The sequence below is a fragment of the Mastigoproctus giganteus genome, chromosome 7 (assembly GCF_048544385.1).
Source record: "Mastigoproctus giganteus isolate SK-2022 chromosome 7, ASM4854438v1, whole genome shotgun sequence".
Lineage (NCBI taxonomy): Eukaryota > Metazoa > Arthropoda > Arachnida > Uropygi > Thelyphonidae > Mastigoproctus > Mastigoproctus giganteus.
The window spans coordinates 202347073-202419161 of record NC_143581.1 but is presented as its reverse complement, the minus strand read 5'-3'; the positions used below and the strand labels follow the sequence as shown (position 1 = coordinate 202419161).

The following is a 72089-nucleotide window of genomic DNA, read 5'->3' as shown; positions in this document are numbered from 1 at the left end:
GCTTATTAGGTTACCTTTTAGGAGGATTGACTTTGTTTTGCTGCTGGATATTGTTAAATCGTGAGTATTTGTCAAGTGCTGGAAAGTATTCATTGCTAGGTTGACACGCTGTTCAAGAGCAGCCCTGGTGCCCTTGAACTTGAGTCCTTTTTCAAAGGATCCCCATATAAATCCCCTCATTATTGAATACCTGCAATTTGTTACTGCAGATCGATTTGTTTACCTACAGAGATTTTATCTTTTAGTTGCTAGGCAACAGCCCTGATTATGTAGTCACGAGAATCCGCCATAGGGCTTCGTTTGAAAAGTATAATGATGGCAGTTAGTTGAAATCGTGCCACCTTTGACCCCCACTGTGGCAGCTAATGCTTCTTATTCGGGAAATGGACACTGATATTAAGGAATTTGTTTACCAAAGAAAATCCCGTTTGTGTGGGTGACATTGAAACTAAGAACTTCCCTCTCAGTGGATTGCACTTCTTTCTCGGTTGGCCATTTATCCAGTTTGAGGAAGATTCCATAGCATCATTTGCAATAAGGAAATTGGTGCCCGTTTTTGTTTTGTTTAGTATGGCAGTGCAGCAGTTTCAAAGTCAATTCGGAGGCTTCAACATCGAAAAACAATGGTAATTTTGAAATTGGAAGATAATTCCATTAAGACAGAGTCTTATCTTTACTGGAAAAAACGAGATCTATGATCGAATCATCTTTTAACTTACAGAAAGTAACTATGATAGCGATTAAGAGAAGGAAATTTTGTCTTCGCTTAGCCTATCATAATGTTTTTTGGTTTTTTTTCAAAATTCCGTTCACATAATTACAGATTACTGAGAATGGCATGGCTATTTAGAAAAGAGTTACAAAAGAAAGCGCAGATGGGCGTTTTTCTAGCTGTTTGAATCAACTTTGACTGTTGTTAATAAGGAAACATTTTTCCTTCTACTAGAAAATTGTTACGATGCATCAAGAGGTATTCATAAACTTCGGTTAAAATTATTATTTCATAAAAGGTGTAAAAAAATTTACAGTTTTGATATCATACACATGCATATAATATTAAACTACAGTATACTGCATCATTGGTGCACTGGTGGGTGGCACAGTTGGTACAATCGCTGTCCTCTCCACACTGGATGGAAAAAACCTGAGTTGGAGTCCTGTCGATGACGAATCTACCGTACTACCAAAAATATTCGGTCATTTTGGACTTACACGAGTTTTAAAGAAGGTATGGACACCAGTTCCTTCTGCCCATTATAAGGAACCAGGGTGAAGTATTACACAACGGATAGATTCTGTCATTGCTGGCCAAGATTGATCTACACCTTATTCATGTCCATCAATGCAGAAGCAAATTCATATGTAGAAGTGGGGCTTATTGGTCACAGTATATCACGTACTTCAGGCATTCTCCAAATCCACTTTCGACAGTAATGTCAAACATGGTTACTAAATTGTTTTCTAATGAAATTGGACTTGTAATAGTTTTAGAAATTGATCTACAACAAGTATATCAATTTCTGTAACGAGTGAAGACAAAAAGCTCAAAGACGAGTCCTCAAATCAAAGCCACAATCCTCGCAAAATACTTAAATTCTCTGTATCATCGATAGTTTTCTCCAAGTAGTCGATGAATCTAGCTGTAGATCAACTTACAAAGGCAAGAAAAGAACTGAGGTGTCCCTCAAGAAATTGTTACGAAATTTCGACGACCATCAGAAACGATTCGAAGCCATGGGTTTGTTAAGCTGCAATCTTGTCTGACCAATCTGATACAGTACTGTGATGCAATTATAAAGGAAGTGGATGCACAAATTAATTTTGATAGTATATACTTGGAATCCAGGAGAGCTTTTAATACCGTTGCACATGAAAGACTACTCTACAAATTGCAGCAATGTGGCATTAAGGACAAATTGCTGCTATGGATAAAGCGATGGTTGTGTAGGAGAAAACAAATAGTGGTTATCAATGGACACTGCTCTTTGTGGACAAAGTATTATTAATGGAGATCCCTGGTTTCGGTGGTGCGTCCATTGTTGTTTTCTGTATTTATTAATGATATTGACCAAAGCATATCAAAGCCAACGTCTAAGTTCGCAGATGACACGAAAATTGGCACGGTGGTCAGTGATAGTAATTAGGATAAGCTACTGCAACAACACCTAGAAAAATCAGAAAGATGGCCCGAGAAATGGCAGTTGAAGTTTAATGTCGAACAATAAAGTTACCACATTTGAGTAGCAGTAATTGCAGATCAATGTACCATCTGTATGGTACTCCATGCAGATGGTACATTAATCTACAGTTACCATCTTTTTCATCTTTCATTAACCTGGTTAGCGATAGATGAAAAGGATCTGCAGTATTTGTGCGGTCAGAGATAAAGTTCTCCAAGTAGTGCATACAGGCTGCCACGGCAGCTCGTCCTCGTGGGTAGCACAGTTGGAATCGTCGTAATCCTCACACCGGGTGGAAGAGACCTGGGTTCGAGTCCTGTCGATGGCGTGAGGAATTTTATGGGCATTTTTCATCACTTTGCTGAGTTAGTCGGTTTCAGGCGAAGGTAGCATGGTTTTTTTCTCCCAGAAACTGGGATTTTTCGCAAATATAACCGAAAAGCAACCACAGGACACACTCAATTTACAGATAATATACACGAAACAATAAGGCCTTAGTCGCTGATGCTCCTAAAACAATAACAAGGCTGCTCTTGTGGTTTTTTTAATGATATACTTAAACTTTGCTAGCAGGGAGAGGGAAGTGATTATCCCATCTTGAGTACTGCATACAGATCTGGAGGCATCTTTGGAAGGATGTAGTAACGGGTACAGAGAAGGACCACGAGATTGGTGAGGGAACAAATGGGTGCTCTTACCAAGAAAGGTTTCAGTTCTTCAAATTGCTGCATCTGGAAACTAGGCACCTGCAAGGAGATTGATTGAGTTGTTTAAGGTCTTGAATGGATAGAGCAATATGAATGTTATTATTGGTATTAGTAGAGGCATCCAATGCAAAAAAGCAAGCGTATGCAACAACAGCCAAGGGGAAAAAAACGCACCCATTTCACCCCCTCCATTCGTTCCAAATGCCTGTTCAACACATCCTTAAATTTATTTACCCATCCTCATTGAGCATGCTAAAACCGTTCAAGGCCTTATACACCTCAATCAGATTACCTCGCATGTGCCTACTCTGCAGACACTGTAATTTGCAAAAATTAAGCCTTTCTTCATAAGAACAACCATTTGTTCCATTCACTAATCTTGTTTCCCTTCTCTGTACTCGTTCCAACAGCTCTACATCCTTCCTAAAATGAGTCCTCCAGACTTGTGTACAGTACTTAAGGTGTGGCCACCAGTGCCTTATACAAGGGGATAATCACCTCCTTATCCCTGCTAGAAAAATTCCTGTATATCATTGACAAGACACAATGAGCTACTCTTGCAGACCATCTGCTCTGAAAACTTCATATCTGACTGCACAATTACCCCCAGGTCCTTTTCGTTCTCTACCACTGTCAGTGTAGTACCACACAGTTGGCACGTTCCTCTGGAGTTACTTCTACCGATATGCAGTATTTTACATTTGTCAATGTTAAACTTCATTTGCCACTTCTCAGCCCATCTGCCCAATTTTTCAATGTCCAGTTGCAGCAGCACACTGTCATTAACAACCCTGCCAACATTCATATAGTCCGAAAACTTGGACATTAGACCTAATTACCATCATTAATATCATTTATAAATATACAAAACAACAATGGGCCCAACACTGAACCCTGGGGAACTCCACTAATAACATAAATCTACAAAGCTGTGTCCATTGATTACCACTCTGTCTACTGCCACTCAAACATTCCTTTATCCATAGCAGGAATTTGCCTCCAATGCCACACTGCTTCAATTTGTTCAGCAGCCTTCCATTTGCAACAGTATCAAACTCTTTTCTAAGGTCCAAATATATGATATCAAATTTATTCCCTGCATCCAGTTCCTTTGTGACCACATCATAGTATCCAATCAAATTGGTCAGGCAAGACTTCCCCTTAACAAAACCATGCTGTGTCTGAGCTATAACTGAATTCTTTTCTAGATGATCCTGCAGTGCTTCTTTAACCAGTGCCTCCATTAAATTCCCTGGAACAGAAGTTAAACTAACAGGTCTGTAATTACTTGTGTCTCCCCTTGATTCCACTTTGTGAACTCCAGTTCATGAGTACCTCACCTGAGTCCAAGGAAGCTCTCATAATTATGGCTAAGGGTTTGCTTACTTCCTTTGCTGCCTCCTTGAATATAATTGGATGGATCCCATCCACCTCGGCTGCATTTCTTGTGTTTGTCTTCAACAGTTTCTCCTCCACTTTACTCCCAGTTATTTCAAGATTCTCTAGCTTACTGCCAGAGTTGAATACACCTCTGGCATTCCCCTCGCTGAATAACTGCTCATGTGTTAATGTCGATGCAAAATACTCATTTAGTTTGTTAGCTACCTGAGCAGCATCATCAACAGTTGATTCATCAATATCCAGTGGACCAATCTGATTCATCCCTTTCCTTCTAGAGTTTACATGAGTAAAGAACTCTTTGCTGTTTTTCTTTGCATCCTTTGCCGAAGATTTCTCATAATCTGCCTTTGCCTGCCTAACCTCCATTGTGACTTGGTTACAGACCAGCACGTCACCCATTAATTTGTATGTATCCCATGCATTTTTCTTCTCTGCCATATGTCTCATTAGTTCATCTGACATCCATTTAGGCCTTTAACAATATTTCTTAATAGGTATGAAACTTTTAGTAGCTTCCAAGATAAGTTCTTTGAATGCTTTCCATTTTGAATTTGCTGTTGGTAACATCATCAGTTGGTCGCACTGTATAGAATTTAAATACTGTCTCTGACCACCTTTACGAAAGCAATAACCCTTCCCTTTACCCCTGATGGCTATAATATATTTTAAGTAAATCCTACATCAGCACACTGATCACTGCGTGATGCATGAAGAATCACTACTGATAATCAGATCAAGAGTTTGTTTGCTTGTTTGTTATTTGGTTTTTAGGAGCATTAGGTACTAAGGCCATATTGCTCCGGGATATGCGGTGGTCATTCCCTGACCTTTCCGATTCCTTCGTATTTGGTGGTGACGGGCTCGAACCCCCGTCTAATCAAGAAGCGTGTGCTATGCACTGCTGCTCCTTCCACCTGGCTACGGAGGCGCCCAGAGATCAAGAGTATTACTCCGTCTAATCGAATCACTAACATGCTGATGTAGAAAACAATCATCCAATAAATCCACAAAAGCCTTGCTAGTGTGTGTGAGTAACCAGCCCCCAAATTCCAGTCAATATGTGGGAAATTAAAATCCCCATTATAAGACTCTCTGATTTACTGGCCCACTCTATTTCGCTGTACAGTTTCTTATTATACTCATCAGAGTCATTAGGCCTATAGCACACTCCTACTCTCAATTTTGATCTCCCAGTGCACCAAACTGACTCGAAACTGCACTGTCCAAAGATTTCGACTGGCTGCACTTCCTTGGATTTTATGTTTCTTAACTAATAGCATAACACTTCCTCCCTCCCTACTCTGTCTATCCTTCCTGTACACATTGTTTGAGCGGTAGCACAGTGACATCGTCACAATCCTCCCGACACCGGGTGGAAAAGGCCCGGTTCAAATCCCGTCGATGATGCGAGGAACTTTAATGGGCTTTTTTCACTCCGTAGCTGAGGTAGTCGGTCTCAGGCGTAGATAGCAAGGTTTTCCCCCAGAAACTGTGGTTTTTCCTCCAGCAAAACAGACAAATCGACCGTAGAACACACGCAATTCACAGAAATAAGACACACAGAACGGCAGATGAATTTAATTATTCGGGGTAGTCTAAATATAATAGTAGTTCCTGTAGACATTGTACTCCCCAAATTCCAGTTCTGCGTTCCTTATATCTGTGGGACACCACGTCTCTGATATCCCAACAATATCTGCCTTTGATATTTTGACCAACAACAGTTCAAATTCATTTTCCAAACTCCTAACATTGGTGTACACGCTGCTGCTGCTCATTCCAATAGAAGCAGTGCAAGAATCTCTTTCACCTCTGCCAGTGGCTACTGTTAATCTATTGGTCTTTGTCTCCCCCCAAGCTATCAGTTTTCCGACTCACCTAACACTGCCTTGATAGCATCAGCAAATATTCTTGCACCCTTTCTATTTAAGTGTATCCCATCCCTGTAGAAGCAATCTCTTCTGTTAACAAGTACAGTCCAGGCTGAAAAAAATTCTACCCCTTGAGCCTTGCACAATCTCTTCTTGGCTGAATTGATCAACAAGGCTCTCATCATATACTTCCTCCTATCGTGTCTGAGCAGAACTGCAGACATTTTCAAATTCAACTCGTGGCTTTTTTTCAATACTGACTTTTGTTTGTGAAGTAATTCCGCCGGTCTACTGCTCTTAATATCATTAGTGCCAACGTGTACAACTATATCACCTTTTGTGCCCTTAAAAGATGATATCCGCTCTACAACGTCATCAACCTTTGCCCCTGGCAGACATACCCTGGTCCTGTTCCACCTATCCTTTTAACACAATATGTTCCCCGTTTCCCTGACAACTACTAGTTCCTGTGGGACCAGTTCATTCTGCCTTGGGGGTTGCCGCTGTGTTGCCTGATGCTCAAGTGCTAGCTCTGGCGTTGGTGTAAGCAGCTGAGAGCTTGATGGGTCCCTCTATTTAGATCCTTCGAGGGCATCCACCCTGTCCTTCAAGCTCTGATATAGGCCCATAAAAACGCTCAGTTGTCGCCTCATTTCCTCACACTCCTTGCATCGTGCACACACACAAAGACATTCCCTTGGCAATACCATGTCCTGTACCTGATTGTCCACAAACATCAAACAAGCAGAGCATTTTAAAAGGCTGTGATTCAGAGGACAACTTCCCCCCTCAGTTCTCCCCTGAGCCACAGCACTCCCATTAGCTTGAGCCTTTTGCTTTGCTGCTCTGGTCCGAGTCATGATTTCGATTCAATTTCAATAAAATTTAGTTTCAGTACAAAATTATAACCCTAAACTCATATATATATACTGTATATATATATATTTTTTTTTTTTCAGTATCGAGTATTATCTCTGAGTTTCGTTAGTTTTGTAAAATCTAAGTCGTTATTTAGTTAAAAAAGTACAATTTAATTGACAATGAAGATTAACAAGATTAATCAGTTTTACTGATTAATTGATAATACTATAGTAGATACAGAGTGGACACTCCCATAAGCGATAATGTTAATTCCTTTTACATGGTAAAGCGCATAGAAAGTGGCGCCATCTCTGTATGAACATGGAAACAGGACGGAACATTGCGAAGAGTTCCTGGAGAATTTTCTACAGTTTTGTAGTCGTGATGGACACTATATCGATTCACTGATTATTAGTATGAGATGTTTATAATTAATTATTATTACTATATATGAAAAAGACACAATGAAAGATGGCTGAATAGTAAAATGTAAATAGAAGCAAATAATCGTCCAAAAAGAAGTGTTTATGTTAGTCGTGTGGGAATGCTGTAGGTGTTAGTTTTCTTTTTCCTCAGTTCAAGTCCATTTATTTTTGCTCCTAATTTTTTCCCCCTCTCCATTTTTTCTCCTTCTTATATTTCATATTTATTTCTTCACTGTAATATGATAATTATGTTTACATATATAATAATTTAATAAGCGATTTTTTAAATATTTTAATGTTTTTTAATACAATGGCCACACATTGGCTAAAATGTAGCCTAGAAGGAGATTAAGATGACAGTCATATGTGCCAGTTGCAGTAAACATTAATAAATACAGAATTTTATGTACACACTACTAGGTTCAGGTACGTAATAATAAAAGGTTTCAGTACAGTGAGACTGGTCTCACTGTACTGAAACCTGCTATAAATACCCACAATTATATATATATATATATATATATATATATATATATATATATATATAAATTCTTTATTTATTAATGTTTATTGCAACTGGCACACATTTAACTGTCATCTTAATCTCCTTCTAGGCTGTACTTTAGCCAGGTCTGACCATTATATTTTAAAATATTACTCATTTGATCTTAACTCCATAAATCTACATCTGGTCACTTTGACTAACCTCAAATCTTGTTTTAGGTTATTTCTCGCTGATTGGGGGATTCCACTCCGTGACGGGTACTGCTACCAAGTACACAGGGTGGTTGTAATGTCTGGTGTTACTGTTGGTCCAGGAACTCTCTGACTGTCCTACAGGTGTTCAGGATTGCGACTTTCTGGAGTTCCTTGTAGGTGTTCTCTGGGAAACCTATTGCTGCTAGGCTGGTATGTAGAGTCTTTGATGCCATACCTGTGGTTGACACGATGATTGGGATGGTTGATACTTCTTGCATATGCCACATCTCCTTGATCTCATGTCTCAGGTTCGTGTACTTCCTAATTTTTTCCTCATGGGTTTTCTGGACATTGCTAGTGTTCGGCACTGCTATGTCAATCGGGTAGGTAGCCTTTTCCATCTTGTCCACAAGGGTTATGTCCGGTCTGTTGTGCGGAATGGTCTTATCCGTTATTATGTTATGGCCCGATCCCAGTACAACTTGCGGGTTCGGGTCTCTAGTATTGCCTAGGGTTCGTACTTGTAGTACGGTACACTTTCTTTGACCAACTGGTATTTCCTTGCTAGCTTCTGATGTATTATCCTGGCTACTTGGTCGTGTCTATGACTAAGTTCCAAAAAGACTATCTTAATAGTATTTATTGCTTAAGTTACCCATTTCCACCCGTTTTCCCTTATTTCTTGTTGACGATAATATGCTTTTATATTCCATAGTGATAATTCATGAAGTCCTCGGGTGGATGCATTTGCTCGCAAAGGAAACAATGGGAGTGGTGTGGCTTTTCTTGACGCCTTTCGTCTTTATACTTAAACGGAAACCGGCTGAGGTGAGTCCTGTTTTGTATTTTCTAATTGTTATTGCAATCGTCAATTCTGAATTAAAAAAAAAAAAAATTCTTATCGTCCTTTGTCCCGAAGAACCGTAAGGAACAAAATTTCAAGCAGGGCGATCGTTGACTTTAAGTTAAGCACTTTCTTCTTCTACTTACCAAGAGAAGAAGCAAAATATTCTGGGCTTTCCTTGAAGACATTTATCCTTGACTTCTTAAAACTTCGCTAACTCGTCTAAAAAATACAATAAGTAAATATTGAATGTTTATGAATACCGTATAGTACTTATGTATATTTTTACTGCTTTCCTGTTTTAAACAGAAAGATTGGACCTGTCAGGTCCATTTCTGTTACAAATAGGAGCGCTAGCGCAGCCAGGTTAATATTCAAATTGTTTAATTTTTGTTATAATAAGTAAATAAACTAGCTTCCTCTACCTTATTGTTTTACACTTCTCACGCTACTAGGATGCCCAGGAGCTTTAATTCTATCCTCCTTTCTTTCTTTTAAGTTAGGTTTCCATAACTTTGTCAACAGTCGTATTGATTATCCTGGTCTGTTTTGAGTTTATCAGCCTCTGGAACTTGAGAATTGTATTGTATTGTAGTTTTTCCTTGCAATGAAGCTGCTTCATTTGGTGTGAAAAACTGTTCCCTTCTTTCAATTTCCAAAATTTAGACTGTCCTGCGAAAAGTCTTAGACCATCTCACTTTTTATAGAAACTGTAACTAGAAAGGTGGCATGGTCATAGAGTGTTTCTGGTGGTATGGACTGGACTACAATTCAATGATTGCAGTGCACAGAACCATAGATGATGCTGCACTTCCATGTGCCCTATATTATGGTAGTTGAAGGCAGCGGCCTTAAAATTCAAATCTACCCAAAATTCATTTGCCCAACACGGCAATTTTCCTATCAGAAAGCAAATGTTGCGAAAGTGCGAAGAGCTTAGCGTAGGAACATTGCAGTAGCCAGCACAGAGCACAGACTTGAACCCAGCTGAATATCTTCGAGATGAATTTAAATTCATCTCGAAGATATTCAGCAATTGTTAAACAAAAGGTTTTCCAACAGATATTCATTTATTTGAATAAATACATATTTTGCTGAAAGCTTCAAGTGCCCATGATCTTCAGTGGGATGTGTGGGTCTGTGAGCAGCCTGAAGTCAATGATAACGTTAAAATTACAGTTGGAAAACAGTTCTTAACTTTGCTAGCTTCTGGTTTAAACAAAGAAAACGTAATAACTTATCAGAACATAATCACAATACTCAATTTTCCAAAAACAGATTAGATTTTTTATTTTTACTATATTATGACTTGAGAGATCTGATAAATATTCAAATCACGAACTTGCAGATGATAAATGTAGCTTTTTCCAGGAAAATATGCACATAACGTAATCACCGTTCTTTGGGAATGATAATTCCTTTAGTCTGAGAACTCATTCATCATCTCTCTGGATTCAGCTGTATATAAAACACATTCTTTCAGATTTTTTCTACTTTCTATTCTGTCTAGACTTAGAGAACAGGTTTGAATAAATGAATAATTATGGGTAAAAACTCATTTTTCTGATAACTGAAGTACCTTCGAAGCGTTATTTGTCTGCCAACTACCATAAAATGATTATGGTTGGTTTGCATGTTTTGTTGGAACGGGAACCAAAATTTTAGAAAAAGAAGAATTATGCTTCTCCAATCCCAAGACTGATTAACTCGGCCACAGTTTGAAAAATAACTTAAAAATAATTTGGTGGGTTTGTAGTATTGATTATCTCATGGATATAACAGAACATGGTTTCGCTATGATATTGGTAACGCAGAATTTAAATCTTGTGATTATAATCTGTAGTTGGTTATTTTAGTTGAATTAAAAGAAAGGACCAAAGTAATTAAGACTTTCATTCCTAAGCATACTGTGTAAGTCATTGCATATATTCTTCGGTGGATTTGATGCTTGTTAGACAACATAAAAAAAAACTCCGAGTTCCTGAGAGAAAAGGCAATGCAACTCTCGTTTGGAAACGACTAACTCAGCCACGTTGTCAAAAAAAGCTCATAAAAATATCTGGCGTTATTGAAGGAATTTGAACTCAGTATCCTTCCACATGGTGGTCGATAATGATGATTATAACCACTATGCCATCTGCGAGGGCCATGTGTAGTGAAAGGACAAACGCCAGAAAGGGTTGATGGTGATGCTTTTAGTTAAGAAGTGACAGGAACAGGAAACAGTTCAATTTAGCGTTCTTTAGTATGATACCGTTCTCCCTCTTTTGAAATCAAGTTGGCGGACTTCGCCTAAACCCAAAATCCAGTGGAAAAAGATGGATTTCAACGATGAAATTCGAAACATACTCAATTTAATTTAGGTTTTGGGACTGTTTGGGTTTAATTATATCCATTTGCCGATTTCATTCCAATAAACTAATTAAATATTTCACGTGATATTATGTCTTATATAAAATTTTCTTATTAAGTAGAACCTTTAGTGTCTTTCTCGAGTTTCGATGAAATTCTGCTAGTAATTCCAAATGTCTTGTTAATTCATTCTTCAGAACATACGAGGAACCCCAAAAAAATTTTGCAAATTAATGACTGAGACCATTATCCGAATAGTCACTTCACTTCATGAAATATAAAGGAAAGATTTCTCAGTTACAGATATCAATCGACTGGATGGTTCTTCTTCAGCTATTTGCCCCCTCATTTATCTACTCCACAGGCAGGACAGTTGTACTCGTATTCGATTTAAGCTAGAAAGACGAATGCCGAAATTGTAATTTGGACTTATTGGGTAACCAGAAAGACCGAAATTTCAAGATTATTTCAAAAAACGTAATAATTGAATTTAAAACGTGAATCAAGTTTCAATGACACGAAACTTTATTGTCTTTATCGATAAAGTCAGTCGGGAATTTTGGATTTGTCACTTCCATTTTTTGTTACTGTTACAGATCCTTTTCGCATCTAACTCTCCTACCAAAAAGTCCACAAATTACAAGTTCTTCCAGCCATGGCTGAACGAAGGATTATTGCTCAGGTAAGAATATCACTTAAGTTAAATGATATAAAAGGTAGCGAATGGCGTGTTCTTAATGGGGAAAAGAGGATATTGTTGTAGTAGGGTTTTAGGATCATCAGCGACTAAGTTCATATTGCTCCGTGTATACTGTCTGAAATTGCCTGTGTTCTGAGGTCGATTTTCTGTTTCCTGGACAAAAAACCCGAGTTTCCGGGAGAAAAAACCATGCTAAACTCGCCTGAGACAGACTAATTCAGCTATTGTGAAAAAGACCCATAAAAACTCCTCAAGCCATCGACGAGACTCGAACTCAGGTCTTTTTCACCCGGTGTGGGAGGACGGTGATTCTACCAACTGCGCTATCCCTTATGTACCGATGAAATAGTTTATATTTCAATCGTACCAATAGTTGACATCAAATAACCACGGTCTAATTAATTGAATCAAAAAAGTTTGAAATAATGATTCAAAGATTACATATTTATGGAAATTTTATTATCCCTAATTATATGATTTCGGTTATCCCTCGATGGACTAATTAACAACTTGTCTCTTACAGTTCTGGCGAAAGGTGGAGGAGTAGGAGAAAGTACGTGTTTAACGAGCAGTCTTCGATCCTTGTGGAAAAATTAAAATGTGCAGTTGATGAAGAGTGGATTGATGTCGTTCCTACTGTAACTCAGTTTACCCTGGATGTCATTTGTGGTGAGTCATGATGTTCAATTGTTTAATAAGAATTTCGTTCATTGTGAGTAATTTAGAGACAATATACACAAAATACGTACGTTTACAGTGATAGAACTCTTTTATATTTCTCGCAAATATGTTTTTTTTATTTAGGACTATTTTGTAAAAATAATTTCAAAAAATATTTTTACATTATTTTTAATCCTGGATACAATTCTGTTTCATATATTAACAATCAAATATGCTACTTTCATCATTCAGCTCTGTGTTCTCACCACTATATTACAATATACTTGTAGATCAATCTTAACTTTCTTAAAGTCTCTATTTGTTATTAGTCTTTCAGATAAACCAACAAATCTTCATCACTAAAAACACTATTTTCAGAGTGCTCATATAACTCAATTATCTTTCATTAAAACATATTCAGAATCCCTCTTTATAAACTTTACTACCCTTCTAACACATTATAGCTATTTGTACATCAATTTAATCTATTACTCATTCCTTCGTTTCCCTTGCATTATACATTAACCTTTTTTTAACTCTGTTAGTATATCTACCTCAGAGATAATTTATCTTTCATTTTACTTTCTAGTGCTATCCCCTTTTTAATTAATTACTATACTATTTCACTAACAGTCCTTGTTAACTTAGTGTACTTAATATATCGCTCACCTACTTCTATCTTGTTCCTTTCTTTTCCAGGGAGGTTTCAAGCTTCCATCTTAGGCTGTCCAAGCTGTCTTCTAAGGCTTTCCTTCATGTTATTTCTCCTGAATCTGCTTCAGATAATTTTTCCGGAACTCTTGGCTGCATGGGTCTGGCGTCCTTTCTCCACCTGATCGGGCTACTAATTTTTCGGCTTTGCTTCGTCTAATCGGGCTGGCACTTTGCCCTCATCACCTGTTAGTTTCGATACAGGGGCTGCTTCCTACTGTCTGGGACATCAGAACTCGATGCCTTCATCGAAAGGGCTTCCTCCTTTTCCAGGCACTTATGCCTTCGCTGATTTCTATCACTCCATTCCTTTAATTTCTCCATTACTTTTGTCTCTCCACCTTTTTAAAAACACATTCACAAAAAGAAACCTCACAGACTTTTTCTTTTCCACTTTTTTAAAACTCATTCACAAGGAGAAAGCTCACAGGGCGCTACCCTCGCTTCTGCGCCCCACCTTTTAATTAAAACTCGTTCACCAAAAAATATTTCACAGCGCTCGTTTGTATACGGGCCACTTTACCCTTGCCTTCCACCATGACGGATTAGACTTTTTGCATACGGCCACTGCCCTTGCCTTCCAATGACGGACAGGCTTATTCTCCTTACGCTCCATATATTCAAACACGTCAAAACTCAACTGTCAATATTACTAACACATATTTTCAACCACGACAAAACCCTCAACTGTGTCTCCCCTAACTCCTTTCCATAAACACCCACATAAAACTCAACTCTTGTCTACTAACTCATTTTTACTTACACCGACGAAAAAACTCAACTGTGTGTCCTTCTCCCTCCTTTCACTCACTTTTTGTTCATCTAAATTATGTACCGCCCCTATATTGAGGTCCTCCCTAGTTCTGAGTCTTAACCAATCTTCTCATTTCATCAAACTTTCACTCTGTCCTATTCGCCCATTTTATCTTTTCTCAAGCTGTCTCTTCAGTGCTCTATCCAACTTCTCATTTTAATAAATTTGTAATTTTTCCAGGCTGTCCATCGCTTTGAAGTCAGCCGCCCCTGGTTATACTTAGCAGGTTTATTTCACAAGATCTACAAGACTTGCCATCGCCGACAGCCGGACGCCAGTCTTAATTCTAATTCGAGCATTTGTCCCGTATTTACTTCCTTCCTGTCTCTTCTCCAGATGTCACCGATCAAAGAAATGTCCCGACAGTACCATGGTCCACCGCACCCTTGTTTTCCAGAGTTAATACCTGTTACCAGAGTTAATACCGTTGCTACCTGTTTCCATTGTTTTGGTTTATTTCTGTGTGCTGGGAACTGAAGTGCACCCCTATTGCCTTTCAGCTTACCGCTCCCTTCTATTAACCTTGTCTAATTTAATTCCTAGCGAGTGACTCATTATCTAAATAATATTCGTGACTTGTAAGGTTTCGCTGCCCCATATTGCTGTATCAGAAGCTTTATTCTTGATAGGCATATAAATGAGACGATGCTCCATTAAAAGGGAACTCACGGACACCTTTCTCGATGACCCTGTATATAAAACTAGAAAAAAACAACCGTTGTCTTTTTGTAATGCATATTTTGTTCGTGTTTTCCCGATGCAGAGAATGAAAACCAAAGGAATGCTGAAGGACGTTTCCTCCTTGTTCGATTAAATGTCGATTAAATCCTGCATAATTTTTCTCGCGAAATGGGTTGGCCATTTATCTGAAAAATTAAGATTGTTACAGATGATTGTGAATTAATTTGTACGTGTCTTGAGAAACCGAGCTTTGCACGGTTTCTCAGGTAAAATGCAGGTTTTTTTATCTGCCGGACCTTTCATAAATTTAAATGATTCAGTTTGTTATGATTAGGGCACACTTCCTAATCTTGTAAACTGGAATCTGCGCCAAAACAGGATCTACTTTTGTTGAGTGTCCTGACAAAACCAATTCTCTTTCACCCGCTAATTGTTTGCGGAGAAGAAAAGCTCATAATCAATCAGCGCGTGATCGGGAATACCCTGAATTTGAGAATCCCGAAGGAATATTGCAACCATATGCACTACCATACGGTTGCAAAATTTGAAGATTTTTAACAGAAGAGGTCATTTCAAAGATATTGAAATGACCTCGCTTCTAATCAAAGTGAGGACATTGATTAGAAGTGATAGTCGTTTAAGGATTAGAATGGTTGCATCAGAACTCAATATGGACAAAGAAACAGTAATTGAAATTTTGGACACGAAAGATTGTTTGTGCCAAGATGGTGGCAAAAATTTTGAATGAAGGACAAAGAATGAGATGACTTCAGGTTTGTGAAGATGTTTTGAAAAAAAATGGAAGAAAATCCTTGCAGTGAAAGTTGCCTGTTCCAGTACGACCTAGAAACTACAATGCAGTGGAAGAGAAACAATCTCCCAGAACAAAAGAGCAAGGGTGTCAAAATCAAAAACGTAAATCATGCTTCTTGTTTTCTTCGATACTAAAGGAATTATTGCGTGAAAATTTCTAAGGAAGAGACCTGAACTCTGAATGATGGTTGAATGATCCATCAAGACAATGCTCCAGCACACAATTCGCTCTTTGTTCGCCAGTTTCTGGCCATCTGTGTGAGAACATGCATTGTACTTGCCAAAATAGCCCCTTGTGACTGTTCTCTTCACCAAATTGAAAAGTGTACTTAAGGCAACCCATGTTCAGTCCATTTAAGACATTAAAAAAAACGACCGAAGTGTTAAAAGGGTTTACAGAAGAAGAATTTTAAAAATGATGTTTCTGTATTTGGAAGAAACACATAAAACAGCGTGTGTGCAAGCCCAAGACAATTTGGTGAGAATAACTTGTTGAAGCCGCACCTCATATCACAAGATATACAAAATTTGTAGCATTGCATACCTGCAATCCGTGTGACTTCTTCAGGGGTCAACTGCTCAGATTGAAAGGAAAAACACAAGAATTTCCTCTGTTTCTGTGATAATCAATCAGCAGCACGGCGATAACAAATATGAATTAATCAAACATTAAGATTAAAACTCCAATAATTTTTATAATAAATTCACAGAAATAAAAATTAGATTTTTTCGTTAAGTATTTTGTATGTCATCTTGTATATATTTTAACAATCTCTAACATGAAGTTACTAACGTGCACTTCATAATTTAACTATGCCTATCAGATATTGATATTGTCCATTATAAGACAAAACGTTCTTATAAGTATATTCAATGTTATTAATATACAAAATCACCGAAGGCGCAATCAATTTTACCAAATGTTTCTCTGCTCACAGTTTTTAGCAATCTCTTTTAGATTTACTTTTCCAAATCGCGCAAATGACGTGTTGCAAGGTCCTGTTGTAAATAAACCATCCCTTTTCTGTACGGCAGCCTTTATTATTGTAGTCAGTGGCTAACGCATGGCATCTAACGCACCCCACCAGTTTTTTGTAAAGCCCCACCATATTTTCCACCCTTTAGCCTTCAAATCTGCTGCAACCAGTTCAGCTCTGCTTTTTCAGCATTCTCTCCTTGAGCATGATTGTCCAAGACGTGTAGGGAGACCTCAGCATTGACGGTTTTGTCCAAAACAAACATTGGTCACAGGCCAAACCATTAACAACAGCCATCTGTATCTGAAGTTCCTTCCTTGTTCTTTGGAGGGTATAAGGAATTATTCTCTGAAGATGGAAATGGAAAGAAATAATGTAGATTTTGAGTTCTACAAACCATACAACGAAATGTTTTCCGTGAGGCTCTGTTCTAACTGTGTCTTTAATCTCAGGTTGTTGTTGTCTCATTCTGGATAGCCAAATGTTTGTGCAGTTTGCATTCAGTTACGAGTTACAATAATGAGATTATAAAATCCAAAGGATAATCTATGCCATAAAATAAGAGATTTTTGTGTGAATTTACAAAAATTGAGAATAAATAGAATAAAATAAATATAAAGCAACAAGAGCAAATTAAAATATCTAATGTAAGAAAAATAAACAGCAATTAGTACGAAAGTGTTTCATCTGTAGTCCACTTGGAAATCAATAGCAGGAAGCGATGAAAATCCCACGAAGAATGCAGTTCATTTTAAATAGGTCTTGCTGACTTCGGACCTGGAGTTTCTGTCATTGCGACCATTAGGTTAGTTTCTGCCACCATCTCTTTCTGTGTTAGAATTTAATTAAGGAGGAGGTATCAGCCAAGATTTTCATTCTGTAGTTCTTTTCAAAACATTCTGCAGTTCTTTTCAAAACATTCTGCAGTTCTTTTCAAAACATTCTGCAGTTCTTTTCAAAACAAGCTTATATAACATCAGCCAAAAAATAAATAAAGCCACTTCACACTTTATCTATCCATACCCTTCAAAAATTTTTCTACTTCCTTGAAGTTATTCAAACCTTCCCCTTCCACAAGAAAAGATGGCAGCATGCTCAAACAATCAAAATTCCGCTGGCTCAAGGCAAACTTCCGTACATCTATCGCGCAACCATCCTTCCGAAACTTAAATTTATGCCCCCCCTCATTTGTTCAGTCTGAGCAAGAGGAAGAATGCCATTCTCAAGGCCTTAAACACCTCAATCATATTACCCCCCCCCCAGATGTCTATTCTCCAGATGATGAGCCCTCGTGGGTAGCACAGTTGGTAGAATCGTCGTCCTCCCCACACCGGATGGAAAAGACCTGAGTTCAAGAACCGTCGATAACGGGAGGAATTGTTATGGGCCGTTTTCACAACGTGGCTGAAATTGGTGTCAGGCGAGGGTAGCATGGTTTTTCTCCCGGAAACTAGGGATTTTCATCCAACAAACAGAAAATCCAATCACGCAATTTACAGATAGCATACACGGAGTATATGGCCTTAGTCGCTTATGCTCCTAAAAAAACCCTGGTGGGATAGGATTGCTGACACTGCAGCAACTTGCTACGGTGTGGAACACCTCGCCAATAGGACCGATTGGAGATCAAATTGGTAGAACCTGTCTCTCTCTCTCTCTCTCTCTCTCTCTCTCTCTCTCTCTCTCTCTCTCTCTCTCTTTGGTAACATGGGGCTTCCTTTCCCTACCCTTCATTTCACTCTTTTTTACATGGTCCCCGTCCAAGAAGCTGAGGCAACTCTAGCGGAGACTAGCCAGAGTATGTTATATCCCTACTGCCTGGCTGCCTCCCCGTTTGCTGTGGATGGCAACATGGGGCCCCAAAAGGTGCCCTTCCACCAAGTGCCAGAAGAACAACATAACAACACACCACCACCACACTACGCTATAGAGACCACATACTACTCACATTCCTCACATTCTCAGGGTTCTGTTTCTCTGAACTGATGGCGCAGTGGTGGGAAATCAACGGTGGCCTGTTACCGTCAACACTATGTTGCATTCCAATGGTCCGAGGATAGTTCCTTAAGCACTGCCACAGATTTGGAGTTCGTCAAATAGATAGAAGTCTGGTGCAACAATAATGCTTCTTCCAGAATGCTTCTTCCAGAAAAATAGTTGGGTACAAAAAGTATAAATTATAAGGCGAATTAACAAAGCGAAGACAACAGAGAAGGATCTCCCACCATAGGGCGTTAAAAGCCGCCTCAAAAACTGTAAAGATGGTCGTGGAATATTTGAAGTCGTTTCAAATTTAGTGACAAAATTCAACAAGGGCCTCTCATCCCTTTCCAGGAGTAAAACCATATTGTCATTAAGAGGAATAACCAGGGGCTTGAAACAGGTAAATATTTCAGCCTAGAATCTCTTCAAAGGTTTTTCTGAACAGGAAGGTCTGGTCTGAAGAATTTGGGGATAAATTTCAGGAGAGCATTTTCTTTTCCAAATATCTGGAAAGATAGTTTTTGAAGATATTTTATGATAAAGTAATAATAGGGTATTAGGCTTACCTTGAAAAAAAATTTAATGAATTCCCTTTTAATGAGATCAGGACCAGGTTAGGTTAAGTCAAGTTAATTTCCTAAAATTTAATTAAATATTTGAGACCATTTTGAAATTTTTCCAGAATCAGTAATGAGAGTATTATTCAGGCCATTACTGATCCTGGAGTAAATTTGGAAATCAATTCCAAATAAATTCGTTTGTACACTACACCACAGGGATTATCATTTCCTGATGTTTTAAATAATTTTTTGTTTCGCTGATGTTTTAGCATTGAAGGTTTGATGTTTTGCATTTGGAGGTACATTGATAAAAGAGGTAGGGACGAATTAAAATCAATCACTTAAAGTCCAGTCTGTGAAAATGATCAAAATATAGATATTTGATGCGAGTGTGGGAGTGGTTACAGTAAGACCAATATTACATCCTTCAGATGTAGAATTTTCCATTGCATAATCTTGTTAAAAGCCAATCATTTCTTTCCAGATGCAGATGTCTTCGACCCTGCAAGGTTCTCTTCGGAACAGATGCCATCTTTATAGTTACATTCCTTTCTCAGTTAGTCCAAGGAATTTCATCGATAATGTAAATCCTCTGAATAATTTAGACCTTTCCACTGGAAAAGAGAAACCCGTTATCGTCATTTCTCCTTTCAGTGTGGGTTGTTCACCCCTGAAAAAGTCACACAAATTGTATGTATACAAAGACAGACATTTTGTATATGATCTTGTATATATTTAAAAAAAACCATAACATGAATTTACCAACGTGTTCTTCCTAGACATAATTAAGAACCTTTATGAGATGTTCTTCACTTTTCATTCATGTTAATTACTAATTAAATGTGTTCATTTTGTAAATCAGTTCTGGTGTCTTCCGTATGGGCTCTTTGTGCGTATTTTATTTCTGTTCGAAATGTACTCAGTTATTGTGGATGGTCTTTATTGAGTCTTACAAAAAGAGGGATTAGTTCGAATATGGACGGACCATGGATAAATTGGATTGTCAGAGTGCTGGCTGATCACGTGCAATCCTTCCTTCTTAGTCTGAACTGTATACGAAGCTTATCAGCTGGTCGAAGAACCACTTCTGGTACAAAGAAGACTTTATCTCTTGGATCGATAGAACGAATGTTGAACCTTCGAAGAATACTTGCTAAAGTCACCTTTAATTCTAATACAGCATACTTCTGGCCTGGAAAAGAAAAGAAAAACAAAGAAACAAAGTTAAGAAAAAAGTTATCAGGTCAGTTATACTACTAAGCAGTTATTTCTTAATCCTAAACTATGGACTTCTCGTCTATGAGAAGAATACAATTTTTAAACGCTGCTGTGATGATCCAGGCCACAACCAGGACTTTGTGGTCCTAGTTTACTAACATGATTTGGACGTCCTCGCATGTGTACCACAGTGCGTATGAGCCCGTACTCCTCCCCCAACGGGTGCAAAAGACCTGGATTCGAATCCGATCAATGAAGCCAAGAATTTTTATGGGATTTTTTCGCAAATGGCTGAGTTAATCGGTTTCATGCAAGGGTAGCATGATTTTTTATCCAGCAAACAAGTGAAAGAATCACAAAACAGGCCAATTTACAGACATAAATCTTCTTTTCTGGCTCGTGCAGCAAAACCCTGTGGCTTCCGTGTAATATTAATAATAAAAATAATACTAAAAGACATAAATTTAAAATTTTCTTGTAATGAACGAAGACGATTTATTAAAGTTCACCAGATATGGATAGATACAATTATCCTGGCACCCTGATATGCGAAATAACACAATGACTTGGAGGAAATCAATTACCTTCTTTGGTTTAAAATCTTCTAACATTTAAACTATACGTGTAATATTGAAAATTATTCTTTACCGATGCAATTCCTTGGACCAACTGAGAAAGGAATGTAGCTGTAAGGATGACGTTTATTCTTTTCTTCTGAAGAGAACCTGTCGGGATCGAAGACCTCTGCATTGGGGAAATTTGCTTCATCACGATGCAGAGCAACGATTGGTAAGAACACCGTCGTACCCTTAGGAATAACATGGCCGTCTGGAATGAAACGATTGGCTTTTAACTCCATCATGCGATCTAATTTTAAATACATCATGAGATGTATTACGAATGAATTTTTTAAATTTCTTCGAGAAATTTTATTATAAGTTTGTTTTAAATGGAAAATTAGTGTAGAGTTCCCCAACGTTTTTCACCTGGCGACCCCACTGAAAAAGGAATTTTTCCGTCATCGATCCCTCATCCAAAAACACGCACGCATTTTAATGGATTGATTACAACAAAAATCTGTTAATAATGGTGAAATATTTATTAAAAATATAAAATAATCATAATAAATGGCTAAGGTTTATTACTGTCATATTAATTTTGTTAATGCGACAGTTGTGGCTGATGGTTTGCAATAAGCTGTTCAGTGAAATTACTTAATTTGATCCTTAGGTCCCCACGTTCAACCTGAACGTGGAGGCCTAAGGGAAAGTGGGGGCCGCGCTCAACCATAATTTCAGCCTGTTTCTTGTTTTTCTCTGTAAACTATTAATATGACTGAATCCATCTTCCATTAATGACTTTTGGGCAAAGCTAACAATAGCGTTTCTGCCACAATTTGTAATTTAGGACATTTATTTCAAGTATCTCTTCATTAAGAAGACCAATTACAGGTCACAGTTATATTTTTAAATCGTGCATTACTATTTTCTTTATATTTATTGTTATATAATTTTCCCATCCATTCCCATTCAACCCCTTGACATGTATCGACCATTCTCTAAAGACAATTGACCCTAAAGGATCCATATGGGCCCATTGGGAATCCCAAAATTGGACAAACAATGTTATGAATCGATGAACTGCACACCACGTCCGTCTTCTTTTTGGTTAGCAGATATCAAGTAGATCTTTGCTAAAAGATCTAAGAAGTCCGATGCCCGCTCCCCAAGAAAATTCATCTGCAACTGGATAAATAATATGCCATGGACTTGACTTCCATTCACCAAATTTAACTTTTTATTGCCATGTTTTTTGTCATGCCCGTATAATTTAAGTTGGATATTCCCTGTTGCATATATTAATAATAAACTAAATCTCACAACTTTAAATACACGGGTGGTGGTATTATTTAAATTTTTTTTAAAAAGGTAAATTCCGTGTTTAATTTTCATGAAATCTTGCTTACCAAGAAAGATATCTTCTTCACAGCATCGGCCAATTAATGGAGCCGAAGGGTATAAACGGAGTACCTCCTATTCGATAAAAATAACGAGAAGAATAAAACATACATTTATATATTAATAAATAAATTAATATTAATAAATATATACATTAAGACATTTATTTTATCTTTTCAATTATTTCACCCAACTTTTAAACACCTTCAATAATGCATTTGATTCTTTCTCTCTATTGTCAAGTACTTTGGCTGCAAAAGATTAATTCTGGTTGTGAGTAAACTGGAAGAAACATCATCCAACTCTTCTTTGACTTTAACTTTATTTGTCACTAAATTAGAAAGAAGAATCCTGACAGCAGAAAAGCTGAACCGAATTAACAGTAGTTTGTCACCTGGGTCAACTCAACTCGGGGAGAGTTCAATTTCAAAGCAATTCGAAACACAATAAGTAATGGTTATTTAAGATGGTGGCTCCGGCTTGTGCAACATTGTACTCAGTTACTTTTCCACCAGTACCACGAATGCATTCATAATCTTGTTATGTCTCCTCGAAGTTCCTTGATCAGTGAAAAGCTGTGCTTGTGTAGGATGTGCCTAACTATTAACGGAGAGGAATCTGGATATTAATGGTACAGTAGTGCATTATGTTTCTTTTCTGTTTGTTACAAAATGCAGTACATCTTTGACATTAAGCGACCGTTCCAAAATGATATGGATAAATGAAGAAACCCACATAGTTATCTGGTTTCTGCATTCCAAAGGGACGAAGCACATGAATCACCAAAGACTGAGAGCTGTTCATGGCCAAAAACAATCACATACGTAACTAAAATAATCCTCCATTAAAATGGAGGATTGTTTTAGTTGCTTGTTTATCGACTGTTATTTGCTGATAGGGTTTTAGCATAATGTTTCATTTTTATAAAAGCCAAACCTTCCAATCAACCAAGCCATACCAATCAAATATCAGTCCTGGCTGCTGACTGCCTGAATCAAAAGTTAAAGGTTATGTTTGTGGTTAATACGCACCTTCCCCATTTCGATCCTTTTCAGAGAATAAATAACAGAAATTTGGTTGAAACCAATTCTTCTTTTAAGCCTGTCGAAATAAATCATTCATGCAGTCTGTGTTTATTGTACCATTACATTTTACCCTTTGTATCTACGAAAAATCAAAATGAGTGACAAAAGGTTACACCGCCTTATTTAAAAACCATCAGGCAGGCCTTAATTTCCTTGTGTTGTAACTGCTGAGCCTGCATCATCCCCAAGTATTTGCAGGTCTCTCCTTCTGTCATAGCTTCGATCTCTTTACCAGTCAAAGCTGGTAGTTTCGGCCAACTAATTTTCCCTAGTGCAGTGTTTGGGTCTTGCACTTTTGTAGACTAAATTCCATCCTGATGTCCTTGCTGAATTCTTCGGTTATCCGGAGTATTTGCTGGAGTTGCTTCTCGGTTGCCGCGTACAGCTTGATGTCATCCATGTACATGAGGTTTTTGGTCCTAATCGCTGTTCGGTGACCTGAATATCCGGGTATCGTTCCAACCACTTGGTAAGTAGTCGCGATCTGTACATTGTCATATCGGTCTCTAGCCTGGTTTTTTCGTAGTATGCTCGCATGATGTATGTATTCATTTCAATGCTCCACTTCATGCGTTGGCGTTTTTTTCTTCCTTTCTGGGTGGTCATAGTTGTTGCGCAGGAAACACTTCCAGTTGGTGGGGCTGGATGGTCTTGCCCTTCTCTTGTGGTAGCCTTAAGAGAGACAGTGTCACTCACTCCACTGTCTTGCTCGGGAGACTGTCTCCAACTTTTCGAACCGACCCCTCTGCCCAATGCCTGAACGCGAGTGACTTTATCCTGCGCCACACTCAATGCAGTATGAATAATATTTATCTGCGACATCATCCATCTATGGAGGTGGACTTTTTTAGCTTCGACTTATGTCCAGTGGTTTATTTATTTTATTATTATTATTATTATTATTGTTATTATTAGCCGTATGGTGCAAGGAGCCTGAGCCTTATGCTGCACCAGCCGAAAAAAAAATTCTGAATTACCCTGAGAGAGAGAGAGAGAGTCAGAAGTAGAAGGGAATCATCAAGAAAGAGAAGATGATGACATCCAGCTCAGACCCTGGGTGTGCCAAGCGCATGCTCGCCAGATGTAGCCCCCTGGGGGGGTATATATAAGTTGTATTGATGTATTGAATTAAATTTGCATAAATGGACGTGAAAGTTACACAAAGTGCCAGTGGGTGAGGATAGTTGAAAAATAATTGTAGTAAATATGTGAAATGAGTGTCCACTCTGTGGGTAAATCAACGGACACTTAAATATTAATTAACTTCCAAAATCTCGCTATCTGAATTCAGACTAAACCATGGATCTTGACTAGGTCTATAAGCTACTTACAGAAAATAATTGAATATAACAATTAAGTCAATAAAGACGAACTTAATTTATAATTAAGTCAATTGACGAACCAGGACTGTTAGTTTGAATGGACAAGGAAAAGTTGGAAACCATTTATGTAATTTATTATCCATAGCATTAGTAACAGCAGGTAGGAATTTCTTCAGTAACAGAACCCATATTTCTTGAGGAGAATCGTTGTTACCATCTGGAGAGTAGAATTTTCCAACAAACATGCTTTTATTAATTTATTTTATTATTATTATTTTTTTTTGACTCTTAAGGACATTGATAGGATTCACGATACAATCCTCGACTATGATGGAAATCCCTTGAAGGATAAAATAAATTTACCATTAATATTTGAACACCAATCCGTTGATAGATACAGGTCATGTTCTCAAGCTGTTTGTCGATGTTCATCCTGGGTTTATTGACTGTTTTATGCCAGATCTTCTAAGGTCTATCTAGATGGACGGGACAATAATGCGAGTGTCCAATTATTAATGGTAGAGCAGTATATAGGCATTTTTAGCGGTTATTTTCTTTCTGTTTAGTAGCACATTACATGTTTAATAAACGCGCTTCACTTATGAATGCTACACTTAAGTTCTTAAAGGAAAGTTTGAGTTCAAACACTCTTAAAAACATTTTTATTAAACTCAATAAAACAAAATCAACAAATAAACAGAATAATAAAGAAAAAGTTGTGTCGGCGCAACTATATCTCCAATAGTTATTAAAAAGAACTTGTACGTATGGCAACTTGCAATAAAAGTTAGAAACGATGTAGACTTTTCTTTAACTCTAAATAATGTCAGTAGAAAAAATGTAAACAACTTTTGCATATTAATAGAATCATTCACAAGGGTTTGAATATTCTACATAATATCCAATTATGCACTGTATATACGACTAAATAGTGAGAAAGAGTTAATTTACCGTATAAATGGCTTTCACATAACATCTGTTTAGTTTCAACATCTTTGCTCTTCCAATTTTGTCATTTTTGCAGACACCTCCCACAATTCACTTGCTAACTTTGAGTCCCTGGCTTTCGGAGATCTCATACCCCGACTACAATCTACGAAATATTCCCCTGACACGTTTTCTAACTTTTCTTCTACAGCCAAATAAACGGTTGTCTGGGCCCCTTCCTGACTGGTCTTTAAGAAAGGGTACGCCAGCGGCACAAGCAGACGTTTAACAATTCCCCCACAGTCACGAGTGATGGATGTTTCTGCTGTTCCAGGATGCAGAGCATTCACTGTCACTCCCGATCCCTGCAGTCTTCGACTCAGTTCAGCAGTAAACAACAAATTCGCCAGTTTGGTGCTGCAGTATATCCACGAGGGATCGCGAGGGTGCTTCTCGAAGTTCAAATTTCCAAGGTCCAAGGTGGCTATCCAGTGTAAAACAGATGACACCACAACAATGCGAGAAGGGGCGCTTTTCTTGAGCAAGTCCAGCAGGAGGTTGGTCAGCAGAAATGGACCAAAATGGTTAGTAGCGAACATCACTTCTAGGCCATCGTCGGTCATCCACTGCCCAGATGGAGCGCTGATCCCGGCGTTGTTGATCAGGACATCGAGACGATCTTCAGTTTTCTTGAAGTCTTGAACGAAGGCTCGCACCGATTTCAGGGAACTGACGTCCAGCTGTTTGATGACCACATTATCTTTCCCGGTCGATCTGGAGATGTCTAGAGCAGCTTCCTTTGCACGTTCCATACTTCTGCAAGCCATGATGACCCGTGCATTCCTGCTAACAAGTTCCCTCGCCGCTTCCTTTCCAATGCCGCAATTCGCACCCGTAATGATCACAGTTTTCCCCCTCATGTCTGTGGTGCTGTTGCATTTCCCCGTTGTCACTTTGAAATAAATTTTCGCAACGACAGCTACCAGCAACAAGACCAGAACGAAATCTCCAAAAGGAGAGTGTAGTGTGGATATCATTTCTCTTGCTGTTCCTCTTCCTTGTACGAATAATGAGAAGCACACCCTTGTCTTTTATGTAAAACAGCAAGCGGTGTTCCGCAACCACGTTCCTTAAGTAAACGCTGACGTGGGAGTTTAAAGGAGTCGATAATCTATTGGTGCAAAACCCACGACTTAATACACGCGTAATGTATCTCTTTAGTTGTAAACTGTCTTCCTTATTAAGACGCAATAAGACAGTGCTTTTTAAATATTTAATATCTGAGCTGTGGTGAGCGCATGCGTAATTTATTTTTAACTGTTGGATGGTTTGTGGTGCTCAATTAGAGTTGCCATTGGACTGTTACTGTTTGATATCAAATGCCGACCTTGGAGAACCTGTTCTTCTTCTGTTTTTTCTGTGATCTGCATAACACATTGCTTCCAGCTTTGGTGTCCATACCTTCTATTGATCATGGCACTCTTTCGAATCTATTGTTATTGCACAATTATGCGTATTTTGATTTTTTGTTTAATTCTTTTTTAAATAATTGGCTTTAATATTGAAAAAAAAAAAAAAAATTCTGAAATAGCATCAAGAAAGTCTGACTTCACAACGAGTTGCTTTGGTATAGCACTACTTACGACTAGCTACTTTTTCTCCGTTTTTTTCTTCTGATGGCATATAAACCATCAATACTAACGTATACACTGGTGTTCAAAGAAAGTGCATCACCTAGGAATTTCACATTTCTAACCCTTTTTCGCGATGGTATGTTACATTAATGACTAGCATCACAAATAGAAATATAAACAAAAGATATTTATTAATAGTTAAGGCAAAGCTAAGTAATATTTGACAGGTGCTCTCAAAATATTCCAAAATGAGCATTTGCAACCTTTATACAACAGTTTTGGTAAACACGACAATTATGGCTGAAATGTTATCAGAAGCCCTCAATTTGCTTAGTTTTATCATTTTAAAGGGAAAACAAAATGAAAAGTTCACCAGGTGCAAACTAATATTTAGTTGAACCGCCTGAAGGTGCTCTTCGTTCGTGGCGTCAACTGCACGTAACTCACCATCCTGACACACGCAAGGAATGACTGCAGCTCTTGCAGAGCGTGCTTATAATAATAATAAAGATAAATTTTTCAATGTATGCGACAAATACACTCAAATACACTTCTGGACAACATTAATAGAGTACGTGAAAAACTTCATCACAAGCTGTAACTCGTGCAGCTTGTGATGAAGTGGGACAAAATTTGGTATGGCCATGTACCATAAAATAAGGGTGAAATGAGGAGAAGCAAGAAACTTCCAACAGGTATAAGGGAGAGCTTCAATTCGTCCAACGACCTGCTACCCCAAAGAATCATCTAATAGGGGTTGTATAACAATTACCAATAAGGTCACATGGCATCAGTACGGCGTATGATCCCCTTCAATGGCTAAACAGGCCTGACAGCAGTGAACCATGCTCGATATAAGGGTGTCTATAAGATTCAGTGGCAACAAATCCCATTCTTCCACCAGCGCAGACCTTCGCTCATCAAGTGACCAAGGACTTGTCCGTCGGCTTGCAATGCGTCACCCAAGGGCATCCCACGCAGTTCGATCGGATTTAAGTGGGGTGATTGTGCTGGTCACGACAGTTGTTGGATACTTTCAGTTTCAAGATATTCCTCCACCACTTCAGCTCTATGTACACAGTCGCTTGTGGTGCATAAAAAGAAAATCTGAGACAACCACACCCCTAAAAGTCGCACATAGGGTTCAAGATCGTTCTCGGTAGCTCTGGCAGTTCCGGTACCTCATACATACCCCATACTCAACTGTACATTCATACTTACACGCGTGAACTAATATGTACCCATTCGTATACAAATACATCAACATAAAGCATGGAAACACGTAATGTGGTAGCAGCTCTTGACATAAACACTCCTACTGGGTGGGAAACAAATTCTGACACGCTGGTCTCATCTGGGTTTGTCATTATCAGCGATTGCCACAGCCAGGAGCAGTAGTCTAAGTAGGGGCATCTTACAGTCAGGCTGTCAGAGTATGGTTTTTTTCTTCTAGACTCAAAAACTTGAGGCAGTCATAAAGGAGGTGAGCCCAATCCTAATCGGATCACAGGTACAATTAAGGTCATGAATCAGTCCCAGTTGACATAACTTTACACTCACGGAACCATAGCCTCTCAGCAAGAAAGCGACGTCGAGTCCTGGGGAAAACCAAGGAGGTTGTTTGGGGAAGACATGAATGGAAGGAACCTTCTAGTAACTTCTCCTTTAGTTATTTGTCCCCAGCTACTCTGCCATTTCTGGTAAAGAGCAGAGAGGGTTCTCATTCTTTCTTGTTTGGCGTCTATTTCAAGATTTCGTGTGATTCCCAAGTTGGTGGTTGGACTTTGCATTTTTATTCTGTAGTTGAGGCCCCCTTCTTATTATTTCGAGGTCAAGGGACAGTTTGCCTGTCAGGACCTACAAAGCAAATGTACGCCTGTGCTGTAAATGGGAGGAAGATTGCCTCGTAGATATGGCCAAGTCTTTAGGTCCCAACGTAGCTCCTGATTTTTTTCAGTTAAGTGTAGAGGATGCGGGTAAAAAGTTAGCTTGTTATCAAATATAATACCTAAATATTTCAGCTCTGTTTGTATGGCTATTGACTTTCTTCAGGTTTTGATTTGTGGAGGTCTGCTTATTAGGTTACCTTTTAAGAGGATTGACTTTGTTTTGCTGCTGGATATTGTTAGATCGTGAGTGTTTGTGAAGTGGTGGAAAGTATTCATTACTAGGTTGGCACGCTGTTCAAGATCAGCCGTTGTGCCCTTGAACTTGAGTCCTTTTTCAAAGGATCCCCATATCAATCCCCTCATTATTGAATACCTGCAATTTGTTACTGCAGATCGATTTGTTTACCTACGGGGGTTTTATCTTTTAGTTGCTAGGCAACGGCCCTGATTATGTAGTCACGAGGATCCGCCTTAGGGCTTCGTTTGAAAAATATAATGATGGCAGTTAGTTGAAATCCTGCCACCTTTGACCCTCACTGTGGCAGCTAATGCTTCTTTTTCTGGAAACGGAAACTGATATTCAGGAATTTGTTTACCAAGGAAAATCCCGTTTGTGTGAGTGACATTGAAACTAAGAACTTCCCTCTCAGTGGATTGCCATGTACGGTTTAAGCTTTAATTGTGCTTCAAGAACAATTGTGTACAAGAATAATGTGAATTGAAGGTTTTCGATTTATAAAACCAAAAGTGGGATGAAGGCACCTAAAACAGCACGAATTCTGAAAATATAAGAAGATCGATAAAACCAGCCATCTGACATTTTAACTGGATAGAAGTAAATAATTAATTAGTGACTTAGAGTATTCGACACTTATAAATCTGTATAAACAAAGAGACAGTAACAACAAGTAGAGGGGTGTGATTAAAAAGTTCGGGGACTGACTTCGCATCATGAAATTGTGGAATCATAGCGTGTTGCGACTTGTCTCAACATGTTCGGTAACTCACTTAGACGTATTAATGCACGAATCCCCAGTTTATTTGCAGCTAATCTGATTCAGTCCACGTCGAACAGAATGCGTTTTGTGTTTTTCGTCAACTTTTAGCATTAGAAGAGGTATATATGATGCAAGAAAGCAAGCATCATCCAAAAAGAAAAAACATTCCACTTCCACTTCATCCCCTCCTTTTGTTCGAAATACCTGTCCAGCTGAGCCTTAAATTTATTTAGGCTATCAACTTCCACGACAAGGGATGGAAGTCTATTCCATCAACCAACTACCCGCTGGCTAAAGGCAAATTTTCGCACATCTATCCTATATCTGTCTTTCTTCAATTTGAATTTATACCTCCTCAGGTGATTTTTCTGAGCAAGAGGAAGAATCCCATCAGCATTGAGCATGCTCAAACCATTCAAGACCTTTATACACCTCTCAAAGATCACCTCGCCGGTGCCTAGTCTCCAGACACTGTAATTTGCAAAACTTAAGCCTTTTTTCGTAAGAGCACCCCTTTGTTCCATTCACTAATCTTGTTGCCCTTCTCTGTACTCGTTCCAGCAGCTCTACATCCTTCTTGAAATGAGGCCTCCAGACCTGTATACAGTACTCAAGGTGTGGCCTGACCATTGCCTTATACAAGGGAATAATCACCTCCTTATCCCTGCTAGAAATATTCCTATATATCATTGACAATACACCATCAGCTACTCTTGTAGCCCATCTGCACTGCTCAGAGAACTTCATATCTGCCTGCAAAATTACCCCCAGGTCCTTTTCATTCTCTACAACTGTCAGTGTAGTACCACAGAGTTGATACGGATCCAATAAAGGATCCAATACTGAACCCAGAGGGGAACTCCACTAATAACATTAGTCCACGATGAGCAGTGTCCATTGATTGATTACCACTCTCTGTCTTCTCCCCCTCAATCACCCCTTTATCCATAGCAGCAATTTGCCTCCAATGCCACACTGCTCCAATTTGTGCAGCAGTCTTCCATGTGCAACAGGATCAAAAGCCTTTCTAAGATCCAAGTATATAATATCAATGTTATTCCCTGCATCCAGTTCTTTTGTGACTACATCATAGTATCCAATGAAATTGGTCAGACAAGACTTCCCCTTAACAAAACCATGCTGTGTCCGAGCTATAACTGAAGTCTTGTCTAAATGATCCTGCAGTGCTTCTTTAACCAGTGCCTCCATTAATTTTCCTGGAACAGAAGTTAAGCTCACAGGTCTATAATTACTTGTGTCAGCCTTTGATCCTCCTTTGTGAATTGAGGTCACATTTGCACATCTCCAGTCTGTGGGTACCTCCCTTGAGTCCAAGGAAGCTCTCATAATTATGGCTAAGGGTTTGCTTACTTCCTCTGCTGTCTCCTTTAATATAACTGGATAGATCCCATCCACCCCAGGTGCCTTTTTTATGTTTATCCTCAACAATTTCTCCTCCACTTTCCTCTCAGTTATTACAAAATCATCTAGCACACTGCCAGAGTTGAATACACCTCTGGCATTCCCCTTCCCTGAATAACTCCTCGTGTGTGAATGTAGATGCAAAATACTCGTTTAGTTTGTTAGCTATCTGAGCAGGATCCTCAACTGTTGAACCATCAATATGCAGTGGACCAATCTGATTTATCCCTTTCCTTCTTGAGTTTACATAAGAAAAGAACTTTTTCTTGTTTTTCTTTGCATCCTTTGCCAAGGATTTCTCATAATCCGCCTTCGCCTGCCTAACCTCCTTCGTAACTTGGTTGCATATCAACTTGTATCTATCATAGGCTTCTGTGTCACGTGTTAATTTGTAAGTATCCCATGCATTTTTCTTCTCTGCCATATGCCTCATTAGTTCATCTGACATCCATTTTGTCCTTAACCTTGAACAATATTTCTTAGTTGGTATGTAAAGCCTAGTAGCTTCCAAGATAAGTTCTTTGAATGCTTCCCATTTTGAATTTGCTGTTGGTAACATCATCAGTTGGTCCCACTGTATAGAATTTAAATACTGTCTCAGTCCATCGTAGTCGCCTTTACGGAAGCAATAACCCTTCCCTTTACCCCTAATGGTAGTTACCTCTTTGAGTAAATCCCACTTCAGCACACTGTGATCACTGCCACCAAGTGGTTCATTTATCTGCAGATTCTTAATGCATGAAGAATCACTACTGATAATCAAATCAAGAGTATTACTCCCTCTAGTTGCCTCCCGAACATGCTGATGTAGGAAACAATCATCCAATAAATCCACAAAAGCCCTGCTAGTGTGTGAGTGACCAGCCCCCAAATTCCAGTCAATATCTGGGAAATTAAAATCTCCCATTATAAGACTCTCTGATTTACTGGCCCACTCTATTTCCCTGTACAGTTTCTTATTATACTCATCAGACTCATTAGGCCTATAGCACACTCCTACTCTCAATTTTGATCTCCCAATGTTTATGTCACACCAAACTGACTCCACACTGCACTGTCCAGCAATGTCGACTGGCTTCACTTCCTTGGTTTTTATGTGTTTCTTAACTAATAGCATAACCCCTCCTCCCTTCCTATCCTGTCTATTCTTTTCTGTAGACGTTGTACTCCCCAAATTCCAGTTCTGCATCCCTTATATCTGTGTGACACCACGTCTCTGATATCCCAACAATATCTGCCTTTGATGTTTTGAGCAATACCTCAAATTCATCAAATTTATTTACTAAACTCCTAGCATTGGTGTACACGCAAGTATACATGAACCTGTTCTTTTTCTTAGCTACCCTAACACAACCCATGTGTTTACTTGTACCCCAATGACTCCCAGCAGTCTCTGAAATATCCTGCATCTTGTTTTCCAGGCTGCTGCTCATTCCAATAGAAGCAGTGCATGAATCTCTTTCACCTCTGCCAGTGGCTACTGTCAATCTATTGGTCTTTGTCTCCCCCCCAAGCTAGCAGTTTTCTGACCCACCTAACAGTGCCTCGATAGCATCAGCAAATATTCTTGCACCCTTTCTATTTAAGTGTATCCCATCCCTGTAGAAGCAGTCTCTCCTGTTAACAAGTACAGTCCAGGCTGAAAAAAATTCTACCCCTTGAGCCTTGCACAATCTTTCCAGGGCCGAATTGATCGACAGGGCTCTCATTATATACTCCCTCCTATCGTGTCTGGGCAGAATTGCAGACACTTTCAAATTCAACCCTAATTCTCGGCTTTTTTTCGTCAGTGACCTGTATTTGTTAAGTAATTCTGCTGGTCTCCTACTCTTAATATCATTAGTGCCAACTTGTACAACTATATCTCCTTTTGTGCCCTTAAAAGGTGATATCCGCTCTACAACGTCATCAACCTTTGCCCCTGGCAGATATACTCTGTTCCTATTCCACCTATCCTTTTTACAAAGCATGTTTCCCGTTCCCCTGACAATAGTCACCAACAACTACTAGTTCCTGTGGGACCAGCGCATTCTGCCTAGGGGGCTGCCTCTGTGTTGCCTGATGACCAAGTGCAAGCTCTGGCGTTGATGTGGGCAGCTGAGAGCTTGATGGGCCCCTCAATTTAGATCCTTTGAGGGCATCCACCCTGTCCTTCAAGCTCTCATATAGGCCCATAACAACTTTGAGTTATCACCTGATTTCCTAGCATCGCGCGCACACAAAGATATCCCCCATGGCACTATCATGTCCCGTACCCAATTGCTCCACAAACATCAAACAAGCAGTGCATTTTAAAAGGTTGTGATTCAGAGGGCAACTTCCCCCCTCAGTTCTCCCCTGAGCCACAGCACTCCCATTAGCTTGAGCCTTTTGCTTTGCTTCTGTGGTGCGAATCATGATTTCGATTTAATTTCAATTTAAGTATAAAATTAAAACCCTAAACTTGTATCCCAACACAGTTATAACGCTATATTTATGTTTCAGTATCGAGTGTTATCTACGAGTTCCCTTTATATAACTTCTGTAACAAGTTACGTATTAATTAATTATGTTACGTTTGTAATCTAAGTCGTTATATGTATTTAGTTAAAAAGAACAATTTAATTGACAAAGAAGTTTAACAAGATTAATAGATTTTACTGATTAATTGACAATATTATATTATATACTATACTATACTAAGCTTACTTTATCTAGTTCGGGATATAACGTGGTGTCGTATAACAATGGCGGTAAGTTTAAGATGAGTGGTTTTCTGAGCAGCGAATCTGCATCAAATTCTCCACCGAGTGCTGGTAAAGAACTTATTTCTCGGTTGGTCATTTATCAAGTTTGTGGGAAGATTCTATAGAATAATTTGCAATAAGGAAAATGGGGTCCATTTTTGTTTTGTGTAGTGTAGCAGTGCAGCAGCTTCAATGTCATTTCGAAGGCTTCAAGATCGAAAAAAAAGAAGAAAAAAATGGTAATTTTGGTTTTCCATTAAGTTTGGAAATACCTCCAAACTTACTCCATCTTAATCTTTACAGGAAAAACAAGATCTAAAATCGAATCATAAATTAAATTATAAAAAATAATTATGACAGGGAATAAGAAATTTTTTTCAGTACGGTAGAAGAGACAATTACTTGAATTACTTGAATAGCCTCGAGCCTCTTTCCAAATCCCAATACTTCCTCTTCCACTCTCCCCATCTATCCATCACTGCAGGTAGATGTAGCCCCCTTTCCAACCCTCCCCTATCTCTTTCCCCCTCAGAAGCATCTGTCCCAATTAAAAAAGCCGTGAATTAGGGTTGAAATTGAAAGTGTCTGCAATTCTGCCCAGACACGATAGGAGGGAGTATATGATGAGAGCCCTGTCAATCAATTCGGCCCTGGAAAGATTGTGCAAGGCTGAAGGGGTAGAATTTTTTTCAGCCTGGTCTGTACTTGTTAACAGGAGAGACTGCTTCTACAGGGATGGGATACACTTAAATAGAAAGGGTGCAAGAATGTTTGCTGATGCTATCGAGGCAATGTTAGGTGGGTCGGAAAACTGCTAGATTGGGGGATACAAGGACTAATAGATTAACAGTAGCCACTGGCAGAGGTGAAAGTGATTCTTGCACTGCTTCTATTGGAATGAGCCGCAGCCTGAAAAATAAGATGCAGGATATTTCAGAGACTGCTGGGAATCATGGGGGTACAAGTAAACACATGGGTTGTGTTAGGGTAGCTAAGAAAAAGAACAGGTGCATGTATACTTGTGTGTACACCAATGCTAGGAGTTTAGTAAATAAATTTGATGAATTTGAGGTATTGCTCAAAACATCAAAGGCAGATATTGTGGGGATTTCAGAGACGTGGTGTCACACAGATATAAGAAATGCAGAACTGGAATTTGGGGAGTACAATGTCTACAGAAAGGATAGACAGGATAGGAAGGGAGGAGGGGTTATGCTATTAGTTAAAAAACACATAAAATCCAAGGAAGTGAAGCCAGTCGACATCGCTGGACAGTGCAGTGTCGAGTCAGTTTGGTGTGACATAAGCATTGGGAGATCAAAATTGAGAGTAGGAGTGTGCTATAGGCCTAATGACTCTGATGAGTATAATAAGAAACTGTTCGGAGAAATAGAGTGGGCCAGTAAATCAGAGAGTCTTATAATGGGGGATTTTAATTTCCCAGATATTGACTGGAATTTGGGGGCTGGTCACTCACACAGTAGCAAGGCTTTTGTGGATTTATTGGATGATTGTTTTCTACATCAGCATATTCGGGAGGCAACTAGAGGAAGTAATACTCTTGATTTGATTATCAGTAGTGATTCTTCATGCATTAAGAATCTGCAGATAAATGAACCACTTGGTGGCAGTGATCACAGTGTGCTGAAGTGGGATTTACTCAAAGAGGTAACTACCATTAGGGGTAAAGGGAAGGGTTATTGCTTTCGTAAAGGCGACTACAATGGACTGAGACAGTATTTAAATTCTATACAGTGGGATCAACTGATGATATTGCCAACAGCAAATTCAAAATGGGAAGCATTCAAAGAACTTATCGTGGAAGCTACTAGGCTTTACATACCAACTAAGAAATATTGTTCAAGGTTTAGGCCTAAATGGTTGTCAGATGAACTAATGAGGCATATGGCAGAGAAGAAAAATGCATGGGATACATACAAATTAACACGTGACACGGACGCCTATGATAGATACAAGTTGATCTGTAACCAAGTTACAAAGGAGGTTAGGCAGGCGAAGGCAGATTACGAGAGATCCTTGGCAAGGGATGCGAAGAAAAACAGCAAAGAGTTCCTTACTTATGTAAACTCTAGAAGGAAGGGGATGAATCAGATTGGTCCACTTGAGATCGATGGGTCAACTGTTGATGACCCTGCTCGGGTAGCTAACAAACTAAATGAATATTTTGCATCGACATTCACACATGAGGAGTTATTCAGCGAGGGGAATGCCAGAGGTGTATTCAACTCTAGCAGTAAGCTAGAGAATCTTGTAATAACTGAGAGCAAAGTGGAGGAGAAATTGTTGAAGATAAACACAAGAAAGGCACCTGGGGTGGATGGGATCTATCCAGTTATATTAAAGGAGGCAGCAAAGGAGGTAAGCAAACCCTTAGCCATAATTATGAGAGCTTCCTTGGACTCAGGGGAGGTACCCATTGACTGGAGATGTGCAAATGTGACCCCAATTCACAAAGGGGGATCAAAGGCTGACACAAGTAATTATAGACCTGTGAGTTTAACTTCTGTTCCCGGAAAATTAATGGAGGCACTGGTGAAAGAAGCACTGCAGGATCATCTAGACAAGACTTCAGTTATAGCTAGGACACAGCATGGTTTTGTTAAGGGGAAATCTTGCCTGACCAATTTGATTGGATACTATGATGCAGTCACAAAAGAACTGGATGCAAGGAATAACTTTGATATTATATACTTGGATCTTAGAAAGGCTTTTGATACTGTTGCACATGGAAGACTGCTGCACAAATTGGAGCAGTGTGGCATTGGAGGCAAGTTGCTGCTATGGATAAAGGGGTGGTTGAGGGGGAGAAGACAGAGAGTGGTAATCAATGGACACTGCTCATCGTGGACTAATGTTATTAGTGGAGTCCCTCAGGGTTCAGTATTGGGGCCTTTATTGTTTTCTGTATTTATAAATGATATTGATGATGGTATATCAGGCTTAATGTCCAAGTTTGCAGACGATACGAAGGTTGGCAGGGTTGTCAAGGACACTACTGACACTATGCTGCTGCAACAGGATTTGGAAAGGTTGAGCAGATGGGCTTCGAGGTGGCAAATGAAGTTTAACATTGACAAATGTAAAGTACTACATATGGGAAACAGCAACCCCAGAGCAACGTATCAACTCTGTGGTACTACACTGACAGTGGTAGAGAATGAAAGGGACCTGGGGGTGGTGGTGCAGGCAGATATGAAGTTCTCTGAGCAGTGCAGACGAGCTGCAAGAGTAGCTCATGGTGTATTGTCAATGATATATAGGAATTTTTCTAGCAGGGATAAGGAGGTGATTATTCCCTTGTATAAGGCAATGGTCAGGCCACACCTAGAGTACTGTATACAGGCCTGGAGGCCTCATTTCAGGAAGGATGTAGAGCTGCTGGAACGAGTACAGAGAAGGGCAACTAGATTGGTGAATGGGACAAAGGGGTTCTCTTACGAAGAAAGGCTTAAGTTTTGCAAATTACAGTGTCTGGAAACTAGGCACCAGCGGGGTGATCTGATAGAGGTGTATAAAGCCTTGAATGGTTTGAGCATGCTCAATGCTGATGGGATTCTTCCTCTAGCTCAGAAAAATCACCTGAGAGGGCATAAATTCAAATTGAGGAAAGACAGATGTAGGATAGATGTGCGGAAATTTGCCTTTAGCCAGCGGGTGGTTGGTGGGTGGAACAGACTTCCATCCCTTGTCGTGGAAGTTGATAGCCTAAATAAGTTTAAGGCTCAGCTGGACAGGTATTTCGAACGAACAGAGGGGTGAAGTGGAAGTGGTTATTTTTATTTATTTATGTTACTTTTTTTTTTTTTTTTTTTTTTTTTTGGCTGATGCTGCATAAGCTTGCTTTCTTGCATCAAATGCCTCTACTAATGCTAATGCTAATGCTAATTACAACATCGACAGGTGCATTTTAAATAGACTCCATGTAGATCCTGTTTGGATTCAGTTTTTATGTATTGAAACTTGTAAATTCATGGTCTTTATTATTATGTTTTGTATAGTGAAACGCAAAAACTGATGGTAATCAACCTTTAAGAAGAGTAAATAGACTTCAGGTAGAACTTGTCCCTCTATAGCCTTAAGAATTCTGTGAAATGTAAAGAAAATCAACTTTTATCCATCATCTTTAAATAGACCTTAAGAAACACGTGTTTTCTTTTCATTATTCCCGATTGAGCCTCCCCCGCTCTGTCTTTCATTCAATATCTGTGCTGTTTATTCAGGGTATAGTGAAACTTGTGACATCTTTAATTTTAAAATTCAGACTCCGGATACAACTTGCTTGTATTGAAGTCCAGTGTTCTTCGGGGACTTAAAGAATGTCTATGTATAGTTTCTTAAGAAAAGATTGCTGTTTTAAAAGGTTGTTTTAATTTTAAAAAAATTATCTATGGAACAGAGTGAAAAATATGTAACAATTCCGTCTTGAACATCAAAAAGGGAGTTCTTCTGATCTCACTTTCTTAATAACGTCTCCTTTCGTTTTCTTTTTCACTTCCCTTTTCGCTAATATTTCCTCATGCATTTCTATATAAATAAACACAAAATAATGACAAAATGCTCTTTCTGAACATGTTATTAACGCTACTAAAGTTACTAAAGCTACTAAAGTACTCACAAATTGGCATTCACGTCTTAATACAAGTTCGAGTAACTGTTGACATCAAATTTTTCTCTTACTTAAATTCCTAAGTAAACTCAAGATCTCAGCAATCAAATGCACATACTCCTGTAATTCCTTTAAGTTTTACAGTGCCTTGGGGATTGATGCTGACATATTCCGTGAGGCCTATCATTCTCTGATCCCCTCTTTAACTTTCCATTAATGTGTACCCACTTGCTTGCGATCTGTCCAGGACTATTTTGATCTAATTGGACTTTCTCAACTTTTGAACTCAAACCTGACGTATAATATCGATGTCAGGTTAGTAATTTACTTCTGATCGAGAGCCCTTGCCCGCCTCAGCTGGATGGAACTGCCAGTCAGTTCTTGAACAGTGTGCCTGAATGATAGATTCCCAACAAACATCTAAGCTAAGCCATCAGCGCAGAATAATTCTGATTATTCTCTAACTGTCCACGCTCCCTCTTTCTGGCTAGCAAGCTTACTAACTCCCTTTGAACCTTGGCATCTTCCTAGTGCTATACTTCCTAAATGGAAGTAGTGTCCTCGTAGCTACAGTGATGAATGACTTCAAGATTCCCATAATTCAACTATACTTTCCATTCTGTTTAATTAAGCCCATGACTATCGAAATTCCATTTCTCTTCATCTGCCTTAAGACTCCATGGTCACTATAGTGGCGAGCATTACAATTGATATAGATCGGTAGTGATGACCAGACCAAGAGAATTCTTGTCCTTTATTGGTCACCCTCACCCAGGAAAGATTCATCAATTTGATTTAAAAAGTTATCCCAGTGTTCGAGTTACCAGTACATAATTTCCAGTCACAGACAGCTTTAAATCCGAGGTATAGCCCTCCACCAGTTCCCTTTTGTTCCTCCCTGTTCTAAAATCAAATTCATCATCCCCTATATTAGGGGACCAAGTTGCCGTCCTCTCCACACTGGATGGAAAAGACCTGAGTTGGAGTCCCATCGATGACGAATCTACCGTACTACCAAAAATATTGGGACACTACATTTTGGACTTATACAAGTTCTAAAGAAGGAATGGACACCAATTCCTGCTGCCCATTATAAGGAACCAGGGTGAAGTATTACACAACGGATAGATTCTGTCATTGCTGCCGAAGATTGGTCTACACCTGATTCATTTGTCCATTAATACAGAAGCAAATTCAGATGTAGAAGTGGAGCTTATTGGTCACAGTAGATGAGGTACTTCAGGCATTCTCCATATCCACCTTCGACAATATGATCAAACATGGTTACTAAATTCTTTTCTAATGAAATTGGATTTGTAATAGTTTTAAAAATTGATCTACAACAAGTATATCAATTTCTGTAACGAGTTAAGACAAAAAGCTCAAAAGAAGAGTCCTCAAATCAAAGCCACAATCCTCGCAAAATACTTAAATTCTCTGTATCATCGATAGTTTTCTCCAAGTAGTCGATGAATCTAGCTGTAGATCAACTTATAAAGACAAGAAAAGAACTGAGATGTCCCTCAAGAAATTGTTACGAAATTTCGACAAGTAGCTACTTCAGAGGTCACAAACTGGACCATCAGAAACGATTAAACCCTGAAATTTTAAAACCTTAAACCCTGAAAAGTGCTCCATTTCCTTCAGCGTACCCAGAAAACAAAAATTATTTAAAACCTTTTGGACCATGAAGCAAAATTATTAGCAAAAGCCAACAAAAAAAATGGCTCTATTAAATTTTAAAACTTGTTTCAGAAACCCATTCTCCATTCCTTTTCTATAGTTCTACAATTTCAGTAATTCTAGAATGAAGTATTTTAAAGTTCAAAGCTGAAAACAAAATGGAATCCAGAAGTTCAGTTATCTTAACTGAACCATAGTTTGCCGAATATATCACTTTTTCATTCTGAAGTATTTAATTATTTTTTCCCCAAATGTCCTTTCTCTTGTTAACATTTAACAGGCGCCCATTTTTTTTATCAATTTATTGAAAAATACCAAAAAAATTGAAAATAATTAGTTGCTTATTGCAATACAAATATCTATCCATAATAACACGTATATAACAATATTATTATTAATATTAATATATATTAATAATATATAATGCATATATACAATATCATAACTAAACATCTATATACTTTTACAAAAAAATAATAATAAATAAATAAATAATAATAATAATAATAATAATAATAATTGTTTATTTACCCACTTTAAAATTCTTGTGCTTTTCTTCACATCCGGGACATTTTTCCTTCAAGCAGAAAAAAAGTATTTAAAAAACTGTCACGTTTAGAGTACTATAATCAAAGTACTATCAACACTGAATACAAAGAGAATATTCATATAAAATTTAGGTTATAATTAAATTTATTGTATTAAATATTATAGTAATTATAATAATAACACGTAAATGATGAAAAGTTTTAAAAAATTTTCAAAAACTTATTAGTAATATTACATCTCGATAATACATCAAGTAAATTAACTATTAGTGAAATAAAATTACGGCTTTCTGTAATTGTGGGTCAATGTCGTGCTGGGTTGCCCAGACGTGCTCAGCAATAGCTGAGTGCTCTACATCCGCCAAACGGATCGCCCTCTTGTGTTCGGAAAGGCGTTTTTCGAGCCACCTTCTGGTTTCCCCGATGTAGCAGACTAACCCACTCTGCAGTAGAGTGGGGACAGGCGTTTTTAATGAGGGATCGTAGTTTTCTGCCTGGGAGTTGGAGGCACTTTATCCCATGTGATTTTAAGATCCTACAGACCTGTTGTGATAGGTTTGGGTAGTATGGGATAAAGGCGCTCGTGGTTGAGTCACCACTTTGGATGTTTCTGTTGGTCGTGTGCCTGTAGGTCACACCTGTCAAGGTGTGACCTATTGATGGGATAGCCACACCTCGCAAGGTCCGCTTTGACTCTAGCGATCTCTGTGCGCCTCTCACTTACAGAGCTAGAGTGTGTCCAGGCGCGAGTTAGCAAGGTTCGCGCAGGGCAAGAAGATGACTACGTGCGTGTGCTGACCGGAAGTTGGTAAATTGGCCAGCACACAGGTTTACGATAGACTGTCGTCTTCAAGCATGTGCCCTCGCGCCGGACAAGGGTGTCTAGGTATGGTATGGTGTTGTTCGACTCTAGCTCGATCGTGAATTTTATGAAAGGTGACAGAGAGTTGAGGTGGGCTAAGATTCGTTGACCTGAATCTCTGGGGATAACTACGAACACATCGTCCACATAGCGACACCAAAAGGCAATGGGATCTGGTACGTTTGTAAATGCACGACCCTCTAACTCCTCCATCGCGATGTTTGCCGTGACCGAACTAACTGGGGAACCCATGGCTGCGCCGTGCACTTGCTGGTAAACTTAGTCGTCAAACATGATAGCACCACCTGTTAAGCACAGTCTGAGGGCGGTGGAGATATCGTCTGGTGTCAGTTTGGTTCTGCTGCCAAGGGTTTCATCACTGTCCAAGAGTTGTTTTGCATGAGTGATGGCAAGTTCCACTGGGATGGAGGTAAAAAGTGATACTACAGCAAACGATGCCATAACCTGATCTTGTGAGATGGACATAGTACGGATCCTTTCTATGAACTCGCTACTGTTGGAGACGGTGTTGGTGGTCTTGCCTACTAGGGGAGAAAGAAGCCTCGAGACAAACTTAGATAACTCGTAACTCGGTGAGCCACAACAGGATACAATGGGTCTCATTGGTGTGCCCTCTTTGTGTACCTTCGGTAGTCCGTAAAATTGTGGGATCTGATAACGGAAGCACGGAGGTGATTACGTGTTGATTCCGTTATCTTCTCCTGTTTGAGCCAACTGTTCACCTTTGACTCCCATCGCTCTAAGGCTTTGATGGGGGAGGGGAAACGGTTAAGGGCTTGTAGACAGAAGTGTCCTGCAAGAGCAGCAAGGCTTTTGCCGCGTAATCTGCGTGGTTCATTACGACCGTTCGACGCCCTTTGTCCGCTGGTAGGATGACGATGGACGGATCCCGTTTCAGTGTCTTAAGGGCACAGATCTGTTTGTGGCTGAGATTTGAAGAAGCGGGGCGAGCATGGTGTAGAACTGCTGCGGTCTTTAGGCGAATTGGGTTTGCCACATCTTCTGGGAGGCTCGTTAAACACGCTTCTACGATATCAGTGCTCCGTGGATTCCTTGGAAGAATAGCAAATTTCATCCCAAGAGTCAATAGGTCTATTTGTTCCGCAGATAACTGCTTGTTGCTCAGGTTCAATACGAAATCTGTGCAACCTGTGGAAGGGGTATTATGTTGACGACGAAATTGACGGGATTCATTAATTAAATCATCGAACTTACGTTTCTGGCGTGCACAATAGCGTTCCGATTCTCTGACGGCTTGGTAGCATAAGGTATGGATCACATTGGTGTAAATAGGATTGGGAACCAGACTCTTAAGTTCGGCTAGCAGGGCTGCTTTGTTCGCTGAAGCATATTGCAAGTCTCGATGAAGGCAGCCAATCCATATGCACAGGGTCTTGTAGCCGAAGTTCTGACAGGCACGTCGCATACGTTTGTTATAAAACGGTGGTTTGTATCGAAATTCTTTGGGGATAACTCTGTTTGATTTGCACCTGTGGGCAAATCTGAGATGTTGTCTGCCACGGGCTATAAAGATGAAATCCACAATCACGACACCACGATGTCGTGATTGTGGATAAGTCTTGCCATTATCTGCGCCGCGCCTGGTTGGAATCGTTAAACATCAAATGCTCCAATACCTCGATGAACAGGAACAGTGGTTGTCAAGTCCACCCTATCACCGAAGCAATAGTCCTGTCCATTGACAAGCGCTGGCCACGTCCACATACGTCACAGCCACAGACTTCAACCTCAAACAATTAGCCACGCGCTTCACGTACCAGATTGGCAGTACACGCCTCCATTCTAACTGTCATTTTATGTTTTTGTTTCAACTGAAGAAGGTTGACTAACCAACCGAAAGCTTTGTATGTTTCTATTTATTAAACCTGTTACAATTCGCTCTGAGAAAGCCGTAATTTTATTTTACTAATATGAATCCGGAGCGCATAGGCCTTTTTAACCAAATTAACTATGCAAAGACGAGACCATTTTATTTTTATTACAATGTCAGGTTGCTGAGCAGGATCTGCAACAAGACCTAGAAAAATCAGAAAGATGGCCTGAGAAATGGTAGTTGATGTTTGTACCTTTATTGACCAATAAAGGTACCACAAAATTGTAGATTAATGTACCACCTGTATGGTACTGCATACAGGTGGTACATTAATCTACAGTTACCATCTTTTTCATCTTTCATTAACCTGGTTAGCGATAGATGAAAAGGATCTGCAGTATTTGTGCGTTCAGAGATAAAGTTCTCTGAGCAGTGCATACAGGCTGCCAAGGCAGCTCGTTCTCGTGGGTAGCACAGTTGGAATCGTCGTCATCCTCACGCCGGGTGAAAAAGACCTGGGTTCGAGTCCTGTCGATGGCGTGAGGAATTTTTATGGGCATTTTTCATCACGTTGCTGAGTTAGTCGGTTCAGGCGAGGGTAGCATGGTTTTTTCTCCGGGAAACTCGAGTTTTTCGTCCATCTAACAGAAAAGCGACCTCAGAACACACTTAATGCACGGATAATATAAACGGAGCAAAATTACAACAAGGCAGCTCATGTGTTTTGTTAATGATATACAGGAACTTTGCTAGCTGGGACAGGGAAGTGATTATCCCATCTTGAGTACTGCATACATGTCTGGAGACATCTTTGGAAGATGTAGGAACGGGTACAGAGAAGGGCCACGAGCTTGGTGAGGTGAACATATGGGTGCTCTTACCAAGAAAGGTTTCAGTTCTTCAAATTGCAACGTCTGGAAACTAGGCACCTGCAAGGAGATCTGGTTGAGTTGTTTAAGGTCTTGAATGGATAGAGCAATCTGAATGTTGATGACATTCTTCTTCTTTCTAAGAATACACACATGGGGGGGAGATAAAGTCAAATTGACGAAGAATGGCTGCAGGATAGGTGCTCGGTCTTCAGCCAGTGGGTGGTTGATTGTTGAAACAAACTTCCATCTGTTGCTGTGAATATTGGTAATTGGTATAAATTCAGGGAAGGACTAGACAAATTATTGGAACGGATGGACAGATGATGTGGTAAGTTTTTTTCAATTTTTTAGCTGATGCTTTATAAGCTTTGTTTAATGCATCATTTGCAAAACCCAACATTAATAGAGAAATAATAAATATGACAAAAATGCAATGTATTCTTACCTCGACACAGGCGCATATCTGAAATACAAGAATAAGAATAATTATTTAATTAACTAAACCCAATAAATAATCTTAATTAAAATATCACGTGATGTCACGAAATTAAGAAATATATTTGCTAAATGATGTCTTACCATTTCGATACGTTTCGTCCTCTGAAAGAAACAAACACATCATATTAAGCGTTTTTTATGTTAGTTAAGTTATGATAATAAATTAATAAAATTTCTAATAAAATTCATTAATTAATTAATATTAATATAAAGTACGCGCTGTCAGAATCCATTATAAGATATTCAGAAGCTGCCATAGTGTGCGCGAGATCGAACAATCTTGCGCTAAGCAAAGGTTTCTAATATTTTGTTAAGCGTATAGCTTTTCAAATCAGGTTGTCTAAAGATATTAAGTAATTTGTACCTTATTGTTCTTCCTGGTCATGGACCTAGCCTCATCATTTATGACGAGTATACGTCCAGGACGAATCTAGTCTATTTATGACGAGTATACGTCCAGGACGAATCTAGTCTATTTATGACGAGTATACGTCCATGAAGAATTGTCTACTTATGACGAGTATACATCCATGAAGAATCTAGTCTATTTATGACGAGTATTCGTCCATGAAGAATCTAGTCTATTTATGACGAGTATACTTCCATGAGAAGTCTATTTATGACGAGTATATGTCCGTGACGAATGTAGTCTATTTATGACGAGTATACGTCCATGAATAATTGAGTCTATTTATGACGAGTATACTTCCATGACGAATGTAGTCTATTTATGACGAGTATACGTCCATGAGGAATCTAGTCTATTTATGACGATATATGTCCATGACGAATGTAGTCTATTTATGACGAGTCTAGTCTATTTCTACATATGACGTGGATTCGTCATAAATATTGAACGAGTCTATCTTTTAACCCATTCTTCACTGAGTAACTTCTGGTAATCCGATTTGTGTGTATATTGGATAAATTTACGAAATAGTAAAAGTATTTACAAATTTAAAAATAAATTTGAATTACTTATAAAGTGGACATATACTTTTTAAAAATATAATCGGAACATTACAATTGATATGCAAGAGCAATAGTTCATAAGATTCCCTTTTTTTAATACATGCACTATATGACCAAATGTATTCGGACACATTCAGCCACTTTCAAACAGAGCTTTTAATTAAAAAAAACAATAATAATTATTATTATAGTGCCACCTTTGACGTGTACGCCTTAGACCTTCAGGGCATACGTTCTACCAAATTATGTCGATTGGAAAGCAACTGTCACAGCTATTTGAAAAAAATTTAAATTCCTGCACACCGAAGCGACTTACATTGATATGTTTCAGCCGATACGCATGCGCGGAGAACTTATAGCACAGTACAATATTCATGGAGAAGGTATACGAATACTTTTGGTCATATAGTGTAAATCAATAACATTTTTATTGCAGGAAATAACACGAAAACGTTGGAATAAATAAAGTAATCGTACAGTTGCTTCTTCGTACTCTTCCTGTTTTTCTTCTAGCAGAAGTGTGTGGCACGCTTTTCTGCTTTCTGTAAAATTCCACATTTCCTGTAAAATTCGAAGAAATATTTTTTTAAAGCAATAAAAGAATGACGTATTTAGAAAAATAAGCGTTTATTATTATATATTCTTACATTTAAAATACATCAATATTAAAAATAAATTAAATGAAATTATAATAAAAGTATGATTTTTAATGTGCAGCTAGAAGTTATTATTAATTTGAATTACTTCGATTCAAATCATATTATTTTTTTAATTAAAAAAATCTGTTGCGTAACATTGTGGACACCTGCTCTTCTCTTTGGATTACTTAATACGGAATGATCCCTTAACGAAATGAACTCCAAAGTCTCATTATATAACCACTTATATATACAATTACACTATCCATCAAAACTCATGGAACACCGCTTTGATTGCGGGGAAACTGGACGTGACCAAAAGTTAGACTGAAATTGTGGTAATTTTAAGGATGCAGCACTTGTACCTGGGGTGGTCCTAAAGTTCAAGGAACCCAGAACAAGAATTAATATTGAGAAAAAGGATAGCGAAGCCCTTTTCCACTCCGGGACCCGGGAATTGTATCCTCCCTAAGGGTTAGTGCTACATACAACTTCTAACACAACACTTCGTGGGCCCTCGTGGATAGCAGTTTGTAGGATCGCTGTTCTACCCGAGTTCCATGTAAGAGTTCTCTACGAGGCTGGCTGCTAAGCTCTTATTCTTTGCCACAATGCCGATGGTGGACAAAGCAATCGGGATGGTCATTACTTGTCCCATATGCCACATTCTTTTGACTTCCTGTCTTAGGTACGTCTTAAAAGTTTTCTGGAGGTTGCAGTTGTTTGGTACAGCTACGTCGAACAGGCAGGGAGCCATTTCCTTCTTGTCGACGAGGGTTATGTCTGCTCTATTGTGTGGATCGTCTTGTCTGTTATAACTGTCCCAATATAGTTTGTGAGGAGGGATCTCTAGTACACCCTGAGGATCGTATTTGTAATACGTTACATTTTCTTTGATCCACTGATACTTCTGACATACGAATATTATACTTGGTCGTGTCTGTGAGTGTACTCGTCTGATTGATCATCCTGCATCCTGGAGTGATGTACTCAATTGTTTCTGGGCCGGGTGGCATCGTCGACATATGTCATCTGTCACTCCGGTGTCCTTGCGAAGTAGTTCCTGGTGTTGATCACCTGGTCTTGGATGGCGAGCATGAATCCTTCGGTCCCAGGGAAGAGCTTCCTATTTGTCAGTCATGCGTTCGAAGCCATCTTATCGATGTAGTATTTATGGGGTCATTGTAGTGTCTGCCATGATGTGCCTTCTTCGCCCTTTTAGCATTAGCATTAGCATTAGCATTAGTAGAGGCATTTGATGCAAGAAAGCAAGCTTATGCAGCATCAGCCAAAAAAAAAAAAAAAAAAAAAAAACCCACTTCCACTTCACCCCTCTGTTCGTTCAAAATACCTGTCCAGCTGAGCCTTAAACTTATTTAGGCTATCAATCTCCACCACAAGGGATGGAAGTCTGTTCCACCAACCAACCACCCGCTGGCTAAAGGCAAATTTCCGCACGTCTATCCTACATCTGTCTTTCCTCAATTTGAATTTATGCCCTCTCAGGTGATTTTTCTGAGCTAGAGGAAGAATCCCATCAGCATTGAGCATGCTTAAACCATTCAAGGCTTTATACACCTCTATCAGATCACCTCGCTGGTGCCTAGTCTCCAGACACTGTAATTTGCAAAACTTAAGCCTTTCTTCGTAAGATCAACCCTTTGTTCCATTCACTAATCTTGTTGCCCTTCTCTGTACTCGTTCCAGCAGCTCTACATCCTTCTTGAAATGAGGCCTCCAGACCTGTATACAGTACTCTAGGTGTGGCCTCACCATTGCCTTATACAAGGGAATAATCACCTCCTTATCCCTGCTGGAAAAATTTCTGTATATCATTGACAATACTCCATGAGCTACTCTTGCAGCCCGTCTGCACTTTTTGTCTTTGTTTCATCTGTCTGTGAGAAGGTGATCTCCTTGTTGAGGTCGAGCGGCATGTACCGTTGTATCTATCGTATGGCTTAGTAGATTGGTGCTGTGTTTCCCGGAAAGTAATCCCCCAAGTTCTTAATCAGCTTCTTCTGTTGTTCAATGAGGTCAGTCAAACCCCTCCTTTCTTCTTTCCGGACTATGACCAGCCACTCAATGGCCGTGTTCGGGTGGTGTTGGTAGCTCTTGGTCATCATTATCCTCGTCAATCTCATAATCTCCTCCAGGATCTGTGTTGGTCCAATCTATGATTCCAAAGGAGTATGTTAGTACTGGGACATGTACAAATGAAAATATACTACGTATTTCTGGTTCACTTTTTTGATAACTACAATTGTGGTATGAAGAAAGTTAATATGAAGCAGTAAATGAAGAAAGAACATACTAATTTTAAATTGAGAAAAATTAAGAAATCAAGGTTGTTCTTACCTCCTTGCTTAGGTTTGTCTCCTTCATACATTTCGTTTTCTCTGTCCAAGATCAAACAATAATGAAATAAGATTTCTGTTTAAAATGTCTACTTTGCTTAAGAATATATTAAACGTATACACTGCCTGACCACTTTATTAAGACCATCAGCTAATAATGCGTTAGATCAATGTTGAGCCGAATCACTGCTGTAGCATTCACAATACCCTACAGGGGGTTCAGGGACCATTGGTATGATACGAAAACAAATCCTTCTACAAAGGAGGTCCTCCCTGTTGCACCACCTCCTATCATCCTTCTTGGGAGATCCATAAGAATGTGTTAGTTCCCATAGCGTGTGAACTGGTTCGGGTTGGATCTCGCGGATTTAGAGGACCTTCCTGCACACTTCCCACACCACTTGATATCTTCTAATTACAATGTTTAATGTTTGCGTAGATTGTTGCGTTTAATCCAAATATCAAGGTCCTAATAAAGTGGCCAAACAGTGTATGTTATTGAATTTGAATTGAGCAATCAAATTAAATATTTTATCTTTCTTTTAGCTCTCTAAAGACAGTTCATCTCTCTAAAAATTTGGAATATACTTAATGGGGAAGAATGCAGAGGTTTTAAATGATATAGGGTGTGGATGGCGATGTACATTTTGCAAACTGCTGCAAAGCTTGCAAAACAAACAAAAATACAAGAGAGGGGTTAACAACATATTTTGTTAGAAGATTTCGAGGAGTGAAGCCCATTAAGAAGTGGAGTTGGTGTTCCGCATAACGTATAAGTCTTTATGGGACATAATTTTCTAAACTTGAGCTTCGTTAGGGTGATCTTTTATTTAGAAAGCCATCTCTGATTTGAAAAATTTGTTTCCAGATGAGGGGTGCAGTTCCAACTCGAATAAGATCACAGAAAGGAATCGCCTTTCTTGGTCAAACACTCCTGGATCAAAAATATTTTGATCCAGGATCAAAAATATTTTGTCAAAAAATAAAACTTTGGTTCAAGGTTCTTTCAATCCTCAATGACCACTCCAGTAGATAATTACGTATTAAAAAATATAATTTAAATATCCTTAATGAGAGTTGCTAAATAATCATCAATTAATACTACTGGAATAAAACTCCGATTTTTTAATTGTTTGGTTCAACTCTCACCATACTTGCTGAAAAGACTGGTATTCAATATGTTTACAAAATAAATGATGGTGTACTTACTGGGGATTCGTCTTCCAGTAAATTCTTCGTCTTCCCCTACACATAAAGCGATTAAACACAAAACAAGAAAAAGTAGAACGACTTTCTTCATCTTGCTAAGGATATTTCCAAGTGTGGATAAATTTGAATGCCTCAGGCGACTCAATTCTTCAATAAATTCTGTCTTTTAATGCTTTGTGTCTGAAGGATTTGAATTCTATACTTTATAGAGTTTTGAACGGCATTTAATGTCTTCGAAGTCTATGAGTGAAAGAGCATCCAAAACGACGTTCGTGTGAAAATAGCAACCAAACTGCGTTGATGGATGCATCCGGTACTTGGTACAACAACAGAAGGATGACTGATGTACCAGGTGGTGCCGGATACTGATGAACCAGCTGCTTAATACATCCTTGAACAATGGTTGCATCAGGTGGCTGTTTAAATAACGTTTAAATGTTCGTGCCTTTTCTGTACTTTCAACAAAAAGTAACTCCATCAGCAACATACCAACACACAAACGGATGACCAAAGAGGTTTGGTCATCCGTTTGAATATATTACCTGTATTATATAAACTACAAATTTTTAAGAAAATTTGAAAAGATATTTAAAAAAACGTTTTATAAACATCAAGTATTAAAATATTACTAACTAGCACTCTCTCCAACATAATTCTTGTTCTCTAGTCGCCAGCTGCTTTTCTCCCTACTATAAACAAAAAAGTCACCAGTTTATTTCTACAAAAACTCAAATACTGTGGCCTCATTTTTCTTAAAGGAAGAACTAATTTTCGATTGTTTTATTTTGCTTTTCTTTCTCTTCATAAAATTCCTTGTAATAGGAAATTGCATTAGAAATCATCCATTAAAATTATTCGTTTTCAATTTTATTTCACTTTTAAATACTTCATTTTTACTCTTCTTTATTTATTTTCTTAAAAGCAGATTCACCGAAATTGGCGGTATAAATAATAGAGAAAGTGTATTAAAATATAAGGATATATTTGTAGGTATTTTGAATAATTGTAAAAAGATATTTAAATAATTAAAAGCAGTATTATGGTTACAATTAAATTTATAAGAAATCTGTAGAAAATCTTATAAAATGAATAAAGAAAGCTGAAAATACTGTATAATGTAAAAAAAAGTACTGTATAATGTTAAAAATGCTAAAAGTGGAACTATAACGTATTGTTGCAGTTCCGTGTCGGATGAGATCTGAAGAAGAGGTTTGGGTAAGAACGAAAAGTTGCCAAGCATTTGTATATATTGTTACAATGGGCTATTTTTTATATAATATTAATATTAATACTGGAAAAATGGCCAAAATATAAGCTTATACACCATTAGCCAAAAAATACTCACATTATCTGTACATATCCTTGAGTAATTTGTCTAATCTTTTCCTAAGTTTATTCAAACTATCATTTAACACATCAATAGATGAAATTTTGTACCAAATCAATCAATGCCTGCGAAACAGTTTTTCACATCATCCTACAAACATCCTTTTTAATTTAAATTAATGTCCTTTTATGTATGGGTCGTACGAAAAAAATAAGGATGCTAACATTTAATTTCTCAACCAATGTCAACCATTCCTAAAATTCCATTGCCTTATACAATGAGATAATCACCTCCTTTTGCTGACACAGTTCCCGTATATCATTTGACGTACCCCCATGAGCTGTCCTAGCAGCCTGTCTGCACTGCTAAGATAACTTCATTGAAAATTGTACAATTTCCCCTTCGTCTTCTTCCCATCTGCCTGGTATCTAGATCCTGGAGTCATATGAGATTAATGCCATTAGCAACATTTACCGCTCAGCAAACTTAAGACATCAAACTTAAAATATGTATATGAATACCATTAATCAATGTCATGACGTTTGGTTCTGCATCATAAAAAAAGAAACTCAATCATTAAATTACAACCAGTTCTGAATAATTAGAAGCTTTATATAGGTTTAAATTAATTACTATTAAAATTATTTATTTTAATATTTTTACAAATTAGTTTTAAATTATATAAAGAAATTAAGATCGCCCAACACAAATGATAATTATAAATAAAAAGTTGTTTTAAAAATTTCTTCTATTAGCTATTTAACAAAGTCTATATTTTATGAAAATATTTAATGCATTAATTTAATCATTCGGTACCATTTAAAAAATGTTTGAAAAATGTTACCTTAGCGTAAATTGCTATGGCAACCAATGTTTTAACTAGCAGAGCAACGCACGCAAAAAAATTGATATTTATAGTAAAATACACGGGTACGCGGCCATTCATAATTAAATTTATTTTAAGGTTTGTTTTGTGGCCCACAGGCCATATCTACCATTGAAATCATAAAGATAAATAACACAAAAAACTATTTTTCAAGATTTGGAAACCACACTTCCACATAATGTATATGTTGACGTGACGTCATCCACAAGCTATCATATTTTTGGTATTTTATTCTTACTATAATTTCCACTGCAAAGATCACGTTTACTGTCTGAAGTAACTTTGATACCGAAGGAATATTTTCTTAGAAACAAGCAATATTAGATTTCAGGAAGATAGTTTATATAATTTACGTGATTTTTATATTATTTATGTAATTTATTTTCATTTAATGTTGTAATTGCGTTTATTACGTGTATCAAAACGTCATCAAGTTAGCCAGAAATGTATGTATTTTCATCTGTAGCCATTTTCACTTGTGTTGTGTGTTTTGCTGTGTGTTTTGCTGATTCCACTTCACCTCTCAGCCGAATTTGCGGTTTGTAATTTGTTTTTATTTTGTTATTAATACAAAAATGAATTGAAAGATAAAATAATGAGTGCAGCAGAGTTGTGAATATCTGAAATAAATTGGAATAATTATATTTCTGATAAACCAAAGATTAACATTAAAATAGTAAAGGCTGTGTATGCAAATAATTATAATTGCTTTCAATTATAATGTAATATAGTTTATATTGATTTTAAGCGTAGACTGCATTATAAATAGCATTATATTTTTAATGTGCTTTATTGTTTATTTACACAAGAGACTTGTAAAAATATACATTTCATTTTTTCAAAGTATAATATTTTTGTAGTATAACTTAGGGAATTTTGGTGCCTCAAGAATGAAAATTTATTTATTTATTTATTTATTACTTTGTGTACTTTTTGTATTACTTTTGTGTATGATTTTTTCTTTCTTGTTTTTTTTTTTTTTTTTTTTTTTGATAATTTGGATGAGGATCGTATATATTTGCATGATTTTATTATGGCGAATGATTGCCTATATAAATTAAATGATCTTTTAAAAGTCTAAATTTATAATTTCAGTTCCATCCAAACAAGTTGAACTGTATTATGCAATATCAGCAGAAGGGTTATTATTTCGCATTCTATATAATATATATAATTTTAATTTAATATTTTAATTTACTATAATGAAAATTTCAATTTACAATTTTAAGTTGATGTGTATTTATAAAATTATGGAACTATAAGGTTTTAAATTGTATGTGTTTTTGCCGAAGTAAAATATAAATATGAGGGTATCCTTTTAAATGATTTTATTTATTTATTTTTTTTTATTTATATTTTACCAAGTTTGTTGAGTTTGCTACATCAATATGATATTTTAAAGCAGATTCCTGAAAAATCTCGGTAATAAATAATAAAATGTTCGAAATTGTCAACAATTTATTTTCAATTATATATGACATTTAAATTACTATCCTACTAATTTTACCATGAGCACTCTGAATACTAAGATCATATATCCCTATTGGGGATTACCCGGACTTCTAATGACCCATAATTTGACTTCTATTGGAATAAGCATATTACAAATATTGCTTCCTCTGCATCTTGGTTTTCTCTTTCGCTCTCGGCTTTACTTTTCTTCCAAACAGTACACTCTGTACGAATCGCAAATCCGCCCTACCATGGAATATTGTTCCCACATCTGGGGCGGTGCCCCCAAAACTGCTCTCAGGCTTCTAGATTCCATTCAAAAGAGAGAACTCAAGATAATTAATGACTCATCTCTAACAGAGTCACGTCATTAACGGGATTCGAACTCGGGCCTCTTTCACCAAGTATAGGATTGATTATATCCACTTTGCTAAACGTCAGAGCCTGTATTGATAGCGTTCCACCAAAAAAATTGATGAATCATCTCCTTGAGATTATGGCGTTAAATTATACTCCTCTATAAAATCTTTCCTGTGGAAAATTGAGCAACATTAAACATATTGGGCATTTTACAAGACAAATTGAGCAACGTTAAACCTTTGCTCTGGAAAGATTTAACGTTGCCCAATTCAGCTTCTAACATCATAGACATGTTGAATTGAGTTCAGGTCCAAAAATGTTGCTGGCTATTCCACCCAAAGAATAGTCTCACTATGAAAAATTCGTTCAGCAACTCGGTCCTACGTGGACGAGCATTATCATTCACGAAAGTGAATTCAAAGTGGCTAGTACGAGTATATGGAGGTCATGATGCCACTACAGACTATCAGAACACTTCCACAATAGTGGTACTTCCCTTTGGAATTCGTTTCACATTATATCTAGAAAAGAATGGAGAGAATCGTTGTCAAGACAAATTCTCGACTCATCTACGAAATATCGATCCATTAATCTTGACTTCAGGGACGGTGTACATGTTTCACCTTGAAGCTTTCTGTATATGTAGTTCCTGTGGTCACAAAGAGCTCGATCTATGGCTGCCTGATTGTCATCTGATTGTGGTCTCGTTAAGATTGTGTAACTCTTGGCGGTACGCCAAGAGTTACAGAATCTTATGGAGTGACATGATAACAAACATCAAGCACCTGGATTTACTCTTACATTAATTAAAACGTCATATTAGCAATTAAAAGAAGCGTATTTTCCAAATTTAGAAGGAAATTCTTTTCTCTTACGCTAGAAATTTTGTTTGATTTTAATTTATAAATATAGCTTATATTAATAACTATGTAGAATAAAACTTTCTTTTTGTTGAATTTCGAATATCATTAAAATATATCTTAACATCTTACTTCCTTGTAGGTACTGATGTTTATTTTTTTGAGAAATTTGGTATTTGCCTTTCGACAGAAAACTCGGTAAGCCAATTTCTTATTAATTTCTTATCAATTATACATATCTTAACATGCAAAAAAATGTTTTCGAATAATCATGAATAATCCGGAAACATTAGTTTCGACAAAGAGATAAACTGTTTGGGACTAGTAATGTTACTTGACCAGCACTAGGATGGATCTCTGAGTTGAAGTTTGTGTCCAACAAGGTCCAACACGGTTTGGTGTGTGTAATAAACACCCAACAAACAACCTCATTTGCACCTTCTGATTTTCATGTTTGGGCAACTGAAACGTGTTCTTCACAAGTGCAATTTCAAGAATGGCGGGACCTTGAAATTAGATGTGAATTATTAGACCCCATTATGCACCATTGACTCATTGATCCACAAGGCCTGTTATGGCGTGAAAGGCAGTGGATGGTACAGTTCACGATGCTATGAATTCCTCCTGTCCATCAATTAAGGTGTTCGTGATTTTATGGAAATCATCCTAACCCATAACAATAAACTGCTTGGGACAATGTAGAAGAATATTAGAATTGACTCTGGCAATACATTTTCTATTTCTAGCAGCGAATATATTGGCCCCTATTTTATGAGAATTAGGACGGCCCACTGTTATCAACCAGAAGCGTTATTACAATATCATTGCAATGAGATTCATCGATGAACTGGCACGTCACTCCAGGAACCTCAGTTTCAAAAGGCAACAGCATTTTGCCATATGGACATTGTATCATATGGCGAGATTGACGTTGCACTTATTGTGGCAACACTTTGGAACTGACTACCCGTATTCAGCTTACTGACCTGATCAAAACTGCCGGATGCCTACTTGTGGGAGATTTTTGTAGATCTGAGGGGAATTGTAACGCGTGTTATACAAAGGATGCTAGCAGAGTCCTCTCGAAAGGTGTTTTTAAACTTTGAAAAGACTATAAATCTCATGATAAAATGAAATGTGTATCGCAATAATATCTAACTAAAAATAACGGTTACTTTATTTTGGGCCATGCTGTATATAATTATATATATAAAGGTTGAATAATTTCTTAAATTCCCAAAGAGAGGGGGATAGGATACGTAAGCAAATCAATATCTTTGTTTAATTTTGTGGAACTTTTTTCCAGCAATGTAGCTGTGTTTTTTTTTTTTTTTTTTTTTCAGAAAATGGGAATTATAATAAAAGAATGTATCAATTCTTTTATTCCTGATGTTAAGGAGGACTTAAAGAAAGGAAGCGTGATCATGTGCAAGAACCAAGACAAACAGTTCCAAGTAAGCTGCAGTTGAATAGTTTGTTTAGATTCAAAAAACCATTGCATATTGTTTGGTAATGATTCATATACTGTGCAAATTTCGGAAATTCTACAAATATTTGTAGTTTTTTAAGCCTCCGGTAGAGATAAATGTGATCTTGGTAAAAATAAGGATTTTGAAATAAAAGAAAGTATTGATTTAAATGATTATATTGAAACTTTTTTGGCAGAGTAAAATATTTACAAATTCTGAAATAGTACTTAAAAATCATCTTTAACTTGTGTATCTTTTCATTTTTATTTTTGTAGTTAATATTTCATACTCTAATGTTATTTTCCCTTCTAAGAAGTTTTCCCTTTAAGAGGTTGTAAACCTCCACTCCATTGGAAAACTTCTTATCCGGGTTCTACTGTATTTACTACAATATCTTATTTATTTATATTTTTCAGATGCTCCATTGTATTACCGAAAAAGGAAAACTGGTAAGTTGCCCTTATAAATAAATACATTTTATTTATTTCAACTCCTTCGAGATTATAGATTGGACTAACACCGAGCTGAAAGATATCATGCGAAAGACAAGGTCAATGACCAAGAGCCACCAGCCCTACCAAAATACGTAACAGAAGCTTGTTTTACTGCGATAAAACAAGCTTCTGTTTAAGCGTGGTCATGCTAGATAAACCTCGTGCACGCGCTTTGTTAACTAGCATGACCACGCGGTAACATTCTTGATTTCCATATGTGACGTATTTATGTATTCGTAGCTGAGGAAGAGACACACACAGTGTCGAAAGCTTCTGTAAGTATTTTATTATATTTTATCAAAAGAGCTCAGCCCCCTAGTTTGTATTAACTAAATATTCGTCCTCAAAATCTTTAAGCAAGAAAATAGCAATTAACCTCGCTTTCTCTTTCTAGATGGAAATAAAGCAAGAAGACTTAATGAAGAAGTCATTCCCTGTGAGTTTTTTGACTATTCTTATTCTACTAATTAGTAGTTCTAATTAATTTGTGCCTCCACATACTCTAAATTCAATTTTTATTGTTTTATTTTAAATAATGTGATCATTGTGTATAATTTTGTTGTTTGTTTATTCATTTTTAGTTATGCATGCTAAAAGTGACTTCCAGATAACTTTCCCGAGTCACCATACCGATTCACTACATCAGCTATGATTCTTACTATTACTCCTGATTATTTTGATGTAATTTTGTTCTTATTTTGATCTTTTTCTTACTAAATTCATTTTAACTCCGAATATGTTTTATTTTTCATGACTATATGTATATTATAAACATGGTCACGTATTGCTTATTGTAAAAATAGTTTTAAAAAATGTTAAAAAAGGAGAAATGTATTGTAAAACTAATTAAATGATGTAAAAGTTTTTAAAATTAATAAAATTGTGTTGGAAGTACAACTGTAGCATTCTTTCTAATTTAATAATAATAATAATCATTTTAAGAATTGTAAAACATCTGCGAGGGTTGTTTAAAAAGTAGTGGCAACTTTCTGTGTACTCCAAATGGGAGCTGGGACGGGGCAGTCCCCCTCAAGCAGGGGGAGTAATATAATTTATAATGTACTTTGTTTTATTTTCGTGATGCTAAATTACAAGAAATTTCACTAAGTTGGAAGTATATTTCATAAATCAACATTTGTAATATTTCTTAAAACAAATTACAGAAAATGTTATTTTACAAAAGTGTTTAAATTAACAAAATCTACAGTTCGAAGCAATTCATGATGTTTCTTCATCATTCGAAACTTCTCAATTATTTTCTCTTCTGTTAAAATTTGATTTTTTTGAAGTTAGGTCCTCCCTTTTCTTCTGGTCATCTTTTGAAATCACGTTTGTGGCGTATTAATGATGTGGTCAACAAATTCGAAAGGCATTGCTATGGAGGAAAAAAACAAATTAGAAAGATTTATAAATTATGTATTTTAATGCTGCAAATTCCAAAGTGCTTAAAATTTCAATTTTGTAAAGAACGCCCTACATATTTTGAAGTGTAGTTTGGGAATTATTTTCCTCTTCTTGATTCATATAAAAACCGGATTGATTAATTATCAGCTCAACGTCAACAGGAGTTAAGGTCTATTCGGACACATTACATACGAAGTTACATAGCCTTGCTTTTCGTTGGAGAACGGCGGCTCATAAGCCAAGCATCACCAACCTCAATCAGCAGTCTCGCCTTACATAGCGCAACGAACACTATAATTGGTTCTATGTAGATACGAATTCTCTTGTATCCTCTTCCGATTAGATGAGCAAGTGTGGGTGTAGAGGAAGCCCAGAGAATATCTTCTGTCAGAGTACATTGTACCAACAATGAAGTTTGGAGGAGATGGGGCTTTTACTCATGGATTAGCTTAGGACCTTCATTGGTTGTGCTAGGAACCATGAACACCGATACCTACCTTAACATTTTGGACAACTCAGTCCTCCCAAAGATATGACAGTTCTTTGATAGGGATAATTCTCCATGCCATACCACCGGTTGCTTTTTGAGCATAGTTTATGGACCTGGAATGGCGGGCGCAGAGTACAGACTTGAACCCTATGGAACATCTATAGGATGGACTCGAACATAGGGCCATGGCACTACGTGCTTCATCGATATCAACTGGTCATTGTTATTGTTCTGTAGGAGGAATAGAGGACAATACCCGCTGCAATCTAATGTCCTTTGATGGCTTCCTCAGGATCACAATGTGCGTCGGAGCCTTCAAAAGAGAATCAACACGTTATTGAATTGAGTGGCACTGTGAAACTTGTATTCCGAACACTTTTTTGGGGGAAAAACAGGTTATAGATAATGTACAGTATAGGAATCAGTTGAAGATATAATCAGATTTGAAGAGTGAGCTGTCCAAAACTGAATTAAACATTCGTAAATTTCTAAAAACCTTCATATTAATCTGAATAAATAAGCGTGAGTATCGTGTGAAAAAAAGGAAACATAGAAAGGTCAAAGCTTTTTAAATAAAAATTACAATAAATAAATAAAAATATTGAAAAAGGCAAATAAATTAACATTCTATAGATAATAGTCAAAACTAAAGCATATAAAATAAATACAAATTAAAAGAAACTCTTTAAATTCCAGCACCTTCTCGGTTTGAGACGTACTGGATTTCAAAGAGGTATACCTAGTCAGGGAGCAATCTTGGAGAAACACATCTCGATGAATATTAAAAGATGACACTGCTATGACGGCCTATTTCAGGCTAACTGGTCCCTCATCATAGCAGGCGGTCTCTTGTGACAAGAAAGATAGTATTAGGTATTAATTTATTACTGATTTCGTATACCACATGACAGCTCACATCCAATTGCTTTGTCAGCGTGTTGCCACTAGAGATTGCCTACTATCTGATGAGGGATCAGTTAATCCTGAGAGTGGCTATCACAGCAGTCTCATCTTGTAAACAAATAGCTGATTAACCTTTCTGTAAAATTATCTGTTTAAAAGTAGTTCAATACCACGGCAGCTCTTTGCAAAGGCAAGTAGCCTAATAGGCTTCAGTTAATAATATAGAAATAAGATAAAAACTTAGATAACAAATAAGATACAAACGTTATTTTTTTATCGAGATAACTCACCTCAAAAACCGTTTCATATTATATTTCGCTCGTTTTTGAGCCAATGTATTAATGCTCAAAAAATGCCTATTGTAAAACGGCGATTATTTTTTATTTATTTATTTTTATTTAATAATTTTAATAAATACTACCACTCACTCAATAAGTGTAGCTTACCGCAACATCAGCACCTTTCTTTAACTCTTCTACTACAAGGGGTAACTGAAATATAAATTGTAATTTAAATCATCTACTTATGTAATATAAAGAACGTATATCCTTTATAAGCATATACACTATTCTCAGAACATGTATTGGACAATAAATGAAAAACGTATAGCTACAGAAAAAAAAAAGAATCTTTTAATACTGAGAATTATCCACTAAATGAACAATAAATGAAAAATTATTCAATCTATGAGGGTTTAGTAAAATACTTGTACTTTATACATGCAAATATATAACAGCACTTGGACTATTCTGTCCATTTTTTTTTTTTTTTTTGGCCAACTGCAGCGAATATTGCAATGACCTCAATACTCACAATAGACCAACCTATTGTACCACGAGTTACCTTGGTATTACACTACTCGAAAATAAATGATGTAGCTTTGGCTAATCTGTCCTTTATTTAAAAACTTAGGCAAATAAATAGCATACTACGGTTTTTGAAAGTTGTGCAATACCTAGGCAACTCGTTACATAAGAGGTTGCTGGATGGTGAGTATTAAGACCATTGCAATATTCATAGGTTCCATTATTCCTTTTCCCACTAAGCATGATGCTTATCGGGTTTAGGGCAAATATCTTGCCATCGTCTTCTTGGTATTTTTACACTGTGCTGCCACTTTATTAGGTACACCCCTTCTGTGCACACAAATGGTTTGTCCCACAACATTGCAAGTCACATGATCTTACTTGTGGATATAAATGCAGCAGAACAACCTTTCTAGTATCAGTTAAGCGTACAAATCGTAGCAAGAATGGGGAGTGATCTAACGGACTTTGAACGTAGCATAGTAGTAGGTGCAAGACATGCTGGACAAAGCATCTCTGAAACGGCAGTTCTCCTGAACTTTTCACGCACCACAGTTTCAAGGTGTATCGAGAATGGTGCGACGAACAGAAAACATCCTCTCAACGGCACTCCTGTGGAAGAAAATCGCTTGTTGATGAGAGAGGTCAGAGGAGGATGGCTAGAATTGTGCAAGCAAACAGACGGGCCACAATGTCGCACATAACATCAGAATACAACCTTGGTGGGCAGAACAAAATATCGCAACGGACCACTAGTCGCACTGTCGCCACGGGCTACAACAGCCACATCGCATACCTTTGTTTTCTATGAAGAACAAGAGAACACCCTCCTGTGGGCACAGCAACACCAGCACTGGACTATCAAGGATGGGAAAACAGTTGCTTGGTGTAACGAGTCGAAGTTCGTGGTGCATCATGTCGATGGAAGGCTCAGAATTTGGCGAAAACAACATAAATCCGTGGACCCGTCATGTCTGACGACTACTGTGCAAGGTGGTGGGGGCAGTGTTATGGTGTGTGGAATGTTTTCTTGGCACACGTTGAGTCCATTGATACCCATAGATTCACATCTGAATGCCACACCGTACCTAAACGTCATTGCTGACCAAGTGCATCTGTTCATGTTGACAGTTTATTCTCAGTCAGATGGTAACTTCCAGCAGGATAATGCGCCGGTGCACAAAGCCCGAATCACTATGGAATGGTTCCAGGAACATGACAATGACTTTTCTTTGCCCCTCAGTCCCGGATCTCAATCCTATTGATCATCTTTTGGAAGGGTCGGAAAGGTCTGTTCCCTCCGTCGAATCTTGAGATTGTTGTCGAATCTCATGGAACTGCGTGACACACTCATGTCTTCGTGGTACTACAACGTTTTCAGCATCTTGTTCAATCCATGCCTGGAAGAATTCAGGCTGTTTTAAAGGCTAAAGGAGGCTCAACACGCTACTAGGTAGGTGTACCTAATAAAGTGGCAGCACAGTGTATATTTTATTTGACTATAGGTCTCCAACTCTTTTTTTTTTTTTTTTTTTTTCCACCTGTCATTCTGCATCCCATCTATACGTTTTTCCCTTTTTTTTTACTATTTTCCATCCACTCGTTAATAGGTTGCATTTTATATTCCTTCGTGGTTTCCTCACATTTAACTTTATCTCTTAATTTTTATTAGTTGCGTTCTTTAATTTCATTTTTTAATTATTTTCCTTTATTTCTACAATTCCATTTATTCGTTTTATTTCTGCTGTTATACCCCTTGTCTCCGCATACGTTATTATAGGTTTTAATCATATTTTTGCATCCTAATTAATGTTTTGACTGTTCCAAAGTATATTAATTAACCTCCCCCCTCCAATATTCTACCAACTTTAATACTTATTCTTCTACTAATTCCTGGGTTATTCCTAAACTATTTATCTATATTCCTAGAGAGAGTTAAAACTTCATTTCTTGTTCTTCCAATTTCCCTTCTAATTTTGATTACCATCTTATAATGAATGACAAGATTTATTTATCATCAGCTTTATTATAAATATTTATGGGCCTTTTTTACAACGTAGCTGAGTTAGTCGGTCTCAAGCGAGGACAGTATTCATCCAGCAAAAAGAAAATCAGCCTCAGAACAAACAATATGGCTTTAGTCTCTTGCATATTTTATTGCATCTCACATATTTTAGATATTCTTAACGTAATGAATGTTATTTAAGAAAAAAAGGGTGTTTCCCACTGTATAAAACCGAAAACCTACTTACCTGCCCTATTTTAATTTCTGTGCAGCGACCCAGCTGAAAAGAACGCATAAAAAAAGATTCAAACTCTTTCTTCCTAATTTAAATCCTAAATAAGAAAATAGTATAAAATATTTAATAAAACTCCATTTATCTTTGATTTAATATTCTTTTGTTATTTAATAATTCACTTAAATTTATCAGAAAAAATTGTAATTTAGTGCTCAGTACCGATTTTTTTATTTTCTGCGCATCCGCCATATTGCCTGATATCCGTCCATTCTGACCCCTTAAGACTCCGCCAACAAGACGCCTTAAAGAGATCAGGAGCCAAGCTCAGCTTGTACCACCGGCAGTCTTCAGAAGAAATTAAGACAATACCAAAACACTCTTACCTTTCATTTTTCCCATCCCAATAACCACAACAACCCTCTAGGTTTGTTGGGGTTATTGGGCTGTTGTTTTAGGATCCGCTTAACCTAGGCTGAACTCTTTAAAAAAGGTGGTGAATCCATATTTTCTTGCTTCTGTTGCTATTTTTGTACTGATTTTTGGTGTGTAAGTTATGCATATGGTGGTTCTTCTGTCCCAACTGGGTTCGAGGTGTGTGAAGGTCTTGGAGACGTCTTCTATTGCTCTGTTAATAACAGATAGTGGAAATCAGTTCTTGGAACAAGCCTGATTATTGTTTGGAGTTCTTGTTGGAGGTCTTATTTACAAATTCTGTTGCTCTGAGGATGAAGGACATGAGAACACCGATTTTTGCTGAGAAGGGATGGCAGGATTTGTAGTTTAAGATGATCCCAGTATCAGTAACTTCCATTAGTAGTTCTGGGGCTTTTTGGTGAACAGGATGTCTTGGAAAGGAAGGCTGCTGTTATTTTCTATTCCCATTTTGAATTTGATCGTTTGATGATGGTTTTTAAGAGCTTCAAAAATTTTCTGTTGTGTGACTCCAGATTGCTATTATAGCTTCAACATACCTGCTCCAGAATTTTGGTCTTTTAGGTTGGTTTCCCAGGAATTCTTCTTCTAATTTTGACATAAATATTTCTGCCATGAGTGGAGAGAAGGCCTTTTCCCATGCTAAGGCCAGAAAGTTGTGTATAGAATCCTCCATTAAATGGGAAGTAGGGTTTCTTATTGAAAGGTCAAGGCTGGCTAAAATTTGGTAAGGTTCTGAGGTTGGTAAGGGTCTTGGATATTTTAGATAGATGTGGCTGTCTATTGCTTCAAGGAGACATGTTTTGGCTTCTTCTAGTGGTATGGTGGTAAACATGAAGTCCACCTCAAACGATACCAAGATATCGTTATTGTTGATTTCCACATTCGTAAGTCTGTAAATTAGATCTTGGCTGTTGTTTAAGGATCTCTGGTTCTTTGGTACATTACGGGAGATTAGTTGTGTTAATCATTTTGATATTTTCTGTCCGGGCTGAAGTCTGCCACAGATAATAAGCCTGGCAGGGAAACCTGGTTTATGTATTATATTTGCCAATAGGTATGGCGCTTCAGAGTTGTTGGGATTCAGTTTTTTGTGGAGGTCTTCATCTATATATTTATGGTAGAGCATAACTTGGTTTATTTTTAGTGCTTTGTAGGTGTTGGTGTCCTTTAGAAGCTCTTGGACTTTCCCGATATATTCTTTCTTGTCCATTATGACTGTGGTATTTCCTTTAAATGTTTAGTGGTTTGGATTATAAGCTTAATGAACTATATTATTAATTTCACGTGGTATAAGGGTGATTATTAATTATAGTAATTAATTTTCGTAGTTAAAATACATAACAATTTAAAGACATGTTTTGTAATAATTTTTAAACATTAATAAACTTACCATGTTTTGTAAGCTAACACTTTCGCATATGTGATCTCCAGCTTTTAGGGTGTCTCTTTCCCATGAAGGGGCAACTGCAGCTGTGCAGTCTTCAGCTATCTCTTTTGCCTGTAATAAAAATCGAATTTAAATTAAGTGAAACTGCTGAAAAAAAAGATGCTATGTTTAATAAATTCTTATTGGTATGGTTTGTGGCCATGATGAAATTGAAATTGGGGCTAGCAGGGATTAAAATATTAAGATTATTCGCGTAGAAGAGCATGATTAATTAATTATAACGGATTAGTGATGCTTGGTTACGTTTGCAGTGTTCTTCTGCAGGAATACCCCAGATATTCTGAAAGAAGCTGGTAATACAAGAAAAGAAAGAATTATATAACATTTTCCTATTAGAAATTTTTTTTTTTAAGAAATACGTACTCTGTTGCTGTACAATGATATACAGTTTATATAACTTCCAACGAAATCGCTTCCTGAAAAACAGAAATAAATTAAAATCAAAAATTGCATTTAATTTCAATATTCTAAATTTAAATAAATATTTTGCGAATTTAAAATGTTTATAGTTTTGATAATTAAAATGAAATTAAACTTGCTTAAAATTAAAATGAAATTAAAATGGTAGTTATAACGGGCTAGTGATGCAATAATAGCAATCCTGAGAGGATGCCACCCTGGGGAAGTCCAGCTGAGATCGACTTACTATAGACCAACTGAAGAAGCTTTTAATATCGCCATTACCCAACGAGATTCGAACCCACACTAATAAAACGAGTGACTAGTTAAACCATTATACTCTCACGATGTTTCACTATAATAATCAATATTTTTAATAATCAACACTTTTCAATTCCTATTTAAAGAGAGAGGTAGTAGTATTTATTTAAATAACAAGTTATCTTCACCTTCATAAGGTGTTTTGGTATAACGGTATTTCAAATTTCTACCCATTAGGACAGAGAAGTAATGTTATTGATGCAATACTGCGCAACTCGTTTTGAAAATGGTGAATACACTATACATACACTGTGCTGTCACTTTATTAGGTACACCCCTGCTGTGCACACAAATGGTTTGGCCCACAACGTTGCAAGTCACATGACAACAGCTGTGGATATAAATGCAGCAGAACAACCCTTCTAGTATCAGTTAAGCGCACAATCCATAGCAAGAATGGGGAAAAGGAGTGATCTAACGGACTTCGAACGTGCCATGGTACTAGGTGCAAGACTTACTGGACAAAGCATCTCTGAACTTTTCACGCACCACAGTTTCAAGGGTGTATCGAGAATGGTACAACGAACAGAATGCGTCCTCTCAACGGCAATCCTGTGGAAGAAAATCGCTTGTTGATGAGAGAGGTCAGAGGAGGATGGTTAGAATTGTGCAAGCAAACAGACGGGCCACAATGTCGCACATCACGTCAGAATACAACCTGGGTGCGCAGAACAAAAGATCGCAACGGACCACTAGTCGCACTTTGTCGTGAATGGGCTACAACAGCCGACACATCGCGTACCTCTGTTTTCAATGAAGAACAAGAGAGCACGCCTCCTGTGGGCACAGCAACACCAGCACTGGACTATCGTGGATTGGAAAACAGTTGCTTGGTCTGACGAGTCGAAGTTCCTGGTGCATCATGTTGATGGAAGGCTCAGAATTTGGCGAAAACAACATGAATCCATGGACCCGTCATGTCTAACGACTACTGTGCAGGGTGGTGGGGGCAGTGTTGTGGTGTGGGCAATGTGTTCTTGGCACACGTTGGGTCCATTGATACCCATAGATTCATGTCTGAATGCCACATCGTACCTAATCATCGTTGCTGACCAAGTGCATCCGTTCATATTGACAGTTTATCCTCAGTCAGATGGTTACTTCCAGCAGGATAATGCGCAGTTGCACAAATCCCGATTCACTATGAAATAACTTTCCTTTGATGCAGTGGCGTGCTCAGTCTTTGGATCTCAATCCTATTGAACATCTTTGGGATGAGCTGAAAAGGGCTGTTGGCTGCAGGCCTACACCTCCGTCGAATCTCAAGGAACTGCGTGACACACTCATGTCTGCATAGTACTCCATTCCTGCACAACGTTTTCAGTATCTTGTTCAATCCATGCCTAGAAAAATTCAGGATGTTTTGAATGCTAAAAGGAGGCTCAACACGCTACTAGGTAAGTGTACCTAATAAAGTGGCAGCACAGTGTATATATGAGAATTGTGGCATTTACCGAAAACGAATTATTGTTTTTTAATCGTGGAATATCATCACGGATTGTACCCTGCTGCAAGGGAATTAAATAATTTTTTATGTATTTTTTCTCGTTTTTTTTTCTTTTTATTTTGGGATCCTCTTTCCCTTGACTCAGGGTTCTGGTGCAACTGCGCAACAGGATAATACGCCATTATTTCTATTACAAAGTTTGGTTTGTTCCTTTGAAATATTGCAATACTAATACAACTCGTTGTGAAGCATGAAAGCAGCAGAACAAAGGGGAAAAACGAAATAAATAGGTGTGCATTAGTATTAAAAGGCCCATAAAAATTACTCACGTCATCAACAGAAATAGAACCCAGATCTTTTCCATCTGGTTCTGAGCAGGTTCTAGCCACTGTACTACCCACGAGGGCAAAACAGACAGATAAAACATAACTCATCATACAGATATAGTGCTCTTTTATATTTCCTGAGAGAGGTGTCAATTCTCTCAGAAATTCTGGACTATTGTCAGATTAACATATGAAATTGTAGAAGTAAAGTTCAACTAAGAAATTTCAATTTATTGAAGAAAACATAAGAAAACTACCGGTACATACAGAGGAAGTTACAAGTTTTGATTTCTTTAAGGTCATGGTTCGCAAATAGAAAGATAATTAAAATAAAAGAAAATATAAAAATAACAAATAAAAATAAAGAGAAAACTAAAAAAAGAAAGAAAATTAAAAAACTAACAAAGAAAGAAAAATTTTTAAAAATAAAAGGGAAATAAAAAAGAAAAAAAAAAGAAAAAAAACTAAATAAGAAAGAAAAATTAAAAATAAATCAAAATAAAAAATAAGAATGAAATAAAAAAGAAAGAAAGAAAGAAAGAGAACTAAATTGGAAAATAAAGAAGGAAAAAGATGAAAACCCACAGTTTCCGGGAGAAAAAACCATGTTATCCTCACCTGAGATCGACTCAGCCACATTGTGAAAAAGGCCCATAAAAATTCCTCGATGGGCCTCGAACTCGGGCGTTCTACCCAGTGGGGGGAGGACGTCGATTCTACCAACTGGGCTACCCACGAGGACAGGACAACATAGTCATTAAAATTCTTTACAGATGTGAATAAGTTCAGTTGTTTGTGCTTAATATTTCTTGAAATATGTTCCTCTAAAACTACTTAATCCCTAGGTATGCCTCTAAAACACAGCCTCTCAATCCCAGAGAGTGATTGAGAGGTGCCGTGTTAATCATCCAAGTGGAGAATTTTCTTATTTAATTCTGTTTTCGTTCCTTTTGTTCCCATCTTCTTTACCATTACATTTTTTGAAAGATGTTAAGTTAATAACAGATTTCTAAAAATTAATCATTTTTATAAAATATTATTTAAAGATTTATTTCAAAAGTTTTAGACTCGAAAGTTCAATCAAAACCAATTAACAGAACCAATGATGTTTTATTAAATTACATGAGAGTAAATATGAATATTAAAACCGTGTATTTTTAAACTACAATAAGGAAAGATCTTTCTGAATGATTATAATTTTATTTTTAAGTACAAATCCGGTTATATTGAGCATCATTATGAATTATACTCACCGCACAGTTTTTCTTTCAGCGTGATTTTATTTCCTGTACATACCATAGCACTGAAGAACAGAAAGAGAACACCAACTTTCATTGTATCCCTTTGGCAGGGATCTTAATTAGAAATTTAGAACCTGACTTATAAATGTAATTGAAATTTTCAAGACACACACGAAAAGAGTTTTTGGTCAGACCTGAGACTTTGTCACGTAAGGATATCAGCTGTCAACTAAGAACAGATGAAGGATCGGATAACGTCAATCTGATGAACCTACCAATAGAAACTCGTGCGACGTACGTGTAAGGCATCTACGTACACTCGAAATTAAGTTGGACAGATTAAGAAATTGTTTTTGCAGTGCTTGAACAACACCAAACAAATTCAAGTATCAACAACATAAAGGAGCTGAGGATGGCTAATTTGTTAAAGAGGGCAAATAGAAAATATATATTCCAAGTAATTTTCTATAGCGTTAAAATTTTGAATATTTAAAAACTATTGTTTATATTTACTTTGATTTTCTGTGTGGAGTTAGTAAATTCAGTTATACCTATTGTGAAAAAGGTTAAATGTAATGGTGCATATTTTGTGAATCTGAAAACCTTATACTATAAAACGATTTTTGTTTTTTTTTTATTAAAAACCCAAGCCCGAGAGGTATTAGAACCAACAGTACTTAGTACCGTGCATGGGTTGGTGGTTGAGAAGACGAAAGAAGATATTTGTTGACATTGGACTTGAACTTCTGTAGATTGTAATTTTCAGGAAATACGTATGAAGGAAGGTGGTTACACAGAACGGAAGTTGAATGGATAAATGAGGAAGAAGAAAAGTTGGTTCTGTGAGTTTGAAGTCGCAGCTGGTTGTGGCTAGTGTTCTGACTGCTCTGGAAGAGAAAGCTGGAATTATAGAAGCTAATTCAGACGAACAGAGAGTGGAGAGACTCTGTTAGCGATGAGTCATTAATTAACCTAATTGCCCTCTTTTGAATGGAATTTAGAAGCCTGAGAGAGGTTTTGGGGGCATCGCCCCAGATGCGGGAACAATATTTCATGGTAGGGCAGATTTGCGATTTGTACAAAGTGAACAGCTGTTTGGAAGAAAAGTAACGCCGAGAGCGAAAGAGAAAACCCAGTTTTTTAGAAGCAGAGGAAGCAACGTTTGTAATGTACTTGTGCCAAGAGAGATTAGAAGTCAGGGTAAACTCCAATAGAGATATATGATGTTGTCTAGAAAAAGGAGTGTCATCGAAGGTAAGCATAGGAGCAGAAGAATCCTTTTTGCGAGATATAAGACCGGACTGAGTTTTAGAAGGATTGAAATTAACTAAGTTGTCTTTGTTCCATTGAAGAACTACCTGGATCAGCATTTAAGGAATTCATAATGGATATTCGAGAAGTTGAAGTTGTTTGTGCAGGACAAAGTTTCTCAAAGTGGAAGGTGGAATGCAATGTGCTATCTTCAGCAAAAATATGGATAGGATTTCCAGTCAGTGGAAGAAGTTAATTAATATACAAGATGGAAAGAGTGGGAGGAAAATGAACCTTGGAAAACATCAGCATTAGCGGAGAGGCTAGAAGACATCGAGCAGTTTACCATCACCCTCATTGAGCGGTCAGAGAGATAATTGGATATCCAATTACAAAAACAGTTGGCAAACCATAAGATGGAGGCTTATTTAGAAGACCTTTATGCCAAACACGATCAAAACCCTTTGAAATGCCAAGGGCAACTGCATGAGTTTCACCAAACTTTCCCATTGAATTTGTCCATAAATGGTAACATAAGCCAGAATATCATATGGATCGACATATGGAATCCATATTGACGATCATTGATCAGATGGAAGGTTTCTAGATAGTTTAAGAGTTGGCGGTTAATTGATTTCTTCATTACTTTAGAAAAAATAGAAGTAATTACAATGGGACGATAATGGGATGGGCAGGATTTGTCACTTTTTTTAGGAACTGGCTGGATATGAGCAAATTTCCAAGCAGAACGTAAAACACCTTTGGAATAAGAAAGTGAAAAAAAGCGATACAGAACAGAAAAAAGTTCAGGAGCAAAGGTATGCATGAATATAAATTATGGAATTTCTAAAATCATCGAGCAGTTTACCATCACCCTCATTGAGCGGTCAGAGAGATAATTGGATATCCAATTACAAAAACAGTTGGCAAACCATAAGATGGAGGCTTATTTAGAAGACCTTTATGCCAAACACGATCAAAACCCTTTGAAATGCCAAGGGCAACTGCATGAGTTTCACCAAACTTTCCCATTGAATTTGTCCATAAATGGTAACATAAGCCAGAATATCATATGGATCGACATATGGAATCCATATTGACGATCATTGATCAGATGGAAGGTTTCTAGATAGTTTAAGAGTTGGCGGTTAATTGATTTCTTCATTACTTTAGAAAAAATAGAAGTAATTACAATGGGACGATAATGGGATGGGCAGGATTTGTCACTTTTTTTAGGAACTGGCTGGATATGAGCAAATTTCCAAGCAGAACGTAAAACACCTTTGGAATAAGAAAGTGAAAAAAAGCGATACAGAACAGAAAAAAGTTCAGGAGCAAAGGTATGCATGAATATAAATTATGGAATTTCTAAAATCATGATTATGTATGAATTAATATACATAAATATCCAACTGTTGATAAGTTCAAACTATCATAGTATAATTAAAGTGCATTTATAACATAACAAAATAAATAAAATAATAAAAGTAATATTTGTATTACCAACTTTAATCATTAGTTTCGTTACAAAAAAGAAGAATCAAAAACTGACGATGAATATTTAAAATTGTCACAGCTGCTATCCATTTCCTTTATTATAAAAATATTAACAGAAACATGTGAGCTTGAAGAAACGCAATGAAGTTTCCCTCTTTTTTTTTATGCCAGTTTTCACGAAACTGGTATTAAAATTGGTATTAAAAATTAAAAAAAAATGTCAACTATCGCCCACATATAAATTTTGACTAAGAACAATTTGAACAGTCATGCGAACTGACTCAATGCAATTTTTCCTTAGACCCGACAGTACAAAAAATGTCATCTCCATCGTATCACATTCCATCTTCAACAGCTGTCAGATTAGCACGAACTGATGTATGTACGCGTGGATGCGAAGTATGTATAATTAATGGGTACAAAATACATTTCCATCGCAGCTTAAATCTGATTTACATGAAACAACTTGCTCTACCGTAGAAAGAGTCCAAGATT

The 72089-nt window shown here is 37.5% G+C and overlaps 1 protein-coding gene and 1 pseudogene across 1 annotated transcript; both read right to left on the bottom strand.

Annotated features, from left to right (window-relative positions):
- Nucleotides 1-25808: 25808 nt before the first annotated feature.
- Nucleotides 25809-26786, bottom strand: LOC150083587 (retinol dehydrogenase 13 pseudogene; annotated as a pseudogene).
- A 19921-nt stretch (nt 26787-46707) lies between these two features.
- Nucleotides 46708-50638, bottom strand: LOC150083586 (uncharacterized). The gene is made up of 3 exons (XM_090378532.1): nt 50540-50638; nt 49332-49372; nt 46708-46896 (listed from the first exon to the last, which is right to left on the bottom strand). The coding sequence occupies exons 1-3, from the start codon at nt 50628-50630 to the stop codon at nt 46708-46710; spliced, it is 321 nt and encodes a 106-aa protein (XP_090234658.1). The 5' UTR covers nt 50631-50638.
- Between the last annotated feature and the right edge of the window lie 21451 nt (nt 50639-72089).

Coding starts and splice junctions, on each gene's coding strand:
- LOC150083586 (XM_090378532.1), bottom strand. CDS start 50,630: ATGAAGAAAGTCGTTCTACTTTTTCTTGTTTTGTGTTTAATCGCTTTA. Junction 49,373..50,539: donor TACTGGAAGACGAATCCCCA/GTAAGTACACCA, acceptor GATCTTGGACAG/AGAAAACGAAATGTATGAAG. Junction 46,897..49,331: donor AGACAAACCTAAGCAAGGAG/GTAAGAACAACC, acceptor CGAATTTTACAG/GAAATGTGGAATTTTACAGA.